The sequence below is a fragment of the Elgaria multicarinata genome, chromosome 6 (genome assembly GCF_023053635.1).
Source record: "Elgaria multicarinata webbii isolate HBS135686 ecotype San Diego chromosome 6, rElgMul1.1.pri, whole genome shotgun sequence".
Lineage (NCBI taxonomy): Eukaryota > Metazoa > Chordata > Lepidosauria > Squamata > Anguidae > Elgaria > Elgaria multicarinata.
This window is the reverse complement of record NC_086176.1, coordinates 61,396,050-61,468,138: the sequence shown is the minus strand read 5'-3', so window position 1 is coordinate 61,468,138 and position 72,089 is coordinate 61,396,050. Positions and strand designations below refer to the sequence as shown.

At 40.2% G+C, this 72,089-nt stretch overlaps 2 protein-coding genes across 2 annotated transcripts; both read left to right on the top strand.

The window, feature by feature from the left end:
• Positions 1-7,166: 7,166 nt before the first annotated feature.
• Positions 7,167-8,141, top strand: LOC134400284 (taste receptor type 2 member 3-like). The gene has a single exon (XM_063128598.1). The coding sequence runs from the start codon at positions 7,167-7,169 to the stop codon at positions 8,139-8,141; it is 975 nt and encodes a 324-aa protein (XP_062984668.1).
• Positions 8,142-14,890: 6,749 nt separating this feature from the next.
• Positions 14,891-70,773, top strand: SNCAIP (synuclein alpha interacting protein). The gene is made up of 12 exons (XM_063129487.1): positions 14,891-14,909; positions 20,057-20,150; positions 24,097-24,169; positions 30,671-31,524; positions 36,637-36,816; positions 42,045-42,158; positions 45,862-45,987; positions 48,126-48,295; positions 53,700-53,792; positions 56,664-57,702; positions 60,000-60,070; positions 70,203-70,773. The coding sequence occupies exons 1-12, from the start codon at positions 14,899-14,901 to the stop codon at positions 70,285-70,287; spliced, it is 2,910 nt and encodes a 969-aa protein (XP_062985557.1). The 5' UTR covers positions 14,891-14,898; the 3' UTR covers positions 70,288-70,773.
• Positions 70,774-72,089: the final 1,316 nt, after the last annotated feature.

Genomic DNA, 72,089 nt, shown 5'->3' with positions numbered 1-72,089 from the left:
TTGACGCTTTTGCTATACTCTGTGTGATACAGTCTCCTCTTCCCTCAAATACTTTTTCTGACTTCAAATCCTTCACTAGATGACCATATCTCACCTTTCCTAACATTTAACACTCTTTCCCCATCACCTTTCTCATATCCATACTCACATATTCAGCATACTCCTACCACTGAACAAGTGGAGCAGTTGACATGTGCAGAAAAATCTAGTACAACGAACTAGCAACCTAGCATTCATAAAGAGTATAAAAGAATATAAAATACGATTACCCTGCAAATATTTGCTATGGAACAAAATGGACTAAAGGCTTGTTGAAGTCACTTCTCACTAGCAGAGAAGAGAAATCCCAATCAGGGCCCCAAACAAAACTGCCCAAATAAACCTCAGAAATAAGTGCAAGCCCCTCCTGTCAAGGACAACTATGCACTCACAGAACCTGGCCTCATGGATCATGCAACCAGCAAGTACCCTCCAGAAAGATGCTTTCAGAACCTAGGAGATCCAGACACACTCAAACAAGTGAAGCCAAGCCACACTATGCACTCATAGTTGCTGGGCCAGAACAATTCTGGGACAAGACAATAGTTTACAATTGACCAGACGTAACAGTCATAAACAAAAAAGAAAAATATGCCTACCTCATTGACATAGCAATACTTAATGACAAAAATGTTGCAGAAAAGGAAGAAGAAAAGAGAGGAAAATATACACCACTGGCTATAGAAATTAAACAACTGTGGCAACCGGAAGAAGTTACAGTCATTCTAGTCACCAACATCGCATCAATTATTATTATTTTTTACAGAAAACCTTCAGAAACCAGGCCTACCAAAATACATCTAGACCAACATCCAGAAAACAGAATCAGTAAAAGCATGACTTCACAAAGCCCATAGTGTTCATCTAGAAAAAACACTGAGGCAAGAAAAGAGAAAATAATAATAATAAACGGCAACCCTGCTAATTTTTTTAAAGAAGGATGAACAATGATCAGCAATTGTTACAAAATATACATCATGCCAATTACATCAAAATAAATTTGAGAGGAAGGTCTTTGGATCAAAATTCTTTATTTAAAAAAATGAATTACTATCTTCTAGTACCTGCTAGAGACCCACTTCTTCTTTTGCACTATGGAGCAAGTAGGCACAAATAACTCAAGCAAGTGAGCCAGAACACATACCACAGAGAATGGCTAAAAACAACTATATGTGTTGGGAAAGAGTTTCCTTCATGACTCAAAATTCCTGATCCCAAGTGTGACCAGAAGGTTCGAAAATATAAGACTAACTCTGGCCCGCTTGCATTGGCTGCCTGTACATTTCTGAGCCCGATTCAAGGTGCTGGTTTTAACCTACAAAGCCTTACACGGCTTGGGACCACAATACTTGACAGAACGGCTGTTCTGATATTAACCTACCCATACACTGCGCTCAACATCTAAGGCCCTCCTCCGGATGCCTACTCCGAGGTAAGCTTGGAGGATGGCAACAAGGGAGGGGGCCTTTTCTGCGGTAGCCTCCCAATTATGGAATGATCTCCCTGATGAGGCCCACCTGGCGCCAACATTGTTACCTTTTTGGCCCCAGGTCAAGACTTTCCCTTTCTCCCAGGCATTCAACAGCATATGCTGAGTTTTAATTCACTCCAATAGCTTGGCCTGGCTGAGCATTTAAAAATTTGTTTTTAATGTTAGCTGTTTTCAATATTTTTATGTGTTTAAATTTTGTATATTGATTTTTAATATTCAGTATTTTTAATCCAATCTTTTTAATCTTTGTAAACCTCCCAGAGAGCTTCAGCTATGGGATGGTATATAAATGTAACAAAATAAATAAATAAATGATCTGATCTGAAGGGTGATCTATTATCACTTTTGTAAGACATTTTATGATAGCTATTGCAGACTGGCTAAAAACATTACTTTTATCCTGGCTTGCTTCAGAAGTACCAGATCCCTGTATGCAGCTATGAACTTTTGAACTTAGGGAAACTTCTGAATAAATATGATAAGGGATAAAGTAATCCCAGTCCCAAAATTCACTCCTCCACTGAAATCAATCACATTATTTTAGCCAGTGGTCTGAATGCAGGATTTTTGTTTTTCTTAGACAAAACTGCTGCTTCAGATTCATGCATGGACTCTGAAAATACATCTAACCCTTCCCTTTAAATTTTATATAAGTTGACTGAGCAGATAATTCATCCTGTACCATATGTTTTTCTTGGCATACATTGTTAACAACAAGGGGGAAAATGAATAAAATAAGCTGGTGCTACAGAGATGCTCAGTCAATGAGAGAAAAGCCAGACAATGCAGATGACAACTAATAGAAACAACGTTATTCTACATCATTTATACCGGGGGTGGGGAGGATTGTGCAAAGGGAGTTCTAGAAGATGGAATAATCAGTGCCCCAGAGACTGCATTACAAACCCTTATCTAGCTTATTACTGTCAAAACAGTGTCGCAGTATGTCAGGTTGTCATTTTGTTTGAATATGGGAAGCTATAGCAAAACACTGTTAATGGTGCATCATCTCTGTAAATCAGAATACAGACATCTCAGTTTTCTTTCTCAGGTCTTCTTGCTGAAACGTTTCCTGCAAAAAAAAAAAATGAATATAAAGAATGTAATTCAACTTTGTTGGCATAGTGGTGGGGAGACTCTTTTACGCATTTGTCCTCTTGCAACGTGTTCAAGGATTTGGGCAAAAGTAGTTGGGCAGGTGAAAAAGAACCAAAACATGTTTCTTTATGCACAGAATTAAATATTGTTAAATGGTAGATGGAAAAATGTTGAATTTTGTACTCATAAATATAATTTCATTTATGTGTTAATAGCAAAAATGTGTACGTTCCTACGGTTACAAAATGGCCTTGTTGGGATCTTGCAGTTACGCAAAAACGAACGGGTCATATGTGAATGGCTCCGGTTCTTCAGAAGAAAAGTTAATTTCTTGACAATTGGGCTCTCTTTCTGAGCCATTTAGAGGTTGATAACTAAGAATGGTCTAAGTTTGAGAAGTACAAAGTTATTTAAATGTTACATGTTTATTTTAAATGAACTATATCATGTTACCATCACTTACAGTATATTGAAGGTCTAGAACAGGGGTGGGAGGCTTCAAGATTGGGGGGGGGGTCAAATCTAGCCCTAGTGGGGTCCCAGTCCAGACCTCTGTGGTTCCCCAGATGTCCTCCCCCTTTCTTCCAATCATTTGGTGTTTTCCAGTTTCCCCAGATTCTAAAAGGCTGAAATGTCTCTCCTGAAAGCTTTACTGTGAGCAAGAGGTTTAATCTACAATATGCTGTTGTATTTTGTGTTTTGAGCCCCACTCATTTGATTTTGAACTTGTCCACCACTGGAATGCACCCCCTCCTTACAATTTAATCTAGCCTTGACACTGGTTCCCCATCTTTGATCATTGTTGTTCATTTTCTGTTTGTAATCATTTCCACCCTTTTTTTAAGACAATAAGTTTTAAAATCATGTTAAGCTACACCTTTGGTACAGTCAACTAAAGCAGAGGGGTTTATTTTTAAGAGCGGTGGAAACGTTGAAATGCTCCATCATTGTGCTGGATGCTGTATAAACAACCTTCTTCTGAGGACACATATTTTATCTTTGTTCAAAGCTTCAAGAGCAGCTTTCAATATGGCATGTTTTGGATAAGACTGACACTTACCAAAGAAAAATAATTCAGTGCAAAACCTTATCAAAAAGCCTGTTGAAGCTGATAAATACTTGAAGATTTCTCTCCCAGGCATTCACTAGATCCAGCGCATTAAAATTAGACTTGTGCCTTCTGAAAATATACTGAAAATCTTTTTTCCTGAACTGCTATGTGCTGGCATTTTTATTGAACAGCTAACCTGAACAATACCGGCTGTACTATTGTGTTGGTTGGCCTGTCAGGAGACACAATTGTAATCCTTTGCTTTTTCATATCAGTGATGATAGGATAACAAAGGGCCTCCAGTTCTCTGAGAGCAATTTCTATGTATTGTATATTTTCCCTTCAGAGAAGACCTTTCCCCTATCTTTGAAGTTGGTTTATCTTACAGCTATTGTTCTTTTCATATGCTCAGGAGAGGGAATATTTTACCTCTGAGTATAATTGTATGAAGGAACAGTCTCTAATTAAAAAGCAGCTTTCATGGTGCTTCTGGATGTAGTAAATCTCCAGTCCTAAACTTATTTATTAATACTTCCCATTGACTTTAATGTATACATCGTTCTAAGCACTGCTGCTCTGAAACTTCCATTTTTTTTCAGTAGAAAACTGTGCAGATAAACTACACAAGTGTCATTGACAATGTACAACTACCACGATCAGCTGAACAACAGTAGAGTTTGCTGGGGTCAGACCAAGTGAGTGGCTAGGGATCACACATTTATATGGACAGCTAAATTATTTTATGCACCTCTGAAAATTCAATTTCTTCCCAAAATACCATGCTGATGTGGTTTTCTAGCATTTGTCACCTTTAAAATAAATAAACTCAGCATCCCTATTGTAGCACATTATACAAGACATTAAAAAGCAAATCTGCTTGTATTCATTCTGAGTACCTCTGATCCAGGACATATGTATATACATGTAACCCTTGGGTCGGTACCCAGGGCCGGGTTCTATGTCTAGGGGTTGTTTGTTTTTCCCTTAAGGTTAGCTCAGGCTCAAGCCCCCACCCAGGAAACCTGGGACACCAATTTAGAGATTGGTAGCAACCTCACCTACACACCTGAGGTATAAGTACTGGTATTTATTCAGTTTGACAACAAGCAACAAAAATAGAACATGGGAAACAACCTTTTGATTAATACATTTCCCTCCCAAGGTCTAGGTAGGCCGATGGAAGCCTGTGTCCTTTAACCTTATTCACAAGCCCAGGAGACAGTGAATGAATAGGGATCCTCCAGGCATGCAATAAGGTGGATGGTAGGTGGCAGCATCAGGAACTGGGGTGCGCTGCAAAGAGAGCTGATTCAGCAGCATCAGGAACTGGGGTGCGCTGCAAAGAGAACTGATTCAGTAGGCCCAAACCAGGAACTGGGGTGCGCTGCAAAAGATAGCTGATTCAGCAGGGCCAAAACAGGAACCACCTCCAACACTAATCATGTCAAAATTCAGCTCCTCCTTCTGCAGCCAGAGACTGTTGCATGCACAACACTATATGCAAATGAGCTCCTTCATGTTAGGGCATGTTTTCCCTGCTCCCCCCCCACCGGGTGGTGTGTACTCATTTCTCTACTGCTTTACATACATAATTTCATATATACATAAAATTATTAATTATGATAATACTGTATTTTGAAAGTAGCATTTAAATTTTCATAATATTGGTTCTGTGCTTTAAATTGCAATGATGCACAGACAGTAAAAACAAACAAACCCACATACCACTACTCTGCCAAACACCACTGCTGATTCCAATTTCACCACCTGCAGTGGCAGAGGTTTCCTCTTGTGGTGGAAATCACCCAGAGATAATCTCCAAGAATGGAGATTGAAATATATGGCATCAGAATGCCAGTGATTTCTACAGGAGAAAAAAATTAGTCATTAGACTGGTTTAGATGTGATGATCTTGGCATAATAAATAATAATAATAATAACAATAATAATATATTTATTTATTTCTTACTCGCCTCTCCCTTTGGATTGAGGCGGGGAACAACATTAGAACAGGAATCAATACATCTTAAAAATTCATGATTTAACATTTATCTGGATAGGTCTGCCGGAAAAGGCTAGTCTTTAAAGCTGCCTTAAAGAGTTAATTTTACGAATCTCCTCTGGCAGGCCATTCCACAATCTGGGGACGACAGAAGAAAAGGTCCTCTGGGAAACTGATAAATGGTTTCTGAAGACACCAACACATATTATGCCCTTGAACTTGCCTCTCCTGTAGCACACTGGTTTGGGATTTTGATTGTGGTTTGTTTAAATTACAGTTTGTTGTGAAAACCAAGCTGGGATATTGCGTCTTAAACTCTGCTTACCAACAAGAATGTAAAGGCAGGTTCAGATTCTGGTTATTAGTATTATATTATATCAGTATCAGCTCCTGGTTATTCCTTATTAATATGCTGAGTTTAACTCACAGTATCCATTCCCAAATTGTGTGAAAGCAACTTTTCATTCTATTCCCAGTGTATATCAACGATAGTGAAAGATTGATCAGATGTACGTCTTGCTGAAATTGTGCCTTATTTTTCTTTTCCACATATAATTTTTATGTTCACATTGTCTGTTTTCTGACTCAGTTTAAAAAGTGGCATTCAGGTTATGAACAAAGTTTGACAATATTCATGGAGCTCAAATTTGGTTACTTATCTAGAAAATAGTTATCCATTGTTTTCTGAGAATTTTAGGTTTATTGTTTTTGAAATTTATTGAGATTGCACATTTCTAGAGGATAGTGGCTTGAACCCATAGTCAATTTTATCTATGGTGAAGTTATGTTTCCAGGGAAACAGATAAAATAGTACTTCTGCAATAGATAGGCTATGGTTTCGTCAGTCCACTCTATTTTTAAAGAATTTTTTTATATATCAATGATATTTAATGAGTAAATTTTATTTGTCTGGATAGGATTTTCAGTCAGCACGGACTGAAAATATAGCTTCTGTAATTACGTTACTAATTTTTTATACTCATCTAATATGGACTATATTTCAGAATAAAGATAATGAAAAACTAATATTTTCTTAAATGAAACCTTTATGATTATTGCTATCTTTATAGGAATGTATAGATATAGGTATGGATACCAAACCTCTCAGACATAGGGAATGTTATTCATTGAAGAGCTCTACACCTGAGATATTTTTAGGCCAACAGGTTTCCAGGTTGTTGCTATATTTCAGTACCCTTTCATTAAAGAATACCCTTGTGATTGTTCATAATGATAGCACTGCATGAGATGATGAAAAGTCACTGGAGTACATTGGCTTAAACAACATTCGCTTGGTTTTGTTTTTCAGTTTTGCATTCTGTGAAGAGACTGATTATTGTATGTACCTTTGTTTGGCATGATACATAATATGAAAATTCATCAGAAGAAAGAATGCTTTTGAACTTGGTAAGAATTTCTGCTAGACTTCTTAAAGTCCAAAAATCCTAAAGAATTGATCTGGAGAAACCTGTTGGCCAAAGAACATGGAGCTCAGTCCTGGGTCATTGGAGATATTTGTGTGTATTGTGCTGACCTCCAGCTGTGTGGTTGGAAATATATTGTTGATTACCTGCACATGGATGTGCATCAACGAGCATTTGAGAACCTCATTCACACTTATTTTCAGCCTTGCAATTGTCCATCTTGTAAACAGCTTAGTGGTGAACGTCTTGAAGATTGTTTATGCCTTTGGTGTTTGGTTGGATTCAGCCGGCTGCAAAGTTCTCATGTTCACAACAACTTTTACTACTACTCTCAGCATATGGTTCACGTTATATCTTGCTTTACTCTACTGCTTTAAATTGTGTCGAGTGGTGCACCCTCCAGCTGAAGCTGCAAGCAGAAACCTTCGGAAATGTCACTTGGTCCTAGTTTTTGCTCTCTGGTTTGCGGCTTTTGCAATTTGCTCCCCGCTTTTACTATATACAGGAAAGACTGGAAAGCTGAATATAGAAAATGAAACTTACCAGCAGTTTAGCAGTTTAATCTATGCTGAATGCAAGACTGAATACAAAAATGACAAGATAGAGGTTTACTATGGAAAAATATTTCTAGTAGCTATTGATCTTCTCCCACTGCTAATTATGCTCCTTGTTGCTTTCCGAATAGCACACCTCGTCTGGGAACATAAGAAAGCAACATATGGTGGCATATGGATGGGGAATGATGCTTCTGAAACAGAAGTCCTCAGAGCATGTAAACATGTCCTATTATTAATATTGCTTATTACTTCACTCTGGATTTCTTACTTTACTCTGATTTACTGCCTGAAGAATTTTAAAACTTATTACTTTGCACCATCAGTCCTGACAGTTCTGTCTTCAGGATACTCGGCTGTGAGCCCTTATCTTCTTACATTGATTAACTACAAAGTACAAATGAGGTGTTTCTGTTGTAAGGGTGAGAAGACACCAGTTCACCTATCAACTGTTTCTCCTTATGTTTCTCCATATGCTTAGCAAGTGAATTCTTTTTTAAAACATAACTGTGGGTGTATTGAAAAGAAATTGTGGGAAATCTTATGTAGGTTAGAAGCTCTTCTTCACACCGCTCTAGTCAATTATTGAGGGCAAGGTGTGGAGACTGTGGGACTAAGCATGGTGTTTGCTGCAGCGATTATTATTATTCTAATTCAGGGCCAGTTCCAGGGTTTTGAGGGCCCTAAGGCAAGGCACTCTTAATGCTCTCCTTCCCTCAGTCAATCTACCTTTTCACTGCCATTGTCATCATCTACTATTGCTCCTCATCCTATTTCTCATCGTTGCTACAACTTGCTTGACAAGCAGAGAGCCATTGCGTAGTGGCATCTACTGCTTCTCCTTCTAACAACTACCATTGTCTAGGCCAGACGGAGAGACGGGTAAATAAGCAAATTTCAATGGGAAAAAGAAGGAGCAAATCCAGGGGTCTCTTGTGAGTGGGACACTGCTAGGATATGGGTCCTCAGCAGGTGCCCATCTATGCCTACCTTTGATGTTCTCATTTACTAAAAATATATATTGCTTACTCTCTTTTCTGTTAAACATAACTTCATAAATGGCTCGCAAATTTATTATATAACAAATCAGTAATGATAACAACAACAAAAACAGTAGGAAAACCCAGGGAAAGAGAGTACAGCAAAATAAAACACTACCCCAAAGCCCTTCAAAACAGAAGGCCAGAAGTGAAGGAAGGGGCTAGATGGACCTCAGGGATGAGCGAGTTCCAAAGCCTGCGTATGGTAGCCATGAAGGCACTATCCTATGTGCCCAGTGACCAGCCTGTAAAGTAAAAGAAGGGGATGGAGAGCAGGGCCTCAGCTACTCACCTGAGGTTCATCCTGGTCCTAGGCCATTTAGGTCTTTAAAGAATTGAGCCCAGAAACAAATTGGGAGACAATGCAGCTGGCACAGTATTGGTATTTTGTGCTACTAGTGGCAAGCCCCAATTAAACTCTAGCCGCTGCATTTTGTACCAACGGTAGCTTCTGAATGCTTTCCAAAAGCAGCCCCACATAGTGTGTGTTGCAGTAGTCTAACCTGGATGTTACCTATGGCCAGGTCAAATCTCACTAGAAAATGTTATCCAGCCCTGAGGAACTGTTCAGATGCAGAGACTAGTCACCTGTCACTGCATCACAGTTGTGCAAAGAATGTCCCACTGGAGGAAGCCACAGCCAAGTTAATCAGAGCCCCCAATCTCCCACAAGGCTACTCAGGTTGATATCAGGAGTAAGGTTGAAATTGCAGCAGCCAGCAGAGCCCAAGGTGGGAGAGGATTAAGCTGTGCTTAATATGTAGCAAGTAAGGAAAATGTAGATGGTCCATACACATCCCTGTGGGCGAGTGGCAAAAGGAAGTGATTTAAGGTGGTGGGGCAACCTTGGGAGGTCTGGGGCTGCTTTCACCCCCAGGTGCCTTTCCCCATGGGCCGCAGTCTGCCAGGCAAATGAAATTTTAAAATATGTATTCTTTGTGGAGTGGGAAATGTTGCACTACAGAGCAGCAAAAAAACAATGTAAGGTAGACGATTCCCTCCTCCTTGGCAGTTCTCCTTTGTTGTGTGGTGACAGAAGCTTGGAGGTGATCACTCATGCTTTCCCATGATATGTACAACTAGTGTGGAGTCTGGTGCCATTGAGTCTAGTGTCTTGTCAAACGAAGCATTGTTTGGTCCCTTCAAAAGTGAGCAGGATTGTGTCCATGATTTAAAACCAAATAAAATATTAAAATATGTTTTGAAACATTCAAGACCTAGATTTTGTGCAGAATCATGACTTCTGTGTAAGGACACTTGATGGCTATATCTGTTTCATTCTACTTTAGAATGTAATTAATGTGACTTTTTTTCAAAAGTCTTCAATGGATGCCTATATATTTTATGCTATAATATGTTACAGAAGTAAAACAATAAAATATTTTATATTGCATTGGTTTTGTTTGTTTTAAAAATTGAAAATATATTTTTTATCACAAATGCAGATCAAATCATGTGAAATAATGAATAAAGTAATAAAGAACTGCAATGTTCTAATCAGATAAGTTCTGCATCCTGTGAACGAACACTTATAGTGATACCTTCATAGTTCTAGTAGTATCTTGTCATAGATATTTCTGATCGACCTCTCATGATTTCTAACAATTGTGGTGTTGGTCACAAATAAAGCAGAGTTCCCATTCACAAATTCAGCTCCTGTGGCTTCAGATGAACACTGGCGTATGATTTTGGAAGGCAGAAGTACTGCATTTTCAGACCATCCAGGGCACCTATATCTGTGGTTACACTATCAAAATACATGTTTATTTTGTAATTTAATATGAATGTATAACAATTGAGCCTTGATTTTAATCTATCCCCTGCCTCCATAATCAAAATATATTTGCCTTCCAATGAAAACCTAAAAGGCCTCCAGCTCGAGCTAGGTAAAAATCTGATGATCTCACCAGAAGTGAATGTTCCTGATTGTTGGGTGCACTCAGTGCAGTTGTAGCTCTATACTTCAGATGTGACTTATGCTCTTGAGGTTCACAACATCAGGGTCGGTGCTTTCTGATTGAAGGAATGGCTCCACGTTCTGACTTCCGGCGTGTGCCGAAAGTCAGAACATGGAGCTGTCTGACTGCCCTCCCCCAGCTTCCCGGCTTGGTTTCGGCTGGGGGATCCCAGCCAAAGACAAGCCAGGACGCTGGGGGGGGGGGGGGGCGAACGGACGGAATTGGAGCTGCCCGCCCACCCCGCTGCAGCGTCCCGCCAAGCCAGGAGGACTTCAGGCGAGGGACAGGTAACCTGTCTCCACCTACCTGGGGGGGGGGGGGCGCGATACGATGGGTGTGTGTGAAAGCAGCTCACCTTGCCTAGGGCGCAAAAAAGCCTGGCACCGGCCCTGCACAACATTTAAATTGGCTAAACCTACACCTACTTTCCTTCCATTGTGATTTCAACAACTATGTGGAATTTAAAACAAAAAAGTTACAAAAAGTTTCTTTGCCATTGTTACATGTGATTGTTTAGCTCTTAAACATGTTTCCTGTTGCCCTGTTGCTGTAAACTTTACAGTGTAAATGATTCACAGTTGCAGAACAAAAACAGCCTCAAGATTGATTTATGCTTGTTCCAATAAACATCCTTTGTTACAAGGCCTTTTGCATTAATAATAAACTCCCTGAACGTTGTAGAAATTTAAGATTTCTCAAAATCATTTTGGGGTCCAGTTCACATAGTCACTGACTGTAAATATGTGGTGGAACAGTAAACCTGTAGCTTGTGATGAGGGGTTTGTGTCCCTATGCCCAATCCCTGTGATACGCAAAAAAGGAATGGAAGATTGCAGGAATCATACAATTATGCATACATATGCACACTGTATATGGTACAGGCATAACGGTAAACTATTGGTTAGTGTTATGTGCACAACCTTTAGGCACGTGTACTCCCCCTTCCTTCTCCGACGCAAGCCCAAGGGGGAGTTCAGAAGCTTTTGCTTCCATTTTCAATTAACGATGGTTACTTGTCTGAGCCTGGACAAACTGTGGTTAGTTTTAACTATGGTTTAGGGCAGGGATGGGGAGCCTCACTCATGGAGGCCAAATCTAGCCCTACTGAAGTCCCAACCTGGATCTCTGGGGTTCCCTAAATTGCCATGCCCCCTTCCCCTGGCCCACCCCTTTCCCTAACCACTGATCATTTAGTGTTTTTCCATCTTTTGTATAGTTTTATTCCCCATTCTAAAAGGTTCCCTAAGGCTTACTTACTGGCAGTTAAGAGAGTTAAGCTATAATATGCTGATATGTTTTGTATTTTTGCCCCCATCCCTTTGCATTTGGCCCTACTCACCAGTCGAATGTGGCCTCTTTTCTTAAATTGAACTCAGCCCTCAGACTGAAAGAAGTTCCCTGACCTTGATGTGAGGAAACAAGCCAGGATCATAAAGCCTGACTTGAAGTTGGCCTGTTTCCCTAAACCGTGATGCAGAATTTCTTTTAGCACAAGGGCTAGATTCCATTTTGGAGAATGTTTCAGGGGCTTCCTGCCTCTCATAATGATGCATGGAGGACACTTTAAAAATAAAAATACAAAATTACCAAGCCATATGCACGGCTCTTGCAAGCTTGAATCATAAGGCTCCAATGTACTTTTAATAAAAGTCTTGCGCAAAAGCACGCTTTATGGCCCTTAAAAACGACAGCACAAAACTCACAATGTAATTAGATGGTGTTTCGTCTGTGTGTAGCGTGTGCATCTGGGTGGGAGTACACCATTTAGCATGTTCAAGTCAGGATGCCTGCCTCTCTTTAGCACTAGGGCCGTGATGTTACCAAACAGCAGAAGAAATGTAATGGTTTAAATTGGAAGAGATAATCATTTCCTTCTACTGCTAAGTAAAAGCTCTGAGAACCTACAAGGACTCTCTTGCTCTAAATGATAAGGATTCAAAGCTCCTGGCCTAATAGAGCTTTTATGCCCTCATTAGCCACATGGTAGTGATTCTGCAGCCTCGGCCACAAAATTCTTCCCTACTAAGCAGCAATTAAAGCAGCACAGAAGACATAATGAGAACCCTGGCATTCTGCATTTTTAGTGAGACTATTATGGATACAAGGGCCATAGGGATGAGAATAAAAATGCACAGGACATGGTCCAACCAAAGTTAAGCATTGTTCATTCCCCCACTGGAAGAGGTTTGAGTATGTGCTTAACTGTTCCATTGAAATCACTAGGAATTCAAAGTGCTTTACTTCGGCTGAAATGTGCCCATAGTAAGAGTAATATTAAGTCTAATCATAGGCAGGGCTTAGGTTTGTCATGGGCATGCCTTTTGATGTTGTAGATTTTCCATAAAAACGGAACAATTCTAATGCAACAAACTGAACTTCCTCTTTTAAGTATTGAAATGCTTGTCCTTCGATATATAGTTAAAAAAATTTTAAAAAATGAAATTTAAATAGGACTAACAGCATTTCCTTTTTGAGATGAAAACTGCATGTATGATTTGTTCTCTGGGACTTGTTCACATTTTTGTGTTTAGATATTTTTAGTAGTGATGTTTCCAGAGTTCATAATTACCTGCTGTGAAGTATGATTTTTTCCAGTTGGGAATGCTCTCATGTATTACAAATCAAGTGCCATTTCCCCCAGAAATTTTTGTCTGGTTTGGCATGTAAAATGGACATGCATGATCAGCATTCTGGCTGACCAACCTACTTTGTAGGCATATGCATAGAAAACCTTGCAGAACTTCTTCAATGCATAGGCAGTCTTTAATATGAACCCGTAACTGTAGATAAAATCTCATTGACTGCCATAAATGACATGACCTATACAGACCACGCAGCCAACCACCCTATTTAGTCTATTGTCTGAATACTGGATGCAAATTACAGTTCAAACAGAGCTTTGCGTTTGTTTCCAAAGGCTAACACTCCAGGTAATTGTGGAGTCCCCAAGCTAGCCAACAGGGAAATTCTGGACCTTGAGAGCAAAATTGCTGGGCTTTCCCTAAATTTGTTTGACTAAGGCCAGATCTACACCAAGCAGGATATAGCACTATGAAAGTGGTATGAAAGCGGTATATGCAGGCAGGATCTACGCTATTGCTTTATAGGCTTCTTGAAGTGCACTGACAACTGTCATATACCACTTTCATACCACTTTCATAGTGCTATATCCTGCTTGGTGTAGATGTGTCATGGGCCCCAAGAGTTGTCATTGCACTTGAATACCACTATAAAGCAGTAGTGTACGTCCTGCCTAAGTTTCAGGAAGTTACCTGACTTGAATGAGATAATGCTTAAACAGGGTTCCTTAACATATATTCTCTGCAAGTCCTTTTCCCACTCCATTTGACTGATAAGAGCCCTGCCCCACACCCTTCCTAAGTACAGTCTTTGGGCTGGGAGAAGGGCTTACATAGAATATATAACAATACTTTGCTTAAGCTTTATCTCATTCAGGCTGACACTTCCCTAAGGTTGGTCAAACCTAGAGATTGCACAACTTTCATGTTCCCAGGGTTTGGGAACATCCCCATACACAGAAATTCAGCTGGGGTGGGGTGGAGGTTCTTGCACAGCTATGTCTGGGTTTAGAGTCCAGGACCACTTTGATAACAGATGAAATTGGGAGAAAATTCACTGAGAAACAGTTTCTCTTTGGCAGGGACTGGAATCAGAACTAAAAATACCGTTTCAGCTTAGTCCTACTGTTAGGATCTGTTCTCTTGATTGTTTATTTTATTTTATTTATTTATTTATTACATTTATTTATTTACTACATTTATATACCGCCCCATAGCCGAAGCTCTCTGGGCAGTTTACAAAAGTTAAAAACAGTAAATGTGACGTTCCTCTCCCCCATACCATTCTTATTCCCAGGTATGATTGCTTTGGGGAAGAGCAGCTCTCCCAACAGTTGGTGCTGGGAACTACAATTCACAGGGGACAACAGTGCAGATGTGCCACCATAATGAGTGGGACAGAATTTTTAGAAAACAGATGAGCTGTTTCTAAATGCTTACTCAGAGTGCTCATCAGGCATCCTGGTAAATAGCAAGCTGATTTCAAATTAAACTGAGGAAAGTTTGGTCATCACTACTGTTAAGTGCATTGTGTTAATTTTTGTCTTTCAATTTTCTCTTTTAAATAGAACTTTTATTATCCAACTAAGCCAATGAAGATGTGCATAGCAGAATAATGGAAGCCCCTGAATATCTTGATTTGGATGAAATAGATTTTAGTGATGATATATCTGTAAGTATGAGGCTCTTCTTCTTCTTCTTCTTCTTCTTTTTACTTTTTTGCTTAGTGAAAGGTGGTACTTGTTGTTGTCGTTGTTGGTTGGTTTTAAGCCTAAATGCTCCAGCTATTTCCCCCAAAAATTGGTGGCCAGGACAGTATTGAGAAAAAGAAGAAGAGACTACAGTGTCTCTGAAAGAGAGCCTTGAATGTTATCTTTAAAAAGTAGGCCTACCTTCCGATCAGTTGAAATTATGAATTTAAAATTGTAGTCATTCATGATATGGTTTGAAGTTTGTGATAATTACACCCAGAAAATTAAAACATTCTAAAACTCCACTTCCTGTTCAAGACCAGAACTGGAAGATACGTTATATTTATCACAGGCTTGCTATTGAAATAAAATAGTATCCTCTGGTCAATGATTCCCTTTCCTGGCATAACATATGGAAGTATTTGCCGTGCAGCTCAAAGTCATCACACGAGTCCTGGCATTTCTGTCCCATGTTTTCAGCAGATGGGACTCACATTGAGAAGGCCCCAATCCATGTGGTGAGCACTTTCCTCTGATTGCTGATATATTTAGAGCAGCCTTCCCCAAAATGGTGACCTCCAGATGTTTTGGGTTTCATCTCCCAGCATTCCGGATCATTGGCCAAGCAGTCTGGGGTTGATAAGAATTCAAGTCTGACTTCAAGGAGGGTACCAGGTTAGGGAAAGCTGGTATCCTCCAGTAAACATTAGCATGTGAATATTTCTGGTGGTAATCCTAAGGCAAGTGGAACATGTGCTCTAGTGCTAAGGGTGCTTCCAGATGGATGGCTCCTAGCACTACCAATCAAAAGGACGTTGTGTTTCCCTCCTTCGTGGAATTTTCCTGGAAAGCAAGAAGGCAGAAGTGCTGGGGAAACCTCAGAGGGTATCAAATGAAGACAGTGTCATCTGGACTCCCTGTAAAATTCTGTGAATAAGGCAGGGTGATTGCACAACTCAAGCCTCATCTGGAAGCTCCCTTGGTCTCAGCTATTCAAAATCAGTCATAATAAAAGATCTTAAGAATGTACTACAGTTTTGTCCGTCAACTATTGAGAATGCCTCTCTGAATGCCCTTGTTGAACTAATTTTTACTTATGAATGACGTAATCATAAACACATTCCTTATGATTGAAATGACAAAAAGAGGCAAATGGAAGAGGTCTGTTGGCTCCTGTTAATACTTCCTAGATCAAAAATACCTGTTGAGTTGTGCTCAGAAGTCTGTAGGAAATCGGGGTAGATACTGAGGAACTGGTATAGTATGTGACAAGACATTTCTTTGCTCCAACTGGAGTCACTCTTTATCAAGTGCAATCTGAGTTACGGTTTATTACAGTAGCGTACCATTTAAATTATCACCATGAGATCCAGATCCTATCCTAAGTAGAATTTGTGGGACATAATCATTTCCTCTACCACAAATTATAAATCTATTTGCAGTGATGGGTCCACAAACATCCTGTGTTATAAGACTTAGTGGCAGATCATGGGCGGTTGATATCACTGAAGCCATGCCCCAATTCTGTTAACACTTTGCCTGGATTACAGCCGCTAAAGCAATGGGAGATTTAGCTGTGGTACTGATGTTGTTGTTGTTGTTGTTGTTGTTGTTGTTGTTGTTGTTATTATTATTATTAACATTTCTATACCATCCCATAGCCAAAGCTCTCTGGGCTATTTATAAAAGATTAGAATGATAGAATAAAACTTGACACAAGATTAAGGGTGTAATCCTATGCATGTTTAGACAGAAAAAAGTCATACAACTCCCAGCATTCCTCAGTCATCATGGTTAACTAGAGAGATGCTGAGAGTTGTAGGACATTTTTAGTTTAAACATGTATAGGATTGAGCCTTTAAATGTGATTTAAAGCTCATAGAGAATCTTGTGGGTTCTTTTCTGTGATATCTGGCTAAAATTCAGTGATACTATTATATTCAGTAGTGCAATCCTGAGAGGTCACCATACGGTGACCATATGAAAAGGAGGACAGGGCTCCTGTATCTTTAACAGTTGCATAGAAAAGGGAATTTCAGCAGATGTCGCTTGTATATATGGGGAACCTGGTGAAATTCCCTCTTTATCACAATAGTTAAAGTGCAGGAGCTATACTAGAGTGACCAGATTTAAAAGAGGGCAGGGCACCTGCAACTTTAACTGGTGTGATGAAGAGGAAATTTCACCAGGTTCCCCATATAAACAAATGACACCTGCTGAAATTCCCTTTTCAATACAACGGTTAAAGATACAGGAGCCCTGTCCTTCTTTTCATATGGTCACCCTAGGTCACCAGCAATACACACACTGAAATATGCAGTAATCCAACCACACTCCAAAAGCAGTGCTGCCACCCATTCCAAGACCCTGGCATTAACCAGAGGAGTGAAATGGTATATTATGCCCTGGTTGCAAACTTGCCTGAGGTATCTGAGGCCTTAGCTAGACCTAAGGTTTATCCTGGGATCGTCCCAGGGTCATCCCTGCCTGCTACCAGGATCCCCTGTGTGTCATTTACATGAACAGGGATGACCCCGGGACGATCCTGGGATAAACCTTAGGTCTAGCTAAGGCCTGAGAGACTGAATTGGGTGAAGCAGTTAAATGTCTTAATTTGGCTGTGTTTATGTTTTTATTACTATAATTTCTAGATGTGGAAACACTAAGGAATAAAATAGTTCCCCTCTGAATAAACAACACTTCTATATATTCTGCTGCTGTCACATTTCCCTATTTTATGTCCTCTTATTTCAAAACACCTCTAGGAATCCGGAAAAGTTAACAGGTCCAAGAGCCCATTCTAACACTCTAAGGGAAGTTAAGAATTCATTTAAGCCAGCAATTCGCCTGGAGAATCTAAATACAGTAATCAATTGTGATGCCATTATTAAAATGTGAACATTCTATGGTGCATACTTTGCAATTCTTACAAGAACTAATGATGCAGCTTATTTCAATGTCCTTAATGAGTTCTTGACTATAGGTTATTCTATTTTATGAATACCAATAAAAGCTTCTAACCAAATAACTGTTAAATGCCCAATTAGTGAGGGAATTAGACATATGATTGCTGAACTTATGTGTTTATTCTGGCACTGTAGAGACGTTTATGTTTAAAATTTTCAGCTTTTTATTCAGAAGTCTTTTCCTCTTAAAATGGATCTTAATCTATGACTATCTTTATAAAGATTTTTAATGAAGGGAGGGTAAGACAGGCTGCAAATTCATTAGACAATTATCCAATCCCTAAAGAATAATGTATTCCAAGTAACTGTGCTTTATCACTGTGGGGTATAGGGACATATCCCAGAACCTATTTCTAGTCCCAATTTTATAGGCACATAAAACAAAGAAGATGTAACCTCTTCTTGCCTTTCCCATTGTGCTTCAATGATGAACTTTACTGTCAGTTCCAGAAATGGGTGACACAATTTTTCCATGTTAATAATGAGTGCTGTAAAATGCAGCTAACCATTTTGAATTGAAGAAATTGCTCAACTCATATGAAAAGTATTATGCTCAATTAACAACTGTCATTGTCACAGACAGGATTGGTTTCTAATGAATTCATCATATGTTGGGGTTTTATAGGAGCAAATCTTGCATCTTTTGAATAAAGGTCTCAGTAACAAACTTCAGGCAAGTTTCTAAGTTAATTAAGTACAAAAGTCATTTTTGGTTACTTTATAAAAAACGTTTTGCTCTGTAATCTGACATGGTTATGATCAGAGGCCTCTAAATAAAATCTGTGCTACTTCAGTTCCAGACACATTGAGTAGACTTCATTTTGAAGCGTTAAGTACATCCTGACATGTTTGTGTCATAGCTTGTTTGAAAATTCCAAATTCACAGATTTACAGAGAAATAAAACCGGGGCCAAAACTGGCAGCTATATTTTAAAAAAATAGCTCCCCAAAGACATCTTTCATAAAACCATACTGTTAGGGTGGCCATGTGTCTTATTTCATAGAGGACAGTCCTCTGTTTGAAGGCATCCTCTGTTTGTAAGGTTGCTTGTTCCAAGTCTGCTTTAAAGATAACAGACAATAAGAAGGGAGAGCAACAGGGGGTCTTGAAGCTGCCCATCAACAGTGAACATCTGGACTGTAAATTGTATGCAAATCTATATCCTTTTTTTTCTTTTTTGGTGATTCATTTCCTCTTTTTTAATGATTCATAAGTGGTCATCCAATTAATTGGTTCTGGTTTGCTAGATTATCTCCTTCTACCACACTGTTGCTTTTTTGCTACCAGGTTTCCGCCTATAAGTTTAATTTTGTCCAGTCAAGGTTACATGTTTTGTAAGGGTACAATCTAGCCAAAGCTAGATTTCACTGGGAGCACGCTATATGCATAGCTCTCCCATTGAAATCAATGAACTTCTTTGGTTAGGATGTGCCAAATATATTCTAGGCAAGCTTGTTTCAGCATCTAGCCCATTGTTGCCACTAAATAAATTGTAGCTGGGACATGGAGACAGTAACCTAAAATGACCATGTCTGCTGTCCCTAGATCTTTCTCTGTATTAGAACTGCTGTTTGTTCCTTCTGTGGTGACATAACAAGTTCCCTCAAAGTGTCTAGATAAATGAGGGTATAGAAACCCTATTAAGGTGATCGGAGTAAACATGGAAGGAGGGGGTGTTATGCTAGTTCTGCCTCCTCCTCACTCATTTCACTTTCTGAAGAGGAGAGCCTTCTGTTTCCATGAAAGGTCTCCACATGATTTAGGACACTGGAAAATCAGCATTCATAATCTCATGGAGAACCTCAAGGAATTACAAGAGGCTGTCCTCTTCAGAAAGTCATCCTCCATGAATAGAGAGTGACAGAAACATGTGAGGAGGAGTGGGGCTAGAACACTCCTCCTCACACATATATTCTACACTGATATATTACACCTGAAAAGGGCTAACATATTTCAATAATAAGATTAAACAGTTACAGCAAAGTCGTATTTAAAACTGAACTGCAAGACTGAGCAGTAGCTGTTCTCTATGGAAAAAGATAGGAGCCAGGGAATGAAAGAAAGTGAAGAGTTGTTAGTAGCTTGGGAAAGAAGTGAATAACTTCTCTCTTGGCAGCTTAATAGTTTTCCTCACCTAAAATTCTGTTCATTGTATTGACAGAGATGGCAGACATTTTAAGTGTTCATATTTTGTTTGGGGACAGGAGTTGAGCAGGAGGAAATCTGTTAATGCAATCAAACACACACCATTAAAGGTACAATCAAATTTATAGCATGTTTAATAGATTTTTTGTAGGGTACTGAATATATTTTAAATGCTGTTAAAGTGGAACGGTTTGTCATTCCAAAACAGAGGAAATAATATAGAGAGAAAAACTTAGGTCTAACAAAACATACTGCAATGGAGTATAAAAGCCTATTCCTAACAGAATTGCCAATTGTGAAACAGTTTAACCTGCACCACCTGGCTTCAGGAAGTTAGTGTTTTCCTTGGAGACCTGGTGCCTCTGTTTCTCTTGTAAGCTTTTGACTGCCGAAATATCAAAATGTATTAGTTGCTTTGTTTATACCACAAGCAACATATACAAATTCTTCCTAAAGCCTACAGGTGGGGACAATATTTTTGCAAATTTCAAAAGCGTCCTATATTTTACAATGCAAGAAGTTTATCTATACAGCTTTGCTTATTAACTTGAAGATATCGAAATATTTTGTCTGTATGTATATCAGGAGGCAGTCTTTGATTGAATAGATTACTCTCCATCACAGAAGAGTATTTTTTCCCTCCACCTACTATGTGTAATGTGTGTGTGCAATTTCTATAATGAGTTCATTCATCTTTTAAACAAGCAGATTTTTGAGATAGATAAAACTGAGTGATTGTCAGGAGTCAAGCCTAAAGTAGCCCTGAACCTGAGAGATAAAGCTGCAGAGAGACAAGCCACAAAAGCCACCTTGCTCTAATCAGCCAGAGTGGGTCAGGTTTTGGGCCAGGATTACTTGCTAGTATAAACAACTTTTTGGGACCTGTTCTTTACAGACCGCATTTGCCTTGACCTCAACTTCACATGATCCAGGTCTGACAAGAATTTATCCAAGGCCACCTTCAGGGTCTCCTGTAAGCCCAAATTTTGATGAGCAACCTTTCCACCCCACTACCATACTTGAATCAGATTGTCTCCGAAATAAGGCAGACTATTTATCCTCCAATGGTAAAATAGCTGAACTTAATTCCAAGCAAAATTCAGATTGAGACCAACCCAGCCCCACTCCCTAACATTCTCCCTTCATCTTACCCAGCAAACTACATTTCACATACATATCTGCTGCTGGTATTCCAGCAGTAGCAATAAGTGGAAAGAAGTCAGGGAGTGATGATTCTACAGATGTAGCCCATTGAAAATGTAGTTTTCCCAAGGACTGCTTCAAGTCTGTCCGCACACCATGCCCCACAGTGGCAGAATGAAAGAATGTGTGCATAAACAACATGCTGGGTGACTAAAATCAAGGACAGGTATGCGCTTCAAAACAAAGAATACAAAGGGGACAGTGGCTCTGAGCCTTGACTTAGAAAAGGGTAGAACAAAGAGATCAATACTTTGACTCTGGGGAATGAAAGGAATCAGATGCTACTTGATTGAGTTAAACCTGGCTAATTGCAAAAGCCATGCATCTGGGGGACAGTTGCAGGAGGGAAGAGAAGAGGCTCAGAATAGGTCATGAATGCTGCTTGGATGTTACTCATGTCCTTCTCGTGGGTTTCTCGTTGGCAGATGGTTGGCCATTGTGTGAACAGAATGCTGGACTAGATGAAACTTTGGTCTGATTCAGCATGGCTCTTCATATATTATTATGTTCATGCCCTGGTTTCTTGCCTTTGCAAAATAGTCTTTTCCTCCCTGAGTGGGTCTTGAACACTTCTCCCAGGAAGGCTAGATGTGTTCTCTGTAATTGTCCTGCCCTGGGAGCTATGTAGGTGCTGTGTGTTATGTGTCTTTTCTTTCCTCCGCTTTGTGAGTGTTGAGCTCATACAACAGTGTCTGTGAGGATTCAAAGCCCTGCCAACCTGGGGATTGGCAGTAGCAGGGTTGTTGTTTGCTGTGCCACTGGAGTTAATGGATTGGGGATGGGATGTATGATGTACATCTTGTATGATGTATATGTTGTGATGAGTGTGTGTGTGTGTATACTGTAGCCGCCCCCAGTTCTCGTGTATTCATTGGTTTCCTCTATATGTGGGCATCTTTGTTGGCAAAGCCCTTGCTTGGTGAACACTGGCAGATTTTCCAGGAATGCTGGGGGCATAAGAACATAAGAGCCATGCTGGATCAGACCAAGGTCCATCTAGTCCAGCATTCTTTTCACACAGTGGCAACTAGCTGCTCACAGGAAACCCACTGGTCAATGGACAGTAGCCATTGATAGCCTTATTTTCTGAATTTGTCAAATGCCCTTTTAAAGCCATCCAAATTGGTGGCCGTCACTACATCTTGTGGTAGTGAATTCCATAGTTTAACAATGAACTGTGTGAAGAAGTCCTTCCTTTTACCTGTCATGAAAACAATCAGCTTCATGGGATGAGCACGAATTCTAGTATTAGGAGAGAGGAAGAAAAATGTCTCCCTATCGATTTTCTCCACACCATGCATGTCTGCTGTTTTCCTGCCATGTTTGAATTTTCCAGTTGTGTTTTTTTTCCTGTTCTCTCCTGGGCTGAACAGGCATTGCATGTGGCAACCTTTTCACTGTCGTAGCAGCAACATATCTCCAGCCCAGTGTGAGTATAGGATTGCTCTGTAAATTAGCTATAGAATTTTCTTCCTGAGAAAAATTCTCTTCATAGTGTTTGATCATGTGGGTGAATAAAAGCATCCCACAAGTTTATGAAGAAATTATTGCTGCTTACTCAAACATGTGACATTGCTTTAAATGTTAATCTAAGGAATGAACATCAGGTGTGCCCCTTGCACAAAGTAATGAGAAATATTTGTTGCAATCATACTTACTCCTTGAGAAGCTGGCTTATTTTTCTGTGTGTTTATATGGAATAAAGTCGGTAAGATGCTAGCATTCCAGAGAATGTTTTTACATATAGATAGAAATTTGGCTCTCGCCATCTGTGAAGCATGCTACATTGAAAAAGATATTATCTAAATGGAAAATTCAAAATCCATTCTAAATATAACAGGTGACTTGGAATTCCTAAAATGCATCTCACCGTTATCCTTGCATTTTCAGTGTTGCTGCAGCCAACTTGGAGTTAGCTGCACTACTTTGTTGAATGTTTTGACTTGCCCTTTCATGAAGCTTTGAATAAGTTTATCTTGTAATTTAGAGAGGTGTACGCTTTTATTCTGATTAGGCATAAGCCTAACACAGAATTTTGTCACTTGAAAGCTTCTTGTTCATGCTGGGCTTGACTAGGGAATGTGAGTCCCTGTTTTGCGTTGCTTGGTCTTGAAACCTGCTGTTGCAAATTTATCTGCTACACTGGATTACCTACTAGAGATTATTTATCAATGGCCTCTGTATGGTTGTTTCATGGCAGACCTGTTTCTTCCTAACAGATGAATCCACCCGTGTACAAGCAGTATCCAACTCTGTCTGTCTACCAGCAGAATGCACAGCATTGGTGGAAAGGATTTCCCTCCCTCCCCCACCGCAGCCCCCTCCATGCCTCCAGATCTGCTCAGGAGGTTTGGGGGATGCTCTGAAACAGATTTGGGGAAGTTGCAGAGATGTTGTAGGGGGAGGAGAGAAAGGGGAAGTCATGTCACACGAGCAACATTCATGCAACCTTGTATATCACCATTAAACTGGTATATAAGAGATGAACCAGCCACACTTACTGTACAACAGTAGCTGTCACAGCATCTTATTCCTGGGAGGGGAGATTAGCCTCCCTACTAGGGAAACTAGATTTCTGATCTGGCAGCCTTTGTGGGTTAGAGAGTTCTGAAACATAAATTGGGTGCTTTGTTCTCCCCCTCCCACTGACAGCAGAATGCAAGTCTCCTTACCTGGTACTGCTCCATTGCACTGGGAATAAGGGGAATTTACCTGTGTAGCAACTTCATTCTAAGCTCTCCAGCAAAGCACTGGATAATATACTGCAACATTAAAATGAAGAATTTTATTTACATAACATGCTTGGATTTTGTACCATTCGGGTTACTGAATGAATGTGATTTTATTTTTCAGTATTCAGTAACTTCCCTCAAGACTATCCCAGAATTACGCAGGAAGTGTGATTCACAAAATGAAGACAGAACAGGTACGGTCCCTTGCTTGTGTTCTGCCATCTTTGCTTTTATATGCTCTTTTTGTTCAAGTGGACACATTAACAGATTTTTGTTTGTAGCAGCCTTCTTCTTTTGAATTTCGTAGTTGCGTGATAGCTTTCTGGTAACAATGACCCCCCCCCCCCATCCTCCACCCTCAGCTGGCTTTTTCTCTACATTTTTTTTCTTAAGATGTTAAGTCATTAGCAGCAGCAGCAACAAAAAGTTCCATAAAAGGATTTGGCGGTATACAGATAAACGCAGGGTTTAATCTCAGCAGCTCCAAACCACAGTATATGCAACAATTTACTGAAAAAACCGAGAAACCATTAGTGACAAGACATAATGATGCAGGCGCCAATGAAAAAATGTTGGATACATTTACTACCCATATGGTCATGACCAGTTTGAGGCATGATGTTTTGCCAAATTCTGAAACTCTATCAAGGATGCTACAAGATAGAATCTACTCTCAGGCATACTGTAACAGTTAAGATGAAAGCAACGTTTTTGAGTTTAATAGTGTAAACTAAATGAAGAGTCATGGCACACAGATGAGAACCAGCTGCAGACCTTTTCCCCCCTACTGACAAAAAGTGTGTTCAGTGTTGTTTTTCACTTTGTAAATCGGATTAAGGCTCTTTTGTTTTTGTCTTCAGCGTGGGGCAAATTGTATTGGTGAGAGTAACCTAGCTCCATTGCACTTTGAAAACTTTATTAAGCTTACATCAAATGGTGGTTTCATTAATACTTTTAAATCTGCAATGCATATAATAGAAATTTGAAGCCTCGACTTCTAAAGCAGATTTAGAAGAGCCATGTCAGGCTTTGGCAGGTACTTTATTTCTGTATCATCTTTCACATAGTAGAAAATTACCATCCTTTGTAACTGAGCTATAGCATTTTCCTGCCACAATCATTAATGATAAAATTGTCACTCAGTCACACATGAGAATAAAGGAGAAACAATATCTCTTTCTCTCTTTTCATTTTTGAACACTCCCTGCTTATATTTTACTTCCAGCAATAGCGAGGAAAATATTGCTTCTGCACATCCTGATGCAAGTGAATAGGCAGGAAGTTGTTGGGAACTAAAGCAGTTTCAGTTTTACAATAATTCATTCTCCAGTCAGAGCTGGTGATTAAATTAAAATGAAATAGAAGAAAACAGACACACATTTTAATCGTATGCATAATCATATGCATAAGCAATGCATATTTTTTTCTTTTTAACATGCTAGAAAGGGTTGGATTATGACCAAAAGGTGCAGATCAGAGCTGTGTGAACCACTTATCACTTCCTTTGGATTGTCTCAGGAATAAACCAAGTGACTTTCAAAATTTTCAGGAAATTGCACATGTCTGAGCCAATCTGAATTGAGCTTGCTCTACCCACTACTCTCATTTAGGTCCCAAATCCTCCCTCCTACCCAGTCAGCCCAGTTCTCCACATTTTTCTCCTCCCTTACTTTTAAACCCACTTATCTGGCTGGTGCAGTGGCGGCAGCACATCAGTGGCAACAGGATGCCAGGGGCAACAAGCTGCCACAGGGAAAGCAGGTCTCTGCCCTTTTTGGCACCTGGTGCCCTGTGTAGCAGCATGACTGGAGGCTGCAATTCCCCAGTAGCTCCTGGGAAATGTAGTTTCCCAATATGAGAAGCAGTAGTACTTGGGAAAGCTACATTTAACAATGTCTACTGGGGCCTTTTGGCCTGGTATACTTCACAACAATGGTGGGACACTTGGAGCCATAGAAAGGAGGGAAGAACAGACTTCCTTCTTACCACAGTTGTTTACCTCTCCCAGCCAAGTGAAATTGGAAGGGAAAGATGGAGGGGTTTTTGAGGAGGGGTGAGTGGAAAGGAGATTTGTGGGCTGAATGGGTTTTAATCCAAACTGGATTACCTTAAAATGTGTAAATTTTCACCATTTTTTTTTGTTGTTGTTGTTCTCTGCTATTGATTATCTACAAATGTTCCGGTGCCATTTTCCCTCTGTTTGGGGCTTCTTTCTCCTTTCTAGAGTGATCTGAATCAATCAGGGCTCATAGCAGCATGGCACTACATACTTAATCAGATTTAGTTATGTGCTGGCATCTCTGAGAACATCTGAAGCCCATTCAGAGAAAAGCTTAATAGCATTTTGTCTCTTTTTGAAGGAATCATCAAAACTGCAAAAACTGGAGTGCTTTTCAAAGAAAGAAAGAAAATCCCTGCACATTTTCAGCTCAACTCTAAAATGAATATATCTATATCTATATATATGGAATGCATAATGTATTTCCTCCCTCACATGATTTAACAAACACGTTGAGGGGGAGAGTGGAACTATAACTGTTGCCCCCCCCCCCCCCCCCCGTTGTTGTGTCCCCTGCCCTCCATGCATTGGGAGAATGTTTGGAATGGCCTTCACCTGAAGAGAAAATTCAAAACAAGAAGGTCATTCAGCAAGTGCTGGACAGCTTTAACTCTCTGGGTGGCAATCTCTACCTAAGTTGGCATTTTGAACAGGGGCTAAATGATCTGAGAGTTAAAGCTGTCCAGCACTTGCCAAATGACACATTAATAACTTTAGTTATTGGCTCAGGGGTAGAACACCTGCTTTGTATGCAGAAGGTCCCAAATTCAATTTCCGACATCACCAAGCAGGGCTGGAAAAACAAATTCCTGCCTGAAAGCTGCTGCCAGTCAGTGTCAACAATTTTGGGCTAGATGGACCTCTGGTTTGACTCAGCATAAGGCAGCTTCCTGTGTTTCTATGTTCCAAACCCTTCCTAAAGAGTTTTACCATTTCATGATGGATGGAAGCGGTTGCCTTCATACCTCCAAGTCCACTGTTTACACGAGGAGCAGAAAGATAGAGAAATGTCCAAATAAACAGGGCAAGATGGTGCCCCTGACAACTCAAACTCTGACTCTTCGTTAATACATGTAGTGCACGAGAGAGAAGGTCCAGAGGAATTATTCTTGCTAGATCAGGGTGAATATGTTTTCTTTTTCTGTCTGATAATTTGTATGTTGCAGTTTACATCTAGCTGTTCATTTGTGGTTTCTTTAGCACAGGAACAAGATCAGACATTGAAAAGCTTTTTTAGTTAAAACTAGCTTTTTTCAAAACGGTAATAACATTTTGCCTTGGATGATTTCAACACTTAATTGCAGGTTCAGGACTCCTGAAGAGGGATTATATTCTTGTGAGTTTTAGCCCCTTGGAAGACAGAGAGCAAGAAAACAACTGTACCTGCATATGTTTCACAGGCAAGATGGCCTATTTCATGATCTAGTTAGGTGTTAATTCTGTGTTAGCAGTCCAAGCAAATAGGGAGAAAATAGATATTAGGCAAGGCCAACTTTGGAAGGCCACCTGTAGTTTTAAGAACTTTGTAAGAAATAGAAAAATGAAGCTTCTATGGACTTGGAGTCGCAGCTCAAGGGAAAGCTTCACCAACTGCATTTATCTTCTCTTGGAGGCACTGAGGGCTTTGGAGGCAGGTGGTTGCATAGAGGGGACATAGTCTTTATAAAAAATAGTAAGGCTTGGTCCTGGTAGCAATGAGAACAAGAGGGAGATTGCGGTCTGGGAGCAATGCAGAGCAATGCCTTGTTGTACAGATAAACCCTGTAGGTAGGAAGAAATTATATAGGCAAAGAACATGAGTGGAGTCTGCCCATATAAAAGGGAGGTGAAACAAGCCAAGGACTAATGAGGTTAAGAATATAAAAAGAACCATGCTGGATCAGACCAAGGGTCCATCTAGTCCAGCACTCTGTTCACACAGTGGCCAACCAGCTGTCAACCAGGAACACACAAGCAGGACACAGGTGCAACAGCACCCTACTACCTATGTTCCCCAGCAACTGGTGTATACAGGCTTACTCGGATATTGGAGGTAGCACATAGCCATCAGAACTAGTAGCCCAAAGTTCCTTGGGCTTGAGAAGTTCATGGTTTTCAGGAAAGAGGCAGTAACTCAGGAAGCAGGGCACCAGCCTTCCCAGAAAGACCTCTTGTTCAAAAGGTGCTGTTTAGCAGCAATTTCAGTCAAATTAAAACTTTTCCTTATATTGGCATACTCATGAAGCTCAGTGAATTGCTTAAGCAAGTCATCAATTATCATCAATTACTGCTGTTGTGAATGGTCACTGTGTTTATTTTACATACATTTAAGCTTTAATGTAATTGTCATGGACTTTTTTTTTCTTTTTTGCATTTCATTTCCATCAAACCCCGTTGCTTACTTTTTCTCTCTCTGTACACCCATGTGTATATACCTGCCAGCTAAGTATAATGCATCTGATGAAGTGGACTCTAGTCTTTGAAAGCTTATGCCTTAAGAAATGGGTTAGGCTTTAAGAAGCCACAAAATTATTTTTAAACACTATCTTACAGCCTAGCTTACCTCATAGGTTTGCTGAGAAACTAAATCAAGATAATGATGTACTGTAACTCTGCACCTTCAAGAAATGGAATCTAAACAAGCAAGTACAATAAACAAATAACTGAATACATTGAGTTGGAGCCTGACTTGGTCATGTTTAGACTGGACTCATTGAAATCAATGGGACAAGTCAGTCCCGACTGACTTAACCTCTAAGAAAGTTTAAGCCTGGATGCAATCTATTACTTTTTCAACTCTACAAACTTACGTTTCTTTTGTGTTTGAGCAGATCAGTATTGTATATTCAGAATTAATCCTGAACCTAAAGCATAGACCCTAGGTTGGGATTGATAAATGAGTCAACACAGCAAATATTACAGTTTGTCTCCAAATTGCTATATTTTTCCTCTAGGAAAATGACTCTTCTTTGCTTTCAAGATATCTGGAAACTTTGTATCTTTAGGTACAATCTTCAGGTCACAGCTGAAATTCACATTCTGAGTACAGCAAGCTATCTCTACCCAGAAGTCATTTGTTTTGATCTGCCATACGTTTTGGATTTATATTAGAAAATGAAAAACTCATTCAACCTAAAAAAAAAAAGCAAATAATAGTCTAGGTGCAGGGAATGTGATGATTAACAAAATGTTGATACCTTGTCACTGTCTAGACCCCTCTGTCAAAAGAAGTGTTTTCCTGAGGCTTGGACAGAATTCATTTTCAGCGCTAAGTCTTTAGAGGTTTCTGTCAGAATAAAACAGCTGGGAAACATGTGGTATCCATTTCTCTTTATCACTTAGAAAAAAATTCACATGTAAATAAAACCAACATAAAAGTGTCACCCTTTGAACCCAGGATCGTATACAATATATAAATAAATCTGTGTAATGATGTTTTTTTGCATTGGACATCTTAAATTGTATCTTATTGTTGGAATAATAAATAATTATCTGAGTAATATCATTCCAAAAGCTTCTGAAGATATCCAGGTAATAAGTCAAACCCTTTTCTGTTGTTTTCAAAATGTACTCTTTTTACTGTTGTGATAACAATATTAGTACAGCTGCTTCTTTAAACTTTGTTTCTAAGAAATTCTGAACCTGAGTGCAAGATAAATGCAATCAAAGCAACAATACATGCAATAAATTTAAGTGTGTCTCTTGAATTCTGCGAATGATTATCCTACAGGTTAAATGTTACCTCCAGAATTAAGCAGACAGTTTTGTCAGTTCCCCCTTCTAAATGAAGTGAACATTTGACAAGATCAACTTATACCAAGGACAGCAAGAATCCATCTGAATTCTACTGAACATGTGACACTAATGGCTAAATTACACATTACCCAGGAGATCTATGATAGTATCTGCAAAGTGTTGACAGCAGAGAGGAGATGTTAACTCTTTCCTCCCATGTTATCGTTCTGATTAAGGGTGCTGTCCTGTGCTTGTTTAGACAGAAAAAAATCCTACAGCTCCCATCATTCCCCAGCTAGCATAGGAGCTCTAGGACATTTTTTTTCTTGTCTAAACATGCATAGGATTGCACCCTAAAAGTATGTCCCCTTCACTACCTTATTGTTACAGATATTTGTTTCTCTTCCTCCCCTCCACTTCTTATGAGACAAATGGATTTTTATCAGGAAAACTGCATGGAGAAAAGGTTAAACACCCCTCCCTCTACCATGTTTGCAACTCTCCCCACAATCCCCCATATTTGCATTTCAAAAACAAAGCAGAAGTTGGGAGTGCTTCAGTCTTTGGACTCTAAACTAGAGCACAAGGCTGTAAATGTTTTCTGATTATTCTCACTGAGCCAAAATTAAACTGTAAATTTCATTTGGCTTCTTCGATTTTGCATGTTTTACTGCTGTTCTCTTGCCATTGAATTATTGCTTAAGTTTAACAACTCAAATTTAATTTTTGCTTTACAGTGTCTGATGTGCAAAAGTGGGTATTAAAATACAAAGTATATTTTTCACAATATTTTCACAATACTTTATGGATAATTAAGTTTTCAGTATATCCTCTTTTCAAAGTATACAGGATAAGAAGAATACATGCATAGCTAATGATGGAAGGGAATTTATTCTAAATTGTATTTTTTTGTTTCTTCTAGTTTCAAGCACCAACTGGAGTTCAGGAGTTTCAACACTCCTTGGAAATGCACAAAAACCAACAGGCATTGCAGACATGTACAATAAGTTCAGACCAGTGAAGAGGGTTTCCCCACTTAAGCACCAGCCAGAAAGCTCTGAAAATAATGAAAGTGATGACCAAAAGAACCAGAAGATGGAGTACAAGAAAGGCAGTGATTCTCCCACCATGGCTCAGAATAGTGATCAGACTCCAGGTAATGGAGAGAGCCTTAAAACCAAATGTGTTGAACCTGGAGTTTTGCTTGGTGAACTGGAGCACTATGACCTGGACATGGATGAAATTTTGGATGTGCCTTATATTAAATCAAGCCAGCAGCTTGCTGCTTTTACCAAGGCAGCTCCAGAGAAACGAATTTTGAGTGTGTACTCCACGCTGAATGGTCTTAGTGGCAAGTCGTGCCCTGCTGGAAACACAGAGAAGGCACCAACAGGAACGACACAGTTCTGTGTTCTCTCTCCTGTGAAAAGCTCTCAGCTGAGAAAAGCGCAGCCCATCGTCTCTGATCAGCAAAAGCATTTAGCTGAAGAATTAGAGTTTCCCCAGCCGCTAGTCAAATGTAGTTCAGCTCATGAACCTGAAGCCCAGACCAAGGGCTTGCAAAACAGGACGTTTGCCGATAAAATGGAGAAGACTGTGTCCCACTGTCAGTTAAGGACTTTTCATCTGCAGGCAGTAGTGACAGAAAGCAAACATGATGAACTGAACAGCAACATGAACTGGAGCAGCTCTCTCGGTCCAGAAGAGAGGAATGAGGATGCGAAAAAAAATAAGAGCATCTTAAATATTGTTAAAGAAGGGCAGATCTCATTGCTGGTAAGTTTTTGAAGAATTAGTTAGTTTGTAAGTCATTGGAAGCATTCCTTATATTTTCCTTGGAGATCAGTGTAAACAAAGCATGCACTGTATAATTTTGAAAAAAAAACATAAATTGGATGGTGTGGCGTCCAATGGGAATATAAAAACTAAAAGTTTATAATGCGAAGGAAGATTGATTTTAATTTAGCAACTTAGCAGGGAATACATGCTTTATTTCTTCCATCACCATTGTTAAGTTTAAATCTGCTTTTCAGAATGGTGGGGCTTCAACTTGTTCAGATATTAGCAGATTAACTCAGTTCCTATTCAAAGGCCAGTGACAGTAACAGAGGGGTTTCTGTTGTGCTCTGATTATTATTCAAGAGTGTTTACCTCAGCTTATTGCAACAGCTTTCATGAAGAGAAGCTCATACAGAAGCCCCAATTGGCCTCTGACCCACATGAAAATTTTAGTTAGTTCCAGTTTTGTGATCAGACACCATGAAAAGGCGTTTCCAAAGCAACTAGATTCATGCTAACAAGGTTTGTGGGGGGAAAACAAGTATTATATGCATTCTTCACTTTGTTTATGCTTTACCTACAGCATTTATCTAGAGCAGAACAGTGACAAATCATAAATTCAGCAAACACACTAAGTCAGAGTTATTTTTTAAAAATAGACTCTAGAACGTCATTGCACTGTAATGATAAAAAATAATCAGCTATAACTAAAAAAAACCCCCACAACCCAGGTATTTGCTTCTCTATTTCCTTTGAGTTAATGGAAAAATGAAAATAATATTTGCTTTTTCTTTATATGAAAGTACTAACTGTGAGTCACTAAGAATGTTATCTATCCAAATGTCTTCATCACTTTTCTCTCTTCTTTTGTTTCTTCCACTATTTGTTTTTTATTGTTTTTCTTATAATAGTCATTATATCTTAATGCAGTGCTGTGCTTATCCAGAAGAATGCTACTCTAAGTAGCTAATGCTGTACAACATTTCTCACCCCATGGGACTAGCTGAGGTTTCCATATTTTAGTCCAGTGAACAGGGTATTACTGAAAACCTGAATTATATGTTAGTGCTCAAGCTGGTAGAGAAGACTAATGGAAGCATCCTGCAAAAATTGCTCTAAAGCTAGTGACAAATAGGAAAAGCAAATGTTAAATATACAATCATACAGTGGAACTAGCTTTTTGCTCTATCTGATGGATTAGTATACGTAGGACAAAGACACACAATGTAACCTTATATTGTTCTACAGGAATTCCCCTAGGAACATAGGAACTGTCGTACTGCAGCCGATCAATATTCATTCATCCCTATACCAGATCTGCCTTCATAAAAATGAGTGACATTATGCAATTAATTTTCAATCTTATGTTTCACCAGTCTGGAAGGAAAAGGTGTTGTTTTTTTTAATCCTCTAGTTGATTCCAATTATTTCCTTTCCTTTGTTTCAACTGTTATACATAACTACACCCGGACATAGAATATTTGAGAGAAGATCTCAAGCTCTAAATCATTATTTCCAATTTTCTGATTGTGCTGCACATACAAAAGATAGCAGAAGCTGAAGGAAATATCCATCAGAATAACTCCACTTATTGTCGGAACCCCTAAAATTGGATGTTGTTGTTGTTTATTCGTTCAGTCGCTTCCGACTCTTCGTGACTTCATGGACCAGCCCACGCCAGAGCTTTCTGTTGGCCGTTACCACCCCTAGCTCCCCCAAGGTCAAGTCTGTCACCTCCAGAATCTCATCCATCCGTCTTGCCCTTGGTTGGCCCCTCTTCCTTTTGCCTTCCACTTTCCCTAGCATCAGCCTCTTCTCCAGGGTATCCTGTCTTCTCATTATGTGGCCAAAGTACTTCAGTTTTGCCTTTAATACCATTCCCTCAAGTGAGCAGTCTGGCTTTATTTCCTGGGGTATGGACTGGTTTGATCTTCTTGCAGTCCAAGGCACTCTCAGAATTTTCCTCCAACACCACAGTTCAAAAGCATCTCTCTTCCTTCGCTTAGCTTTCCTTATGGTCCAGCTCTCGCAGCCATAGGTTACTACGGGGAATACCATTGCTTTAACTATGTGGACCTTTGTTGTCAGTGTGGTGTCTCTGCTCTTAACTATTTTATCAAGATTTGTCATTGCTCTCCTCCCAAGAAGTAAACGTCTTCTGATTTCCTGGCTGCAGTCAGCGTCTGCAGTAATCTTTGTGCCCAAAAATGCAAATTCTGTCACTGCCTCCACATTTTCTCCCTCTATTTGCAAGTTATCAATCAAGCTGGTTGCCATAATCTTGGTTTTTTTGAGGTTTAACTGCAACCCAGTTTTTGCACTTTCTTCTTTCACCTTCGTCATAAGGCTCCTCAGCTCCTCCTCGCTTTCAGCCATCAAAGTGGTGTCATCTGCATATCTGAGATTGTTTATGTTTCTTCCTGCGATTTTAACTCCAGCCTTGGATTCGTCAAGCCCAGCACGTCGCATGATGTGTTCTGCATACAAGTTGAATAGTTAAGGTGAGAGTATACAACCCTGCCGTACTCCTTTCCCAATCTTAAACCAGTCCGTTGTTCCGTGGTCTGTTCTTAGCATTGCTACTTGTTCGTTATACAGATTCCTCAGGAGGCAGAGAAAATGACTTGGTATCCCCATACCGCCAAGAACTTGCCACTGTTTGTTATGATCCACACAGTCAAAGGCTTTAGAATAGTCAATAAAACAGAAATAGATGTTTTTCTGGAATTCCCTGGCTTTCTCCATTATCCAGCGGATATTGGCAATTCCTCTGCCTTTTCTAAACCCAGCTTGTACAGCTGGCAATTCTCGCTCCATGAATTGCTGGAGTCTACCTTGCAGGATCTTGAGCATTACCTTGCTGGCATGTGAAATAAGTGCCACTGTCCGATAGTTTGAACATTCTTTAGTGTTTCCCTTTTTTGGTATGGGGATATAAGTTGATTTTTTCCAGTCTGATGGCCATTCTTGTGTTTTCCAAATTTGCTGGCATATGGCATGCATCACCTTGACAGCATCATCTTGCAAGATTTTAAACAGTTCAGCTGGGATACCGTCATCTCCTGCTGCCTTGTTATTCGTAATGCTTCTTAAGGCCCATTCAACCTCACACATCAGGATGTCTGGCTCTAACTCACTGACCACACCGTCTGAGCTATCCCCAATATTATTATCCTTCCTATACAGATGTTCCATATATTCTTGCCACCTTTTCTTGATCTCTTCTGTTTCTGTTAGGTCCTTGCCATCTTTGTTTTTGATCATTATAAATCCAAATTTGCATCTATTCTGAAGAACACTCTAGTGCAAAATTGTATTATGTTTATCTTAGTTTAATTTGTAATTTTATATGCACACAGTAGGCTATTAGATGATTTATCACATGGATTGGACTAAGAAAAACATCTGTAGATTTAAGTTTTTGTGTGTGCCAAGAGTTATAACACTGGTAGTATACTGCAGTTTCTTTGGCTCCTGTATATGTGATCAAGTAGTATAGATGTTAATCCATATAGCAAGTGAGCTAATCAGCAAGGGTGGGGTGGAAATGGGAGAATACACCATTCTCACGGTCTGTTCCAATCCAACCCTGCCATCAAAGACAGGCAGAAGATCTAAGATGCAAAGCAATGCAGTATCAGGGGAGTTTTGTCCCCTGATTGGTTATGTGCTCTCACCACCCACCCCGCTGCCATTGGTTATATGTAACCAAAATGACACTTCAGTTCTTTGATCACTGGCTTTATTTGGTTCATACACAGAGCATTCTGTGATCTGTTAGTACCCTCTAGCTAGCTAAAAAAAGGTACATGTAGGTCTCCCAGAATGGTTGATAATATAATCATACAACTGTGTAGAACATAGTCCATTTTATGTATTCATTTTTAACATTTATATGCTGCACTACAACAAGGCAGCTCACACAATAAAACAGGTTTTAAAACAACAACAATAAAGATTTAGAAGACCTCAGAAAATTTAAATCACAGTAATAAAGACCTCAAATGCTTGGGAGAAATGTCTTTGCCTGGGACCGAAAAGATAACTGTGAGTGCCATGTGAGCCTCCTTGAGAAGGTCATTCCACAAAGGAGACAACATAACTAAGAAGGCCACCCCTCCTATAGTGATCAACCTAACTTCATTCTGTGGGGGCACTGTGTAGGGCCTCCAAAGATGACCTAAGGGTCTATTTAGCTGGAAGGAAATGTTCCTTTAGATGCTCTGACCCCATGCTGTTTAGGGCTTTTTAGATCAACACCATCACTTTGAATATTGCCTGGAAATGGAGTGGGAGCCAGTGTAACTATTGGCACATGATCATATTCACCAGTCCCAGTTAATAGCGTAGCAGCTCTGTTTTGGATTAGCTCAAGCCCAAAATACAACACATTGAAATAATCCAACTGGGGTGGGGGGTTCATAGAGTATGGATAACTGTCTCCAGGCTATCTCTGTCCAGATTGGGTCATCCTTGGTATATCAGTCCAAGCTGATGAAAGGTGCTCTTAGCCACCAAGGCCAGCTATGCCTCAAGTGACAGTGATGCACTCAGGAGTACCCCCAAATTGCACATCTGATCCTTCAAGGGGATGTCCCTTCCAGAACAGGTTAAGCACCAGCCAACCAGGAAGATGAATTACCCACTCATTGGCCCTCATCTCAAGCAGAGATTCAGAACATCCAGCGCCTAACCTAGATTGGATGAAAAGAAGAGGCAGAGCAGTAAGTCATCTGCATACTGATAGCAACTCAGCATATTGCATATGCATATCTACAAGTTGATAACATCCTGAATAAACTATCCCAGCAGTTTCATGTAGATGTTGAATAGCATGGGGGGACAAAATTGAGGCCTGCAGAACCCTGTGACCTAATTGCCATGGAACAGAACAGTAATCCCCAAACGTCACCTTCTGCTGCTCCAAATAAGAATAAAATCACTATAAAACAGAACCTCCAACTGCCAATTTAGACAACCGATCCAGAAGGATACCATAATCCATATAAGAAGTACTTGATTTATTTGCTGACACATGAAACTTAGTAGCTGCTAAGTGGTCTTATCATGAATTAAGTAACTAATTCTCCCACAATCTCTTTTGCACAGCCCCACCTTGCAGCAGATAATCTGGACAAAATTCATGATGAAAATGGCAACAATCTTTTGCATGTTGCAGCATCACAAGGACATGCAGAATGCCTCCAACATCTTACATCTCTGATGGGCGAAGACTGCTTGAACGAGCGGAACAATGAACAACTAACTCCAGTTGGCTTAGCAATAAAGGTAACAAACATGAGCTTCCGTAATGTCTAAGGGCCAAACTAGACATTTGTTGACATACTTTGGCCTAGGAAATCACCTCTCTTGCTAAAGATTTTTAAAGCAGCATATGGACAGAGGCAGCAAGATTTGCTTAAACATTTCCCCACACACGTCTTTACCTCTGTACTCTCCTCCTGCAGATGTTTGATACATCTGGAAGAAAAGCAACTAAGGTAATACAATGAGCATAAGAAAGATTAAGCAACCCTCAATAACTTTCTGCTTCTCCTTCCAAATTACATATTCTCCCTGCATGACTTTTTATATAATAAAGATTTGCATTCCAGACCACAGTTTCCACTGAACATCTAGCCTGGCCCTAATCAATGCAAGCAGGATGTTGTTCTCCATCTTCTTTATTAATTTATATCAAAGGAATGTATAAATATGATCTTTCTTAGCTGATGGCTTTCATTAAGCAAACATTGAAGCAAACTAGTTTTGTAATCATAATCATTCAATAAATTCAGCCAATTAGGTGATTTCCACCCCCCATGAAATTCCGTGGCACTATTTTTTTTAAAAAAAAAATGGCTTCACTGAGTAAGGCTAAATTTGACACATTTTATTGGAGAATTTTATAAATATTTAAAAACAAACAAACCCAAACATTTTTCTGGGAGTAAAGGACATCAAATCTAACCCCACATTTCCAGGAAAGACCATCTGCCCACAACACCTACCATATATCACCCTACATTGTCAAGACCAAAATCAAATCTTAAATGAGTTATATATTCCAGAAGTAACTGTATTATATCACCGTGTTTCCCAATTACAACTTGCACCACTGTATAAACTACCATGTCTACACCAGCCCTTTTCCCCTGGGTTGTCCCTGGGTCATCCCTGTGCATCCAAATGATGCACAGAGGATCCCGGGGGAAAGCAGGGATGACCCCTCCATTTTCCCGGGACCACTGCTTCCACAGACATCCCAATTTTCGCTGCAGTCCCGGGACCGCCCAAGGACCGTGGCTGGTGTGGGCACCCATCCCGCCTTCTCCCTTCTTGTCTGCGAGTAGCAGGGCCGGGCACAGAGCTGTTTGGGGTGGGTGGGTTGTGCCTTGGGGGGGGCAGCAATTTCACCATGGCAGGGGAGTGGGCGCATTGTTGTTTTTTTACTTTGCACTGGAGCGCAATTGTGCTCCATCTCCTTCGAAAGGAAAAAAATGGCAGCCGCGACGCCCCTCTTTACTTCCAGGATGTTGCACTGCTGTTTGGACACTGGGTGAGGATTGTGGAAGCAGTAAGTTCGTGATCCTCCCCCTCCCTCCCTTAAGCTGTAGACATGCCCTAGGAGTGCATCCTCCCTTCTTTTTTTTTATTGGCACCTGAATTGCTCAAGCGCTCCTCACTGTTTATGCACTGCCCGTCTTTGCCCACACATATCTTCCTATCCATCCTTACTAGACGGGCAAGTTCTTATGGTGCTGATATAGTGTTCATATATTGCTTGGTGGATTTGATATTGAGAGAAAAGGAATCCCCTTTTTCTAGATTTTGCATTGCTGGTTTAGTCTGACAGCGGAGAACTGGAGCACAAGAAACAGCAAAGTAGACACGTGCCCATCCTTATAGCCATTCAGCTCTTTATACTACTAAAATAAAAGTTTTTACTTTACTTTTATATTGTAGTTTAAATCTTTTAAACTTTGATGATATTGTATCTTATGTTGTATTTTATGGTTTTAATTAATGTGACTTGCCTAGAGAGCTTCAGCTATTTAATAAAGAAGAGTATTGAGTTTTACAACAGTATAAGTTTTACTGTACATTTACACTATGAATCCCGACAGAAGAATTCTTCCCCAGTGATGAAGAGCAGTGCAGCTGTAGTAAATGGCCACCGTCACTGAGTGGCAACCGAAGGAAAGGGAAGAACTATGCCTTTATTGGAAAGCATTGCATAGTAGCATTGGAGGCAGTGACGGGTCAGTCAATGATGTTTGGGCATGTAGCAGGTTTGGGTGTGCAGACTTGGGCTGATGACACCTGCACAGTGCTGAATACTGCTGCCTCCTATGTTGAGGTATAGCAGCTACTGGTAAAGATGCGGGGCCTTCCACCCTTTGGTTGCCATTCAGCAGCAGTGTACTGCCACACTACAACTGCTGCTGCTGCTGCATTTTTCCTCCTCCTCCTCCTCCTCCTCCTCCTCCTCCTCCTCTTTGGTTATAAACCATCCACACACTCGGGCAATGTTATTTTTAATCATGATATTCCAGCAGCTTAGACCAAAAAGTACAACCACAATTAGGGTGAAACGGTCTCATTACATACCTGAGGCAATTTGCCATTCACCTTTAACAATAGTTTACCCACTAAGGGATTCCACTATGACTATAAGATGCAAGAGTGGCCTAGGTGACTCAGGTTTTTGAAGACTTTTATTTTTCAAAATAATTCCTGAGGCACAATTTATTATTATAGTAAAAATATGAGTAAGGAAGATAAATGAGATGAAACGTCTTAGGTAAGAAACCACTTTGGAATATTACATGAAAGTAAACATTTATCTCCGGCAGAGCTCAGCAGGCAACTTGTCAAAAGGAAAACCTGAAATCCTACACTTACCTGAAAGTAAGTCCTATTGAATTCAGTAGGTTTACTTCAGAGAAGACATGCATAAGATTTCATAGAAAAATACTTAATGTCATCTAGAATAAAGTTCAGATTTAAAGGAAATTTTGTAATACATTAAAACATTATGTTATATATTTCTGCTGAACAATTGTGAAATACAGTGGAATGGACAGAAAGGGTAATGATGGAATTAACCTACTTCTGTGATATACTGCAAAATATTGGGAGTGCTTTTGAGATGGAGAACAGGTTCCTTACCTTTTATCTCCCATATAAAAAAAATTTAAAGTCTGAGTGAGAACAGAAATTGACATTCCCCCAGAAGAAAAAAGTATTCTGCAAGAAGAAATTCTGAGGATTCATTAGTAGGCTAGGAATCTGATGCACAATACAGATGCACACATGGCCTAGTGGCATATATCAATGTTCCCTCAGCACTGCCAACTCCTAGGCAGGAAGCTACAACATCCAACTGCTTATGCAACAATTGGCAAATATGTGAGAGCAGTCTCAATAGCCCCTGGTATGGAGGCATATGCCCATGGCTCTCTATGAGCTCCATCAGATGAGTGTTTTATTGAACGCTCTTTACTGGGCACTCACAGATTTTCATGGGTCCCTCTCATGACATCGTCTGCCTCCCATGCACCTCCTGCCCCTTCTGGCCTTCTTCACGCCACAAAAAAACAGCCCAGTAAGTTTGACTTATTTTTAAAGATGGAAGTTGCTGCTATTTCCTGCTATGTGCAGGAGAAGCAGCACAATCAAAGCTTCTCACTGAATGGGCCCCACACACATTGTTTACTTCTTCTTTCAAAAGAGGAAGTAATGGGAGACAAATGCGCAGGCGGAGAAGCGACCTTAAACAAACAATTTTCCATTGTATGATGACACTATATCCAAGCTGGGTGCTATTATAGCCATCCATCAAGTTGCAACAGCATTGGCAGCCAGGCCATGCAGTCTCCCGTATCATGATAGAACCGGGATTTGTTGGAGCTTGACTCTGTGTCCCGGTTCAACAGTGCTGAAAGGGTAAATCGCATTGGCACAAAAGATCCTTTGGGTGGATCTCTCTCTGAGTAATCCATATGTTGTTGGAGTCTGTGGCAAAGCTACCTTTTATTTTCATAGCACTTACTTGCAACTAGCTCACAAGGGAATCAATGCTCTGGAGATATTTTAGGATGTCGATATATTTCTGGAGTTTCTGCCTTTCAGTTAAGTAACAGAAATTGGTGCATTAGTCTTACTTGCTAATACATTTTCCACATTCTTTTCTAATTAAAAGCATCTTAAAGCACCGTCTGATGCATGATTATTTGAAAGGAAGTCTCACTGAATTTAGTGGGACTTATTCCCAGGTATGTGTGCATAGGATTACACACTAACATTGCAATCCTATACATTGTCCAGAAGTAGCCCCCATTGAGATCAATGGGACAGACTAAGAGCTTCGTTCCACGTACCGTTTCCCTCGAATTATCCCAATAGCGTAAAGCTGTCGTTGTTGTTGTTGTTAGCTAAATCACACCCTGGGCTGCAGCGCTCCTAAGATCCTTTGCATACCAGGAAAAAGGTTTAAGGGGGGAGAAATGTAAAAAAAATCATTACAAAATCAATGGATGACCCAATCTGATTCAAATTTGGTATGCTTAAAGTCCTCCTTAATATCTGTTACTGTGCCAATTTTGATGTCCTTATCTTTAAACCTTATGCAGATGTAAGCATTTATTTAATTTGTACTTTAAACATATCAAATCATCCTCCTGCACCCCCAGTGGCTGCTCTGAAAACAACAAAAGATTTGCTCCTAAAGGGGTAGTCAAGTACGTTGGTTATTTTGGCTAAGAAGCACAGTTAAAGCAGGATGCATGGGAGTCCTTCACAGTCAAAGCAAATTATAAGCTGGAAAACTTCAGAGTCCTTTACACACAATTTGCAGTGATTGCACAGTATAACGCTGGTGTGATGAAGCTGTAAGGCAATGATTCTGTGCATGCTTACCTGAAAGTAAGCCCCACTGAAAACTGTGGGATTTACTACTAATTTAAGTAAGGCAATGAATACCTAGGATTGCATTATTATTCAATTATTGAATTGTGTTAATCAAATGTCTTCTTTTTGTATTAATGCAGTCTGCCTAGCTAATGTACACTGTTATCTGTTGTTTTCCAGCCCTCCTCCCGCAACTGCATGTTATTAGATAAAATAATCATAGTTTCATTTTTAAGCTGTGGGCGGTCTTTTTATATTTATAGAAGATATTAAAATTATGAATTAGGATCTTGGAAATAAAACATATTTACAAAATAATCCATGCAAAATTTGTATGAATTTGAGAAGAGGCATTATACAGCAAACACTGCTACTATATTCAAGGCTGTTTTAATACAAATGAGGTTTGTGCAGCAGAAATGACTCATAAATTCTAAATAGGCTTGTTGTAATGGCCATTATAGTAATAAGCAGATATGAAAGCAGGCTGGCATACTAACAATTATTATTATTACTATTATTATTTGCATGAGGCAGATTTATTTACAGGGTTGGGGTACTTAAAATTAAGGAAGATTGTGAAAAAATGTTTATCTTCTACTTAGAATGGTCAACTAGAGTGTGTGCGGTGGATGGTGAGTGAAACAGAAGCCATTGCAGAACTGAGTTGCTCAAAAGATCACCCAAGCCTTATTCACTATGCAGGTTGCTACGGGCAGGTACAATTAATTTTGAATTACTGTTTTAATGTTGGATATTATGTTATGTTTTATATTTATCCATAAATACAGAAGCTTTAAAATGTAAATCTGTACCAATCATGCATAGAAGCTTTTTAAACATTAGAGAGAGAGAGAGAGAGAGAGAGAGAGAGAGAGAGAGAGAGAGAGGTACTGCATTTTATCCACTATGCTTTCAAGTCTTAGGAACTAGAGGAACAAATATTGAGTAATTCTAACACAAAAGTATTTGCAAGACACTTTTTAACTTATTCGAAAGTTACTCATGCAAAAGATAACCCATGTAAACACCAGACTTGGCTGCAATGCAAAGGAAATATTTTTACAAGGAAGAAGTGTTTTTGAATGCATTCAACACACAATTATTTCCTCTAGCACTTGGCACATATGGTATCTGCTTTTTCAGTAAAGACTTCCTATGACGGGGAAAGCAAAAGAATAAAATAAAATGAAGAAGCCAAAGAATAGCCCCATTGATGTCAGTGTTGCCATGCAGTGCTTGTACAGGATTGCTTTAGTCTTGAGAAACCCTTGCCCTGCCTCAGTTCCATGTCTGTTTTCAGGAATATCCTTGAACTCCCCCACTCTAAATGGTAAATGAGTCAACTGAATCATTGCCAAGTGGTAAGATCAGGAAGAGGTGTGGATAAAGCACATCTCCAACGACGTGTGAACCGAATTAATAGTAAAAAATGGAGCTCTACTTAATGTCCAGTGACTACTGCCAAACATGCAGACTCTCCAAACACATCTCCAGGATAACAGGTTCAAGACAAACACACACACACACACAACCTGTTGCAGCCCAGCCTTACCTTCTAACAGGTGTGTTTCTGTTCAGGGTTCCAGGCAATCAACCATGCACTCCACCAGGATCCTCCATTTCCTCTTCCACGCCTAATATTCCATTTCTTTTCCTGCTCAAACTAAATATTCCTCAGCTATTGAGCATGCTAAGTCCTCATTGAGCTGGGGCTTTTTTTTAGTAGTTTTGCCCCCTTAGAGAATTTTTAAGGGTGCTTTTTTTTCTGCTTCTGCAAACATCAAGGTTCCCCTAAACATGCTGGTACGTCCATCATATTTTTCAATGGCCCCATTTTTGATGCATTTTGTAATTCAAACATTTAATTAAAAAAACCTCCGAGTATTGGTTCTGTGTAATTATTATAAATGTCATCCCATTAAATAGGTCTTATTTGATTAATTAGCTTATCAATTCCAAAACTTTCTGGGTGAGGCAGATACTGTAGCTTAGATTCATTACAATGTGGCTTCAGACCTAGTTATGGGGTACAGATGGCTTTGGTCACTTTGGTGAACTGTTTATGCTGGGAAATGGGCAGGGAGAGTGTGTCCCTATTCATTCTGCTGTTGCTCTCAGTGGCTTCTGATATTACCAACCATGGTATCCTTCTGGGGCCTCTCTCTAGGATAGAACTTGGAGGCACTGTTCTACAGTGGCTGCAGTACTTCTTAGAGAGCTGATCTCAGAAGATGGTACTGGGGGACTCCTGTACAACTCCCTGGCTATTGGACTATGGTGCCCCTCAGTGTTCCATCTTGTCACCCATGTTACACATATAGATATGAAACCACTGGGAGAGGTCTGAAGTTTTGGGGTTCGGTGCCCGTAGTAAGCTAATCATACATAAAACTCTCCTTTCCATCTAAATCCAAGGAAGCTTCTCTAGTTCTAAATCAGTGTCTGATTTCAGTAATAGGTTGGATCCTGAATGAAGCTTAATCCTGGTGCTCCTGATTAGTCAATCAGGGAATAGGATTCAGCCTGTGCTGGGTGGGTTACACTCACCTTGTAGACGCAAGTTCGCAGTTTGGGTATACTCCTGGATTCAGCACTGAACCAGGTTGTCCAGGTTTCAGAGGTGGACAGGAATGTGTTAGCACAACTAAGACTAGTGTGCCAATTCTGGCCCTTCCTAGAGATGTCCACAATGATGCATGCTTTAGTTACATCCTGGTTGGACTAGTTTGATGGACTAGTATAAGCAGAGCTACCTTTTTAAAGTGTTCAGAAACATCTAGAATTCCGCAGCCAGACTGTTGCCTGGGACCAGTTACAGGGAGCACATGACTCTCTCGTTACAGCAACTTAACTGGCTATCAGTCTTTTTCTGGACACAATTCAAAGTGCTTGTTATGACCTATAAAACTCTATATGACTAGGGCCAGCCTACCAAAAAGAATGAGTTCTCCCATCCAAGACTGACTGGATTTTAAGATCTTATGGGGAGGCCCTTCTGTTGGTCACACAGCCAACAGAGACATGTTTGGTTGGGACACATAGAATCATAGAATAGTAGAGTTGGAAGGGGCCTATAAGGCCATCAAGTCCAACCCCTGCACAATGCAGGAATCCACCCTAAAGCATACCTGACAGATGGTTGTCCAACTGCCTCTTGAATGCCTCTAGTGTGGGGGAGACCACAACCTCCCTAGGTAATGGTTCCATTGTCGTACTGCTCTAACAATCAGGAAGTTTTTCCTGATGTCCAGCCGGACATGAGTGACCTTTCTTGGTGGCTGTTCCTAGGCAGTTGAATTCCCTGCCAAGCAAGTCTAGGCTGGCTATCTCTTTCCAGTGCTTCGACTAGCAAGCAAAGATGTTTTTATTCAAGCAGACCTTTGGCATGTAAGCTGGTCTGTTGCTGAAGAGGGTTCTGTTGGATTAAGTAATCTTTTTAATTATTTTATGATTGTGTTATTTTTACTGCATTTTTAATCTATTTGTTTTTAGGACTGTTTTGACGAAATTTATTTATTTATTCACTCATTCATTTTTATTTCATAAATATTAAAGTAGAAATATCGCCATAGGGGTCAAAGGGCTTTTTATGGAACCAAAATTAAACAAAATAAACAGTGGCAATGGCAGGGAGTGGGAAATCAAAGACCCAGATAATATGATATGACAAAGAAGAGAAATTCAGGAGACAGAAATGGACTGTTGGCATTTCAGGGTTACCTTATGGGTTAAACCTTAGATAATGAAAAAGAACCAATTTTGTCTCGAGAATTCATTCGTTTTTCAACCTCTAAGATCTACCTCATAAAGAGCCCCCAATTGCCTGTGACCCACCAAGATATTATTGAGATCCTTTGTCTCCCAGTTCTTATTCAGCGCTCGGCCTTGTACTTCTTTTCAGTTAATATAAACCATTATTGGAGATATGCAGCCCACTCATGTGCATTGGGGATTATTCCTGTGTGAATATGTCCCATTGCAACATGAGGATATTTGTAGATCTTTCTGGGTGCAATTCAAAGTCCTTATTATGGCCTATAAAGCCCTACATGACTTGGGACCAGGCTACCCAAAAGACGGCATTCTCCCATGCAAGCCTGCTTGGATTTTAAGGCCCTTCTATTGGCCCCCACAGTCATCAGAGGCATGTTTGGTTGGGACACATGAGTTCCCCTTCTCAGTGGCTGTTCCAAGGCTGTTGAATTCCCTGCCAAGGAAGTCTTTAGCTCAAAGGGATTTAAGCAGCATCTAACATGGGCTATCTGTGAACAATACAAGCAGTATCTCCATGGTGCAGCTACCATATAAATGTACCTTATTTTATCATATAGATGTACATATAACATGGTTATAATTTATAATATCTTCTATACTTTTTTGCCATCTTGTAATGTATAAAAATGTTTATTTTCTCCAAAGGAGAAAATCCTTCTGTGGCTTCTTCAGTTTATGCAAGAACAAGGAATTTCTTTGGATGAAGTTGATCAGGATGGTAATAGCGCTGTCCATGTAGCTGCCCAGCATGGGTATCTGGGTTGTATACAGGTAAAAGAATAAAGCTATATTTATTTCAGAGAGAAGTCCTTAATGAAATATTCAAAGTAATGTGTTACATGGATATAGAGGATCATTTATATCAGAAGTTATTGGGGGTATCCAATGTGATTGCTGGCTATTAGACGGAAGCCCAGGAGCTCATAGGCTTCCGGAAATCATATGCCCTGATGGGCTGTTGGCAGCAGGACAGGAGGAGGGCAGAGGCAATCTCACCTCCTATTTAAAGTAATGTCTGTTTTGGCCCTCATAGAATTGGAGGGATTTTTGAAAGGCCTTCTAACACAGCACCTTGCTCAGTGCACAAATTCCAGAGATAGAGCATTCATTCTGCTTGAAGAACTACAGTGAGGGAGAATCCGCCACTCTTCATTCTTACTTGAGTAACTTGTAAGAGTTACTTTGAAGAACATTACAAAATATGTGAAGAGAATGGAATGGGAAGAAGGAAGCCCAGAATATTACGTAATATCCAAAGCAGGGAGAGGGATTATTTTTCTCTCTGATGATGAACTATAATAGTTATTGTGCTTTTTGGTTGTGCTTTTTATACTGTCTTTTGTATTTGTGCTTTTAACCTGTTGGTTGTTTTATTATGGTTTTAATTTTTGTGAACCGCCCAGAAAGCTTCGGCTATTGGGCGGTATAAAAATGTAATAAATAAATAAATATTGATGCCAGGAGAGCTAACACATCTTCCTGCAGGGAGAATGTGTGGCTTATTACTTCAGATGTTCCACAGGATATGTGGGGCGGGGGGCACTCTTGCGAATTCTCTCCCCATGGTTTTGGGAGCATCCAAAAGTGCTCCAGAAATAGGCCTAAATGTGAGGTCTTTATTTTCATCTTAACACCTACCCATTGTTTGTTCTGCAATTTGTAAGCTATAAATGATAGTTGCACCAGACAAACAGCAACAAATCCTTAGTCATGGAATTTCCAAAAGAAGTTGCAAAGGCAAGGAGGGAAAATATCACAAAACATTTGTTTTGATGAACTATACACAAAGTTAGGGATGTGTCCAACACACTTATCACAATCATATACTTCCCAGAGAGCTTTAGCTATTGGATGGTATGAAAAGTAATAAAATAAAATGAAGAGATCTGCAGGGAACTAGATCATCTACAGTGCTCAATCATGCAGTCTGCTCTGAGTCTATTATAGTTCTTAAAGGCAAACTCCCTCAGGTGATCTTGTTTCCTATAGATCCCATGCTTATGTGATTCCTAAAACTTGATAGTACAGTGATTTTGGAACTTCTGAAGTCCCTATAAAGTAGATTTCATTCAGCTATTTTATTTTACAATTGCAACAATTTGTTTAACTACACATGCAATCCTTTATGTGTCTACTGAGAAGTAAGTCCCATTGAGTTCAGTGGGACTTACTCCAAGGTAAGTATGTTTGGATTGCAATATTAGTGTTGTGGAAGAGCTATTGAAGTATCCTTCCATGGCATCATGGTCATCAAGTGCTAAGCCTATCACATGATCAATACTATCTCAACTAGGAGTGAATCAAGATTTCACTGTGGTGGCCTAATACAGTGAAATTTGTTTACTAGATGAAATAAAAGATTATGATGGTAGAAAAATGAAAGTTAAGCTCCTATATCCATGTCAATCCATGACAAAGTATACAAATATAATCAGCTTGAAGGCACCATTGTTATAAAAAAAATGATAGCTGGAGAACATACGAATTGTTTTGCTGGATCAGATCAGTGTTCCACCAAGTCCAGTGTTCTGTTTACAAAAATTATCAGCCCAATAACTCAAGAAAACTGCTAAGATGGTAGTCCTCTTGGGACCCATTAAAAAGCCATATCATATGCTGTAAAATGCCTGGGAGTAGAGGAAAGTGTTAAACTAGTGCCAAAAACATGACAATGTTGGTGCCAGGTGGACCTTACTGGGGAGAGTGTTCCACAAACATGGGGTCACCACCAAGAAAGCCATCTCTTTTGTTGCCATCCTCCGAACCTCCCTTGGAAGAGGTACTTGAGGAGGGCTTCAGATGATGATTGCATGTATGGCTAAATTCATACCAGGAGCATGTATGAATTCTATCTGTATTGAACCTAGTGCTTCTCAGGATAATATTGCTATTAATATACATATTTTTAGACTCTAGTGGAATATGGAGCAAATGTCACTATGCAAAACCATGCTGGAGAGAAGCCTTCCCAAAGTGCTGAGCGGCATGGACATACGATGTGTTCACGTTACTTGGTTGTAGTGGAGACATGCATGTCATTGGCATCCCAGGTTGTGAAGTTAACAAAGCAACTGAAAGAGTAAGTTTCCATTTATAATGGTGGGAACTCTAGCTGTCTTCCTTGGTTTGTTCTCAAAACAGTGGTTTATTTTTATTTTTCTCAATGTTTCTTTTATCAAGCTTCATGTGGCAAATGTTCTGTCAACATGTCCATGTGGTAAACAGTTTAACGTTTGAATAGAAAATGTGCCCAGGAAACAAGCAGTGGCGACACAATTAAGAACTTTAGCCCATTGCATGACTCCTATGTGTTGCATATTTCCTCTTCAAACATCACGTTATGTTCTCCTTGTGACACCTGGTGGGCATGTTGAAAACACATTTCCTGCATACACTGTAAAGTAGATCTGAGCATTCAGTTGCCCTGGGGAAGGAAGACATCCTCCAGGAATGTCACCTGTGTGAGGCCTGTTGAAATAAATGTAAATTGTACAAGAGAACAACTGTTTGCAACAGGGCCATGGGACTTTTGTAAATGTATCACATTCATTATAATATTGCCTGTACAATAGTAGTTATTAGAAGCATTTCTTTCTCCCTCTATATCCATTTATACATCAAATATTTGTTTATCTCTGTGCTTAGTTCACCATCTCCTTTCTTCTGACATGGCACATAATATACATATAAAACATTTACATTTCATGAATAACCGCTATCCTGTAGTTCTCTTTGTAACATCCATTTCTGTTTTTCAGTTCTTTCCATATAATCTGCAATTATACTCAAACATGCAGATTCAACACTTGTTAATTTATATGATTAGAGAGTTGCTACAACTCCCTTCCTCTTGCCCTGAATCCTCCTACTCTTTCCTGTTCACTTACTTTCCCAAGGAGGGAAGTGGTATAGGCCGGTTCTTCAGGTCTGGCTTTTGCTGCTTTTTGAGAAACAGTTTCTTAGACTGATGAGTCTAAGAAACCAGTGGGTAGAGTACCTGCTGCAGCCAGATACCCAAACAGCAGGGGCAGCTGCTGCTGGAAAAAGAGGATCCGTGTTGGTCTTGGAGAAGTGGCCCATCCTGTCCCTTGTCCTGTCTATATACGACCTATTCAAAGTGATTTGTTTGGCAAACTCCAAAAGGGGAGATGAATATATGTACTTGTATATATGCATTGTATGGTCTGGCACTGTGATTACTAGACAAATAGTTTCTTGCGGTGACTTTTCCCTTCCATTTAATATCCCTGTTGCACTTTAAGACAACACTCCCATCATAATAGAAGAACTATATAGGGCAGTATTCAATACAAAGTTACCGCTAATGCAAATTATATTGCACTTAGCACAGCGCCACTTGTGCTTGTTTTCCAGGGAAACCCATCATGCCAGCAAGCGCTACTGCCATTGTGCTAGAGCTCATTTATACCAGCGCAATATAATTTACATTAGCAGCAGTGTTGCACTGGATACTACCCCCCAGTGTTAAAATCTATAATGTGATGTTTTGTGTGACATTTATACTTCACTTGCTGCAGAGGTACATCCAGCTGCCCTCATATAAATGTACCTAATGCAGTACTCATTTGCATTGGAAACAGCTTTGATTCCTGGCTCCTTGTGAACATGAGGAGGCAAATGGAAAAGGGAGAGTGAAACAGGTAGACCAGCAGCAGCCAGGAATAACAAATGGGAATAATTGGTCCAAACCTGCGAAAGGGAGTCTTTAGTTTTTTGTACTACAAGCCAATGCTGACAGATTGTAGGAGTGATATTTAAAATAGCATAAGGAAATGTGTAGGCGAGAGGAAGGAAGAGGGAAAATTGAAGGAAGGGAAGATCTTTATACAGTACATCTGGTTTCTACAAAACAGCATATTGGTGTCCCACCTAAAATATTTTGCTTTTTCCAGATCCTTTACTATGCCAATATGAGCATTTGCTCTTTGTGACTACATCAAATACAGTCTGCATGCAGGCTGAAGTCATGTGGCTATTCCCTGGCTCTAAATTTGTCAGTTCTGCAGCTCTAGAATTGAGAAGTGAGTTAATAATCTCATGTCCTTGAGCCAGGAAATTATCCACTTAAATATCCCACAGCTGGACTTGTGCTGTCAGTTTTGTTCTGCTTTTCAAGGAAGTCATTTTGAAAGTGAAAGCAGTAATGAGGAGGTGCCTGTACATGATCACTGGCAGTGCCATATGGCCTTAAAAGGGGACTGCTTGGGCCAGGGGGAATCACTGCTGGGGAAATTTATCCTTACAAAGATAAACATTAGCCAGGACTTAATGAGAGGGAGGAAAGAAACTCTGAGAGGCAGAGTTAACAGCGGAAAAGAGCTGTTGATTTCCTACCCACTGCTAATATAGGGACCCACACAATGCTTTTACGGAGATAATATCAGTGTTGGGGGAACACCATGATCGTTAAGAATGACACTTCTTCGTTTGCCATGCGTTGTGCAGCTCAGAAAGCTGATGAGAGCAGTAGTTACCTAAACCATACTGTATATTCACGGCAAAGTACTTACCACACTTCAAAAATGACAATATAAAAGTTTTTTATAATACAGAAATTATCTAATGAGAACTTAAGAAGAGGTCTGCTGGATCACACCTGTGTTCAGCTTCTGGGAAGCCCACAAGGAGGATATTCCACTATGAAAGCGGTATATAAAAGGCAGGAGCCACACTACTGCTTTATAGCGGTATTGAAGTGCACTGACAACTGTTGGAGCCCATGAAACATACCATATACCACTTTCATATCACTTTCATAGTGTTATATCCTGCTTGGTGTAGATGTGTCAAGGGGCCCAACAGTTGCCAGTGCACTTCAATACCACTATAAAGCAGCAGTGTGGCTCCTGCCTTTTATATACCGCTTTCTTACTGCTTTCATGGTGGAATATCCTTCTTTGGTGTAGATGAGCCTACAGTCAGTCAACAACATGCCCATCTTTGCCCCCTAGAATCTATGGTCATATCTACATCAAGCAAGATATAGCACTATGAAAGTGGTATATAAGAGGCAGGAGCCACACCAAGCAGGATATTGCATTATGAAAGGGGTATAGTTGTCAGTGCACTTTAATACTGCTATAAAGCAGTAGTGTGGCTCCTGCCTCTTATAGACCGCTTTCATAGTGCTATATCCTGCTTAGTGTAGATCTAGCCTATATGCAGAAGAACAAGGATACTGCCTCTAAACCCATCTAGAGGGCAAGCAGGATAGGAACTGCTATCCACAGCACTAGAAATATTTTTTTAAATATAAACAAAGATTTTTATGGCACCTTAAAGACTAACAGATTTATTGTGGCTGAAACTTTCATGGACTAGAGTTGACTTAATCAGAAGAGCTGTAGCTGATGAAGTGAACTCTGTTCCATAAAGTTTTAGGTTACAATAAATCTGTTAAGTCTTGAAGGTGCCACGAGATTCTTGATTGTTTTTGCTCCCCTCGATGTAGTTACTAACAAATAGGTTAATGTATAATGCCTGAAAGTAGCAGTTTTTTTATGTATAGGTTGAAATCATACATGTACAACTGCAAACTTGGAAGATCCTGAAAAGAGCAGGCACAGAATTAGGGAAACACATGAACCATTTTGGGGACCTTACACCAACTACCGCCGGCAGTTGGTGTAAGGAATACTGCCAGCAGAGATTTCCATAGGCAGAACTGAGCTCGTTTCTGCTGGTGGGAGCGTATCTCCTCCCTGTTCTAACCCCACACAGCCAGCAGATCTGAGTGTCAGGATTGCTCTGCCAAGATGGCTTTTGAAGGGGGATGAGACAAATTCATGGCAGGCAGTATATCATCCAGTCAATGTATCTTAGGATACTCTGTTCTGTCTCCTCAAGTGGTTATGACTGAAGTAGATGTAGAACATTGCTCTCGTCGGTTGTGCTGGGGGACACTACTGTCTCATTGCCAGGCTTGAAGTAAGATTCAACTATCACTCTGATCAGCTTCTGTATGTGTAATTTTGACCTTTGCCTCAGGCAGAAAAGTCTCAGGCCAGCCCTGAAGTGGAGCATATTGCAACTCATTTCCTAGCCTCAGAACTCAAAGGGGGGTTACTTTTTTAAAAAAAAAAAAAAAAAAAAGTGTTGAATGAAGGATAAAAACCAGAAGAGATTCTAGCCAATGAAAAGTGAAAGTTTGACCGTTTCATTATAAATGTGGAAATCGCTAGAGCCTAAACAGAGAATTATGGGTATCACTGATACTCTGACATGCCTGTGCATGCAAAGGAACTTTGTATTCTTCATCTTTTATTATAAAATACACTGCTCTTCACCTTAAGCTCTGCTCTATAAGCACTGCCCCAAGCTCAGACTTGGCATCTATTTCTGGGGTCCCCAACATTTGGACCATTTTCTTTTGTTAGATGCTTTGTTTATTTGTTTTGGTTCTTTACTGAGTGTTTGTGTGTGTGTATGTGTTGCCTGTTTTTGTTCATTTGTTTTGCGTTGTTGTTGTTTTGCCTGTGTGCGTTTATCTGATCATCACCAGCTTGCCTTCTGTGAAATGGGTTTTTTTGTGTGTGTGTGCTTTATGGGGGCAAATAAGTGATTTGGCATTTGGAGTTCAGACTCCACTTCTGCCTTTTACTTAGTTTTTTGGCCAAGTCACAGGCCAGCCCTGAAGCCCTTCTGTCTTTTACTAAATTTTTTGGCCAAGTCACTTGTCTTTGAGCCTCATCAGTTTGTCTTCTATCAAATGAGTGCTGGAAGAGAAAACTGTGGGTTCCAAAGAGTGGTTTTGGAGCTCAGACTTAGACCCCAGCTCTGCCTTATATTCAGGTTCTTGGGCTTTTATTTCAGTCTCATGAGTTTGCCTTCTAGGAAATGGATGTTTTATGACTGGTAGCGATTTTGTGAGTGTGTGCCTACTGGCCCAAAATGTTTGGGGATTTCTGTTCTATTTGGCTTTCCAAGTGAATATTGATGAATATTGACGAACTGTACCTGCACTTTACCAAACCAACATACTCCAGGGGAAACAGAGGCACCTTGAGTCAACTTTCCTCCCTAGTTACAGGCAAGAGAGAGTCACAGGGAACTAGTTCCAAATTTGCTGTGAGTTCAGTTTTAATTGGACATCGGTAAGCTAATTGTTGTGAGTCCCACAGCTCCAGCAAACTGCTCCTTAGGATTCTAATCTTGCAACTTAAGCCAGAGTCACTACTAGTAATAAATAATTTATACAAGGCAGGCAGCTTTCAGAAGGTACAATAGAGTGATCACAGTGTTCCCACCGGGATTAGAAGCAATTTGCAGAACAGAGACCTCCTTTGTGCATTTTAGTAATTTGTATGCGCTCTGTGTGTGCAACTCTTAAATTATAAATGAACAGAGGCTTTCTTCTCAAAGTGATGTTGAGTGAAAACTATCATTTCACCCTTAGCACATCCACTGACAGCTTTTCTTTTAGAAAAAAAGAAGGGGTTTAACAATTTAATATTTCCTTACAGGCAGACAGTAGAACGTGTGACATTACAGAACCAACTCCAGCAGCTTCTAGAAAGTCAGAGATCAGAGGGCAACTCGCTGGCAACATCCCCAAGGTAACTAGGCATATAGGAATGGAATTCCAATGTAGTTTGAACTGGGCTGTTTTTGTGGTTATTGCATGGGGAGGTCATGCTCCAGCTAAAGATCCAGTCATTCACTTTGTAAAAGAATACAAAGGAAAAGGTCAGATAACAGAAATCCATATCTTTTTAATTGGGCAGGAGTGACTACTGTAACTGGACTTTGCGAGTTTAAGTGAAATTACTATCCTACATTTTACCAATGTGGTTTATTGTGGAACCTTTAGATGACTCATAGCCATCACAGGAAACATCTTGTGAACTTCTAAAACCTGACCTTATGGTGGCCCATAGAAATCTTATACTCCCAGTAATTTATAAAGTCTTTTGCTGACAAAATAGGCTTGCCAGGTAGGCGGGCCACTGTCCTTATGATTTAAAGATGATTTGTCTTCACTATCTAATATAAATAGCACCAAAAGCAGATAATTGCATATTTCAATGATTTAACCCCAGAAGAGGTTACCTCACTTCAGCTAAATAAGCATTGCACGAGAGAAAAATACTCATTGGCTAAGGAACAGCTGTCATCTCTGTCCCTGCTACAGACTCCCCATGCGAGTTGGGCCAGAATATTTGGATAAAGATTTAAATATAACTTACTGATAAGAGGCATGGAAATTAATTTACTTAATACACTGTGCAGAACATGGACCCCGCAGACTTTGGACTAAGACGAGCAATCCATTGTACCTTATACTTGCTTCCATCCCAGTGCTTGGAAATATGAGTAATGCAGTGCAGGATTCCAACCGCAGAGCAGTAGAGATCCCCTTTTACATACATAGAATGCAGTTTCTATTAAGAATGTAAGATCTGGCTTATTTTTTTCAGACAAAGGATCCATTGATTTCAACAAAGGGATTCATCAGATGAGCGTTTTATCACACGCTCTCTACTGCCCACTCACATTTTGTTTTTTTGCACATCCTTTACACGATGGCGTCTGCCTCCTGCATGCCTCCCACTCCTTCTTGCCTTTTTTCCATCACAAAATGGACCCCTTCTAATCCAACTTTTTGGGGGGAAACAGAGTATGCCGCCATTTCCTGCTGTGTACAGGAATCGCAGCACGATAAAAATGCCTCCTGAATGGGCCATGTGTTCTTTGTTTACTTCATCTTTCTTCTCTGGGAAAGTATGGTGGGACAGGAGCGGGGGCAGAGAAGTGACAGCAGGGAACTGCGATTTCCCCCCACCCCTGTCTGATGATGCTCAAAGTCTGCAAAAACTACACATCATCACTTAATACTTATATACTATTTTTCCTAAGTCAGCTTTCCCCAAACTGGGGCTTTCAAGATGTTTTCAACTCCCATCATCCACAGCCCCAGCCAGCATGTGCAATGGTTAGGAATGCTGGGAATTGTAGTCCAAGACATCTGGAGGGTGCCAAATTGGGGAAGGTTGTCCTAAGTGATCAAAGCGCTTCTCATAATTTATCTCAGTAATCCTTGCAAAAACCTTATATCATTATATTTTAAATATATTACAGCATTGTTATATTACAGATGAGGTGGGATCTGAGGCTGAGCAATAGTGGCTTAAGCCATCCAATAAGTTCATTGTTGAGCTGGAATCGAATGCTGACATTTACGGATAATGTCCCATTTAGAGTGGAGCTTTATTTATTTATTTAATAGATTTAGAAACCACTGACAATATTTTAAAATATCTCTAAGCAGTTTGTAAGAAAATTGTAAGAAAATTAATACATCAAAATTATGATGCATATTAAAATACAATTAAAATAAATAATAATTGTTAGGACATTTATGTAAAACATTAATAAAAACATTAAAATCAATTTAAACCAATAAAATACCATAATTACAAACAAACAGGGCAGCACACTTACCCAGAGAAGGCCTGGGTAAAGAAATGGGTCTTTAATTGGCTCCTAAAGCATGCTTTAATTGGTGTCTCTGAAATACCAAACCAGGGGGAAGAGGGGGGAGGTTATTTCATAAGGTGGGTGCCACCATGGAGAAGGCCTACTTCCTGGTTGCTGCAAGATGGCGATCTGCAGGTCATGGTACAACCAGCAAGTCTTTCTCCGATGATCTTAATCATTGCACAGTTCTGTATTGGGAAGGCGATCTGCTATGTATGTAACCTGGCCCCAAGCTGTTTAGGAATTTATATGCCAACAGCAAGATCTTGTACTTTCTTGGTAGCTAGTAGATAGCCAGTGCAGTAATAGATAAGCATAGGATTGCACTAGAAATGAACTGCATTGGTAGGCATAAATGGCTTCTACAGTACAGGTGTGCAATCTTACTCCTACAGTAGTCCTGTTATCTTGGTCTGTCCCTCTCCCCCTCCCTCTTCCCTGCCTCTGTTGCTTTTTCTGGTGTCAAAATTTAGATTGTATATTTCTAGGGCAGAGATCTTTTTTAAAATTATTATCACCACAAAGTCAAAACTCCTGTTTATTAGGAAACAAAATTTCAGGTTTTATTTAAACATTATACTGAAACAGGATTTTGTTTTTTTGTAAAAGATCCATGTTTATTCTAGTATTCCAGATTTCCTTAAGCTATTCCCAGAAACCCTTCTAGCAATATCTATTGTAAATCTTTAAGAGAAATTTCTTCTATGGGGATTAGCAAAGAAAGGAAATCACAGATCAAGCTTAGCTTGGAAAAAGATTTAAATTCTTAACTGTGGAGTCAATTGTGTGACTCCATAATATATTCCAGTTGGGTCAAGGGTCAAGAAGAATGCAGTAGGATGCTCAGATAAACATATGCAATGGAAACATCAGTGTTGCACTTTCTATCTGTATAATTTTGATTGTGGTCTCCTGTACTGAACTTTTCTCTCTTTCTTTCCCCATTGAAGTTCGCCATCATCACCCACTTCTGGCAAACCTCAGTGGAAACCATCTGATACAGATGACTCGACTCTACCCAAAAGTAAATTGAACACCCATGATGGGATTCAGATTCTTGGCAGTGCGGGAACTCCACACCACAACCGGCCCAAGATGAAAGACGAGGACTCTGATAAAATCCTGCGGCAGCTGCTGGGGAAAGAAATCTCTGAGAATGTCTGCATGCAGGAAAAGCTGTCGTTAGAATTTCAGGATGTTCATGCCTCCAAGAACGTAAAGAAGATCCCCCTGGAGAAGAAGGAGTTGAAGTTAGCAAGGCTGAAGCATCTAATGCAGCGATCCCTCAGTGAGTCTGATACAGATTCAAATAATTCTGAAGACCAGAAGAACACCCCTGTGAAAAGAATGGATAAGCCAAGGCCACAGCCCATTGTGGAAAATGTTGAAAACACTGAGAATTTGCACCTAATGATTAAGAGGCACACTTTGGCATCGGGGCGCAGGTTCCCTTTTGGAATGAAAGCTTCAAAATCCGTGGATGATGGCCACAGCCCTTCTCCCACTTCTGAAAGTAGTGATCCTGACAACGAATCCCAGTATCAGGCTGGGACTGTATCTCAGAGCCAGGTTTTGGGTGATAACTGTCAGTCTGGCCCTGATGCCCACAAAGTCGCCACGAGTCCCAAGAGCGCGCTCAAATCTCCATCTTCAAAGCGCAGAACTGCCCAGAATTTAAAACTCAGAGTGACTTTTGAGGAGCCCGTGGTACAGGTGGAGCAAACAGAGGTTGGTTTAAATGGGGAAAGGGACAAAGAGCGGAGCAAGGTGCTTCAGCGACCTCCTCCCAGTGCTGAAACTGGGGACCAGCAGAAGCGACCGTTTGGAACATTTCGATCCATAATGGAGACGCTGAGTGGCAACCAGAACAATAATAATAACTATCAAACAAGCCTAAGCAAGACCTCATCACCCTTTACCTCATTAGGAAGGAAAGCCACAGATAGCAAGGGAAATTCAGCAACTTCTACAAAAGGAAAAAATAAACCAGTGAGTGATTATAGGGCAGAGGGGGTCTTTTGGTGTTTTCATTAATGATCATTCTTCCTCAAATGGTCTTTGCTTAAAATAACTACAACCCCATTAAACAAATGTCAACACATTGCTATTGGGAGGACTTAGGGCAGGGAAGGGCTAATGGGGGGATATCTGGAAGGAGGCAATAAAATAAATTACTGGAAGAGCATAACATGAAGATGTCTGGTGGAACACAGATGTGTTCGTTCCATGCATCCAATCCCGAAAGCAATCCACGTTGACCCTGAGGTGAATTCCTCCCTGCATGGGTGGTAGGGTAACAGTTAAGCCATCTTATGGTCTGTTATCCACATAGGTAATGTCAGCCAGGAGTTCTGCTATGCCACGTTGTACTTACGCCTTTTGAGGAACATCTCCCGTATTTCTGGTTGGATGCTTGATTCAAAAAAGGAATAAAACACAAATAAAGTTCATTCATTTATTATATTACTATACTGCCCAATAGCTAAAGCTCTCTGGGCAGTTCATAACACACTGAAATGCAATTTAAACCTTTAACATTTAAGAATTTTAAACAGTTTGAAAACAAGTTAAAAGCAGTTAACAATAAAACGACCAATACCCGATTTAAAAAAAACCTAATGCACCATCATATACTGTCAAATGCCTGGGAGTAGAATCTCCAACTGGCACCGAAAAGATGACAATATTAGCACCAGACAGACCTCACTCAAATATATATTTTATTGTGAATCACATTGTAACAATACAGTTGGGAAGGCATAGCCATAACATTTTTTTCTTATCATGTAAGGGCTACAGCAACAGTTTAAGGGCTAATCCCAAAACAAGGTCCAGATTATGAAATTAGAATCTATGGGTTGCATCCAGTGCTGTCTTTACGCCAACAAAATGGAAACCATTCGCAGAACAAAATTGCTTCTCTGCAGCCTCCACACATGTCCCAAATCTGGTCCAGAGGTTTGGAGGACCCTCTAGAGCAGATTTGGGGGGTGGGTACAGGAAGGAGGAGGGTCAGGGAAACTCCTGTTCTGTGGCAGCTCCAGGTTTTTGAGTTCCGTTGGATAAGCCACTCTCTCAGGCCTAAGCTAGATCTAAGGTTTATCCCGGGATCATCCTGGGGTCATCCCTGCCTGCTCCTGGGATCCCGTGTGACATTTACATGAACAGGACTCAGTGAGTCTACTATCTCACCTCCATTGTTACCAGATGCTGTTGCTCATCCTCTTTTTCATTCTTGCTACCACTTGCTCGTTTGACAGACAAGAGAGCAAGTGAGCAAGTAGCCAGTGGCATCTATGGCTCATCCTTCTAATCACCACTATTGACTGGGCCAGAGCAAAAGGCAGGTGAACAAGCAGGTTGGAATGGTGAACAGTAGGACCCCTGTCAGTGGGTCCCTGCTAGAGTGCAGACCCTTGGTAGGTGCCTGACCATGCCTACCTTTGACTTTGACCCCGGTCTTGTTGCATGAGGGAAGTTCACTCATGCAATGTTGGATTTAGCCCCATGTAAATACTAATACTTTTTCTAAAACCACATAGGGATCCAAGCAAGGTGTTCATTTCTAACCTCCTTACCTAAAAGCTCCAACTAGCAGCTGTTATTCTGTGGTAATAGCTCACCACAGGATTGGGGTGATTTTTCACATGCCAGTGCAAATCTTTCTCTTTCAACATTTGTGTTGGCAAGGAATACATATGTTTTTAATGTTTGTTTCAGCTGCCTGTTTCTGCCCACTTTCACCACTACTCATTGCGTGGATGGAGCATTCTTCCTTCCTTTAAAATGCTTGCCACATTGACATGCTTTTTAGACATCACACTCATGCAAAAATATATAGTTTCATACTGATTTACAGATGTGAGCCAGTGCCAGACATCAATACTACTTTTCCTTTTACCTAACGAGGCTTATGGACACAATCCAAGGGGCCTTGGCCTACCTTCTATGGTAGGAGAATGCCTAATGTGAACGAAAGGTATTCCCTAGTCCTTAGAACAGCAGTGGGCAACTTGTGCCCATCCAGATGTTTTGGCCTGCTATCAGCCCTAACTCCTATCAGCCCTAACCAACATAGCCAACGATGAGGGATCCTGTAAGCTGTAGGCCCATCCCTGCCCTACAGATGGCAATGGGAGCTGCATGTAGAACTCTACGTAGGCATCCACTGAGGAGCTGTATTTTGGCATAAGGATTGTCAAGGCTTTTACTGATAAGCTGTAATGATGCATGTGAGAAGCTTGTTGCATGGTCTTTCAACTGATTTATGCATTGCACTTCCCCAGGCTCCTCACTCCAGCTGCATCAGTTTTTCCACTAGCATGCTGATTGAAGACCGCCTGTGTAACTATGCATGGTATGTGCTGATGTAAAGCGAAAATGTTGGCTTCCCTATTACTTTTTTATCATCCCCTCTTTGCATGTGCAGCTTATAATTGTTTGCAGCTTAAACTAATGAAACGATTGATGACAACTGTAAAAGAAAATGAAATTTTGATCTAGTGGGGAGAAGAAAAAAAGGTAAACAAATCTCTGTTACAAGCCTTTGCAAATATCCATAACTGAACTAGTTTAATGGCTTCAGCACAAAGTGTGCATAAAAAGCACTAGTGCTCATAAATCCAAAAATGCATTTTAGTTCAGTTTGGCATCGGATAGTCTGTTGAATGAAAGTCAAACACCAGATGAGAATGGAAATTAAATTTCCGCTTTATGAGTATGCCAAGTCAAACTCTACTTACGGTCAGAAGAGACAATGTGCCCCCGTTCTCCATTTGCTCATGTCCTTCTCACTCTGGTTTTCAGCTCCTGCTTTAGTTTTCTAATTTAAATGTAGTGTTAAGCAAAGTGAATTTTTTTACCCCTTACATGAATGTAAACATAATAGTTTGTATCCAGGCATGTATCTCTGCAAACAGAAGTGACCTTGTGGAGGGAATCAGGATCCAGTAGGAAGGGGGGGATGAAATGTCCCCACCACCACCACCACCGATTCCCTCGGCAGCCCTCAGTGCCACTTCTCATGCTGTTCTGAAGGGCCATGCAGTCCTTCAGAGCAGCATTTCAGTAGGTCGCTGCATGAAGCTGAAATCTGTGTAAACGGGTGCCCTAGTCCCTTCGTCCAATGCCAGCAGAACTCCATTGAGCTCTAACCCCACATTTCCAAATTAAAAGTGCAGGTTTTTACTTATCTGTTGTTAACAGATAAGTGTTCGTTATTAAATCTTCAATTACAAACTTTGAAATTAAAGTTGTATTCTGGTATCTGCATTAATAGGATTTTTCTTGCAACACATATGAAAACTGAATATTCATCACAATTCAAATGATGTTACTGAAGGTGCATACTAACATGTTTCTTCACTTTTTGAAGGGTGTTCTATTATTTCTACTCTTGACGACTTAATTGTGATTCACACATAACAACACGCATGAGCCAGCACAAGCCTCAGGCTTATGCTCCCACTCCCATTCAAGCATGAAAGAAAGAGCTGTAGCGCTTCTGTCTCTGATTAGGTGCAATCTGCACTTTGTTGCTGCGTTTGAACTCTGCAAACCAGATTGTTAAGAAGCTTGGGTAACCTGCTTTGTTAACAAACTGGTTTGAGTGTACCACTATTTGTAGTGTTTATACGCTATAACAAAGGATTTTTTGTTCCTAACTGGGAACAACAGATGTTTTGTGCCTAACTTGGCTTTGAGAGCTCCATCAGATGAGCGTTTTATTGCATGCTTGTTACTGGGCACTCACGGATTTTCACAGGCCCCTCTCATAACATTGTCTGCCCCCTGCATGCCTCCCAACCTTTCTAGCCTTCTTCATGCCATAAAAACACACCCCAGTAAGTCCAACCTATTTTTAAAGATGGAAGTTGCTGCTATCTCCTGCTGTGTGCAAGAGAAGCAGCATGATCAAAACGGCCCACTGAATGGGCCGCATGCACATTGTTTGCTTCCTCTTTCAAACGAGGAAGTAATGAGGGACAAATGCCCAGGCGGAGAAGAGATGGCAAGCAATCATGATTTCCCCCCTTGTGATAAATCTCCTCCTGTCACACACAAATGGAAGGAGGAGCATACTAACATGCAGCTCATTGCTATTTGTGCACATAACAATAAATCATGTTTTGTTGCTATGTCTGAAATGGGCCTCCGAAGGCAATCTCTAAGATCCCTAACAAAGTGGGTTTTTTAGAAATCTATGGCACTTATTTAAAAGAACATTTATTGGTTTGTATCCAGTTTTTGTCAAGCTTTGAGTAACTCCTTTAAAATCAATGGGGCTTAAGTTAGTCATGACAAACTTGTCCCAGTGATTTCATGGCTAAGCCTGGATACAATCCAATATATGTAATTCAAATATTTAGGTTTCAGTCTTATGCCCACTTACTTGGAAGTAAGCCCTATTTAACCCAATGTGACTTACTTCTCAGTAGATATATATAGGATTATGCTGTTAGTTATGCAACTAGGGAAGAACTGAATTCTGAGTTTTCGTATACTCATACATGAAATCAAACATTATAAATCAGAAGCTATAAGTTTGTTCTATAAATTCAAAACATTGTAAGGAATCACCCTTCTTCCTATAACACTTTTAGCATTTGAGATGACAAGGGCCTAGGATGCATGTAACGTTAGGGAAATCTATCAACAGAGAGATTTAGCCATAGGTCAGTGTGAGAGAGATTAAAGATAATCTGGTACATTGGGTTGGACACATTTACCAATCCTATGGTTCTCTTGATTCTTGTCCATTGGCAACAAATATATATTTTTAGGAATTTATGGCAAAACAATAAGCAATAATAAACCAGTGATGATAATACTTTAAACAGCAGATTTCAATCAAAATGCCATTAGCAATACGTATTGCAGGCTCTGTGATTAAAAATTTGTTTCAGTTCCATACAACTATTTGGATTACAGATTTCAGACCCCACATTAGTACAGATCAGTTTTTAGATAGGGCTTCTGCGCACATCATGGTTTGCAGCATTTTCCCTGGGGGTAAATAATTTTGTCCTGGTAGCTTCCATATGACCTATTATTCAGCTACAGTTAAGAAGTATGCTTGCTGGTGCCTTGTGGTAAAAGCAGTGTTAGCTCTTGGTACAGAACACAGGGACAAAATATAACTTATAATTTCTATGGGTTTTTAGATTATTAGTTTTTTAAACTGTTTGTAATCCACCCAGGAAACATTAGTTATTGGGCAAGTGAGAAATGTAACAAGTAACTAAATGTAAAAGGCCATGGGAGTTTGAATCAGCTAGTGTTCCTTATATCCTCAGAGGGGCTGTCTTCACAGGGGTTTACCTGCGGCTTGGGTGCATTGGCACATGATGTCGTGGTCAGTGTGCACCCAACCAGTTGCTTCCTCCTCGAAAAGTCATAGTATCGCAGAGTCGTTTTACTGCGTTCTTTTTAGTTAAAGCGGCTCCTCTGCAATGTGCTCCTGTTCCTCCGTATTAAAGCCTGGGCATGCCTGGGGCCTGGCCATGACGTGGTCAAGAGGGTGGGGCTGCCCCTTTCCTCCCATCACTTCTTTCCTAGCCCTTTCCTTACAGCTCGCAATGGAATTACAGTCCCACTGAGAGCTGTAATTATGTGCTTCCTTATTCCTGCGTTATTCACTTCTCTGGCATGTTATTTAGCTTCTCTGATGTTTGGAGTAAATACGGGTAGGAAGTTATAACTCAGTGACAATTTGCTGGAATGCAGCAAAATTGGGGTGGTAGGGTGCTCTCTTAGGCCTCATCTACACCAAGCAGGATATTGCACTATGAAAGTGGTATGAAAGCGGTATATAAAAGGCGGGAGCCACTCCAAGCAAGATATGGTGGTATGAAAGCAGTATATGGTATGTGTCAATGGGCCCCAACGGTTGTCAGTTCACTTCAATACTGCTGTATAGCAGTAGCGTGGCTCCTGCCTTTTATATACCACTTTCATAGTGTAATATCCTGCTTGGTGTAGATGACGCCTTAGCGAGCCTTCAGACTGCATCCAGGAGTATTGGGGTTTTTTGCTTCCTCAAGGAAAATTGAGCCATTTCCCCCTTATCACCCCATTTTCCTCTATTCAGCCATTGTCTGTGTTCCCATTCTCCCCCCCCCACCCCTCCTTTAGGAACATTTTCCCTTTGGAACTGCACATTTCTGGAGTTGCGAACAAGGAACTTTCATTCTTTCCTTTGCCGTTGCACAGCTGCACATCTCCAGTTTATCAAAATAGAGATCTCTTGCATTAGTTCCTTCCCATTCCCTTTTATACAACCACAAGCAGGGGAGACTGGAGAGAGGCAGGTTACAAGCCTTTGTCATTGATGACGTTAGTTCTACCCCCAACCCCAGAAGTATGTTTTACTCAGCACTGAAAAGCTGTGTTTTAGGGAAGGAGGGCTCCACTGTGCAACGATTTCTTCATAGTGCAGAGAATAAGAGCAATGTGCTTCCCTCCCATGCTTGTGAAGGTGGGGGCAGTGTCTTTTAATAAACTAGGGGGTGGTGGCAGCAGTGTTAAAATCTCAGTAGCATCCCAAAATCCTGTTCATTATTTATTTCCTAATTTGCTACAGTTTGATAGTGGTAAAACAATTAACATTCCTAGTGCCCTGTTAAAATTCACTATATTTCTTTGATGAGCATACAGTCTGTTTCATTTGTTAAGAACTTTTCTTTTCTTTTCATTTTGAAAGGACAGGTCTGTTTTTATCAGAAACAGTGCCAACCAAATGTTTGCAATTATGTTAGCCATCTATTGCCAGTGAAATATTCGTTTCCCATGGATTAAGTTATTGCGAAGCATGTAGTGCATTAAAGTGAGAACATATTTGCCTTATCTGTAAGAAGCAGTATGGTAATTTATTCACAGCAATAGTAGTTTTCTCTGTCCCCAATACAGCTTTTTTTATTACCAAAAGTTTATTCAGATGACAAGAACGCAGAGACCTTTGTAATCGCTCGACAATGGAACATGCGTGGAACTATATGGACCAATACATGTTGTTATTTATTTATTTATTTATTTATTACATTTTTATACCGCCCAATAGCCGAAGCTCTCTCATTGTTCTCATTGCCATGGCATTTTAGGAAACTACTAAAGTTTCTATATTTCCAGAAATAAGTGGATAGCAGAATCCTTCTTGCAACAGACATCTTCATACAGCCTAGCTATATCCTATTTTTATTAACTTGAAATGAAAGCAATATTATTACAGGTAGAACAGAGATGACTTATATATTGTTATGATGTGCAGTGGTGCATTTTGCACTTCTCCTTCGTGGGTTTTGCATTCTACTTTTTTCTTTTTTCCTCCCCTGCCACTACCTCATAGAATACAATGGTAACCTTTTACTGTATATGAGAGTCTTTAACTTTTATGAAATAAATAAAGGGGATTATTCAAGGACACAATCAGAGTGGAGACTAAGGGCATGTCTATACCTAAGGGTGTAGAGGGGGGAGGGGGGAGGATCGCAGACTTACCTGCTTCCACGATCCTCCCCCAGCATCCAAACGGCAGCACAACGTCCCAGAACGAAAGAGGGACGTCGCGACTGCCATTTTATTTTATTTTTTAACAGGGGAGACAGAGCACAATTGTGCTCCAACAAAAAGTAAGTAAAAAAAACCCTGAACCTGCTCTCCCCCCCCCCATCCCCCATGGGCACGGAGCCTCTGCATATAGCTCTGTGCTCATTTTCAGAGCCCTGCTACACATGGGAAGGAAAGAAAGAGGCAGGAGCAGTGGCCACACTTTCCGCGGTCCACGGGATGCTCTTGGGACCATGGGAAACATCAGGTTTTCCACGGTTCCCGATATCTCGATACCATACGGATGCACAGGGACCCACATGAAAACAGCCCGGATTTAATGGCTGGTGCAGACACTGGTGATCCCACTGTCTGAAGTGGGAAGCAGCTTTTGTACCCTCTCAACTTATTCGCTGTCCTTTCCTGGGAGCCATTGCGAACCAAGCGTAGTGGGGATAGGTAATCTGAAAATATCTTGGGTTCACCAATGAGAAATAGATGTTTGTCTGTTGTTTGGTGACAAGCATTGAACACAAGTTGTGTTGGATCCAGATATGCCCTTCTGCAAATGAAAGGGTTATTCCATTTGCAGAAGGGACTCAGATCCCCTGGAGGCTCTTGCTGGAGAAAGGGAAGGAGTAAGGGTTGTCTGATTCCTCCTGCACCTCTCTCTGTGCCCCCTCTAAAAGCTAATCCAGAGATTTGGGGACCCTTCAAAACTGTGGAAGGTGATGCTGGGAGCTGCAGGAGGAAGGAAGAAGTGGTAAACGAAAGAAAAAACCTCCCCCCCCTTTTTTTTCCCTGTTCTGGCAGCAGAGAATCCTGTGAGTAGAACTAAGCTCATGGGAAGTTTGGCTTGCATCCTCGATATGTAATTTATGTCTCACACCTTAGAGGGTAAATTTTGGAGGAGAAAATCACAGAACAGATTTTACTTTATACTACTTTTATATGAATTCATTGGAAAGACTTCTATTTTCTTGAATGCAGAAAAGATTCAACATAATTACAAATGTGCTTGCAACTATTATTCCATAACTGTGGTATGTGAGTTTGCTATGATATGGCTTGGAATAACAGCAAGCAAATTTTTGCCACACAGAATACATTTAAGCAGAGACACCCTCTCAACTTAGGTCACCATGAAGAGTCAGCAACTGGAGTACCACAATCTTTCTTAAATGCAGGATCGGCAATAGCTGTGGTATCTATGCAGTATTTTGTAGACAAAAGCCAGCTTTCTGCTGATGATTATGTCAAATTCAGCAAATCTGACAATAAGAGGTTCTGAGTAATGCTAGTCGATATAGAACTGGGCAAAGTATTGCATTTTGCTTCTAGTTTGCTTGGGCTCTATTCAAAAGCAGAGCAAATTAGCATATTCCAGAGATAAAAACCTTTTTCTGAAATCTTAATCAACTCCTATTAGATCTACAGTAACTCACTTCTGAGCTTGTTTGGTTTGGACCATTAGACTTTAAGTATTGCACAGATTCTCTATTGGGTCTCTAACAAACATAGACAAATGTTTACAATAAACATATTGTTTATTAGATGAACAATCACTTGGATCTGTGTGGCAACTCTGGGACCTGGACTGTTTGGTGTTGATCTTCAAAGTGTACTGTTAACAAAGGACTTTAATGGGGTTTACATCTTGCAATCTGACAATTAAAATATAAATTGTGAGGGGCAGTAATGACTTGTGGTCATAGAGTCAATGAGTATTGACTACTACAGTTGAGAACCAAAGAGTTGATGTGTTAAATGCCAAACTTCATTTAACATGTTTCCCCCCCCTTTAAAAATAGCCACCAGGTTGGGGCATCAGGACCAAGACCACAGAGCATGGAGGAAGGGGTTAACCTCCCCCCTCCTCAAACTGTTAACAAAAATCCCCCCCAGCTGTTCACCCAAGGAGGGAAGCTGCCATTTGTGCTATTTTTAAAGGGAAAAGCAGACACATTAAACGCAGTCATGCATTTAACATATCATCTGTTTTGACCCTGACTTAACTTGTATTCAGAAGAATGTAGGTGATTCTACTGCATTAATGGCGTAATTCCCATAAAAAGACAGTATAGCCATAAGTACTATGCAGATCACACTAAGCATTTTGCTAGACTAGGAAAACTTAAGGCCACTTCACATGTTGGGTTTGTTTGTTTGTTTTAACATGGGCATTAATCTCTGTGTTGGAAAACTGGTTGTGTTGGAAATCAAGCTGCCAGAGACCTTTAGGCATTTGGGAGATGGGGCAAAACCCTAATACATAATCAGCGAGGGTTTTGTTACATCACTTGATCTCTGTAGGGGTCAGATGCTGGCATTAGATTAATCTTTACAAAGCACCAGGGAATGCTAGGGAAAGTATTTTAAATCCACATTTGAATACACCTAGCTTATTGAATACACCTAGCTTGTTTGCTACTTGGGAGAGAGAAGATGGAGGGACTACTGTCTGTGCCCAGCACATACAGGTCAGTGATATTACACAGATGTTGCACATATAGCCATGTGTGCCTTCCAACCCCTGCTTGTCTTGATTTATGTGTGGGTGTTCAAAATACAGGCAGTGGTAGATGTGCTTTCAAGGTATGGGTAGATAAGCCCTTGATAGCTGGGAGGAGTGACTTACGCTAACTGCTACTCTGGAAAATAATTTCCTGTTAACACTGTCTTTGATGAACAAAACAATTGGCGTATGTAAGAATACATAGCCCTAACTGAGTCCTGCTTTCTGTTCAGCACACAAAGCACTTTAGCACAGCTACTATTTAAAAAATAATAACTCAAATTGCATCTGGCATTCTTTTATCATACCACTATCATTATGTTTAATCAGAGAATATGGGCAATTCATTGAGAAGGGACAGGATTGCTGGAGGTTGTGTGGTGTTGCTGGCATTTTCAGTATATCAATACATTCCTTTCTGCTAAGACAATATACAAATAAGCACTTACTGTAAGTCATCTGCTATGGTTTTCTATCCAATTTTTCAGTTATTATATGGATTTAATTTGCAAAATGTATCATGAAAGAGCTGCTAATGTTGGACAGATAAAGAAGTTCACACAAGCTTAAGGGATTTCATATTTTTCCACTCCGCAAAAGAAACACAACACAATTTCAAGTTAGTTCTAGCTATGTCCGAAATACTAAAGCTGCATTCAGTCTTCACGTCAGTGTTCTGAAAGAGATTTTGCAAAAAGAACATAGTTGTTTCACAAATGAAAGGTTGCATTTGAATAATCTAATCTTTCTATCTTCCATATTATGATATGAAAAACAAAACCATATGTTTACAATTAGCATCTGCATAAGGAGACAAAAATGATGAACGACTACATATTATGAACATTTTGTTCTTATTATCTACACACACATATAGCAAACCTCCCACCACCACCACCACACACACACCTCCCACTCAGTTTTATGTCAGCAATGGAAGGTCTGCTAGCTCCACTTATGGCACAATCTATGCATGTTTAGACAGGAAAAAAAATCTACAACTCCCAGCATTCCCCAGCCTGCTTCCAGAAATGAGTGTTTCTGCTCATTTCAGGGCTTTCTCTAGGAAGTTCTAAATCTCCCTTGCATAAGCAGTGGGTCCTGCTTGTGCAAGAGAATTGGCGGATCCACCCCTTGTAGAAGGGAATTGGTGGGATAGAAGGAATTCACAGGGCCGTTCGCATCCCATTGGTTTCTGCACAAATTCTACTTAAAGCACTGGGATTTTCCCCACCACCATCACCAGCACCACCACACAGTGTAACCACCACAATCCAAAGTACATACATGCATGCAGCAGGGTGTTTTTGAAAGCATGGCAGTTCGAAATGGTTTGTGATGTGGGACATGGAGGCTCGATTGGCAAAAGTACAAAACAGGCCTTTTCAGACAACAAGCTAAGGCATGGGTAGGCCACTAACCCTTTTGCAGCAAAGGGTTAGTGGGTGTGGCTAAACCGTGTTTATGTAGGCACCATGGTTAGGAATGGTTTACACGTCATGCTAAGTCATGTTTCACATGTCACACTAATGTATAGTTCAAAAAGCTTAACCACCATGGCTTAGCATATTGTCTGAACAGGGCCAACAGCTCAACGCACAAGCATAAGTTCTTACGTGTGAGTAAATGGCCCTTTTGCAAGTCTTCACTATCCTATTTGCTAGGTGTTGGATTTCCATATGAATTAAAAACAAAGAAAGCAAACTCTTGCAGAAATGAGACCAAGCAAGCTTGTTTCAAAAAACCGACTATCTCAGCAAGACCAAGGGGCTGTCTAAATGCTCAGAAAACCCTGGGACGTGTTTGGTGATGCAGCATTGATTATACAATGCAGCTGCAATCGCATACCCACCCCAGGGCTTTCGGCTGAAGCTGTGGGGGTGGGAGTCAAGAACTTGCCCCAACTTTTTTCTCTGGAGCAAGAGAATGTCAAGACAGCCACCAAGGCTGACTCCGGAGTCACAGCGGAGGCATGGCTGGGCAGTGCCTGTTGGAAGTCAACCTGCAATTGCTCGTCCTCCACCAGGAAGAGGGCACAGGTGGCTCCAGTCCCCAGATGGCCACCCAGAAACCCGTGCTACCTCCTTGATGTCAGGATTACCTGACGCAACTCTGGGGAAGGGAAACCACGGGGTTTCTGAGGGACGTGGCATGGCACCAACCTGGTGCTGTGAAGACACCCCCCGAGATTGACTGATCCATCCACCCCTACAGTAGTATAAGTGACTGATGGTTTTTCCTCTTCATATGATCAGGATTCCTTGTCTATAATCTTCAAACTCCAGTGCCAGTTCAAGTCCAACTCACTTCAGAGGAGATTGCACAACTCCTGCTTCTTGAATATGGTGATTGTTAGGTTGTGAAACACATCAAAGCACTGAGCATCTATATTATGAACATGATATTGTTTTGTTCTGTTTTCCCTTTTTAGGCATAACAACACAAACAGGCAAGTCCTGCAGTCTTACAGCAAAAATTGTTCTGAAGAACCAGAGTTGCAAGAATTCTTCCTTTGACTCATATCTCACGGGGTCTCACAGTCTTCCTCCAAACATGGCCTGAAATCTTCCGACTTGAAAACTTAACTATATGATATGTAACTTTCACCAGCAGAATAACTTAGGTTGCCTTAAATTTGTAGCAGCTAGACCATATACAAAAATAATAATATATGTGTCTACGTCACTTGTTTGTAAAGTGTACTGTTTTAAGGCATAGGTGAACAAAAGCCATGGTTTGGAAACATAGCAATGCAAGGAGCCTCCAAAACGTTCATATGACCACCATTTTGTACATTACCTGTTGCATGGATATAATGTAACATGTCTTGTATCTCCCTTTCTCAAAACCTGTGTCTGTAAAAAATCAAAAATGACTTTGTTTGCCCAGATTCTCATGGAGCCCAAGGCAAGGGCTTACCACCCTCTCCTTGATCAACTATGTTTTGTTGCTATTTCTAATTTTTTGTATAAAAGAAAATAAACCAGTGTTAACCAAAACACAGTGCAAATATAACCAGATGTATCTTCTACTTCATTTGTTTCTATGATCCATTGTGACCTATTTCATTTGTTAGCAAATCAAGTTGTAAAACATAGTATGAAAATTTCATTTGTTATTTGCAGCAGGCAGACTATACTTAGGTGATCTTCTGTTCCATATAAAACTATTTCTCCATAATAATATTGGGGCTCATAATAATAATAATAATAATAATAATAATAATAATAATAATATAGAGAGAAATATAAATAGCATTTGCCATAACAATGTTTAGGTTCAGGTATAAAGATGTCTTTAAAAAGCTAGTTTCTCAGTTGGAGTGTAAAGTAATCTGAGAGATTTCATTAAATACATTTGGATCTGTTATAGCCCCAACACTGCAATACCTTTTACCTCGATGGGTCTTTGATGGTCCCATGCTCCACAGTTCCCATAGTACCAACCTGAGAACACAATGACAGAACTTTAGCCAGAAATGATGCTACATTTCCACTCCTACATATAAATACAATTTGGTGGCTTAACAGAAGCAGGCCACTTAGCCTGAAAGTGCGTAATTAGGTATAGCTGACCTAAAGGCTTTTTTAAGTCTTCCCCATTTTGCATTTTGTTCTTCCAGTGGGAACCAGGTTGCATGTGCAATCCCCGCTCTGAGGTTGTCATGTTGTGCGAACCCAGCGAGCTAACCCCCTAAAATATATCATTGGTTATGTGAGGGTTGTTTAGCACTCGCCAGGTTTGCACGACACGACAACCCCTGAGTGGGGATTGCATATTCAAAACAGCAGCCACATTGCAGCCTCACCATGGGTTAAATAACTGGGCTGTCATGTCATGCAAATAGCAACACCATAAATACAGAGTTAGATGGTGCTTTGGTATAAGGCAGATTCATATGTTCACCTGGCCAAGAGGAAGAATGAAAACTTAGTGGCAACTGCCACTGTGGAAGTCAGAACTATGAATCCACAAGATCACTATGATCCCAGGCCTCAGAAGTAATTTAGTATTGGGGTTATACTATCACTGACATGACCAAAATGCTCAAGGTGATCTGGATTATATATATCAGAAAGCAAAGACCCCATGCTGTCAAATGTGCTTAAGAAATAAAATATCAGACACATGCTTTCCAGTTATCTGATTGTTGAAAGATATTGTCAGAATAACAACGCAAACATCTCCAAGTCCATGTAACAGACAAATTGAAGATTTGTGCTTTAGAGAGTGTGAAATAGGTGAACAAAGATTTGAATGAATATGACCATGATATGGTGTATGAAAGACAAGTGAAGAGTCAGTTCTGAACTGTTGA

Bases quoted from the DNA above. Each gene is read 5' to 3' on its own strand.
- SNCAIP (XM_063129487.1), top strand. The intron at 45,988-48,125 runs GTAAAAGAATAA...ACATATTTTTAG, and splicing joins GGTATCTGGGTTGTATACAG to ACTCTAGTGGAATATGGAGC. The intron at 60,071-70,202 runs GTATGTGCTGAT...TTCCCTTTTTAG, and splicing joins CGCCTGTGTAACTATGCATG to GCATAACAACACAAACAGGC.
- LOC134400284 (XM_063128598.1), top strand. From the start codon at position 7,167: ATGGAGCTCAGTCCTGGGTCATTGGAGATATTTGTGTGTATTGTGCTG.